General features: G+C 55.4%; 1 protein-coding gene across 1 annotated transcript; it reads left to right on the top strand.

Annotated features, from left to right (window-relative positions):
* Positions 1-9,789: 9,789 nt before the first annotated feature.
* On the top strand, positions 9,790-52,126 carry ALX4 (ALX homeobox 4). The gene is made up of 4 exons (XM_045893860.3): positions 9,790-10,249; positions 40,343-40,653; positions 46,900-47,028; positions 49,354-52,126. The coding sequence occupies exons 1-4, from the start codon at positions 9,796-9,798 to the stop codon at positions 49,681-49,683; spliced, it is 1,224 nt and encodes a 407-aa protein (XP_045749816.2). The 5' UTR covers positions 9,790-9,795; the 3' UTR covers positions 49,684-52,126.
* Positions 52,127-60,948: the final 8,822 nt, after the last annotated feature.

The raw sequence follows: 60,948 nt of genomic DNA on the forward strand, positions 1-60,948 counted from the left end.
GATGAAGAACTCCGGGAACCCGGTGGCCAGGTGATCTGAACGTGACTGCATACTAGGTCATGGTGACTGCAAGAACTGTGTGTTCCTCCAAGCCGGGCAAATCCCGCAACTGTCCTAAATACGAATAAGAACTGGAGTCGAGGAGCGCCGACCCATGTGATCCCTTCGCCAGGAAACAGCAATAACCACCGCCAAGTCACAGCTGAGGACACTGAGGCACGGAGAGAAGTGACCTGTCCAAGACCGCGCATCCGCAAGCAGATCGGGGGATTAGCAACCAGTTTTGCCTGGCTCTGGAGCCCAGGCGTTTGCAACTAGCCGTTGAAAAACTCGACTCCAACCTGGAAACGAATTCAATGTAGAGAAAGTAGCTAGGAGTTTGCGCGCCCCTTAGGATGGCAGAACAGCTGCGGGAAAACAGGCGGAGAGAGGAAGCTCGGCGTCCAAGGCCCCACAGCGCGTCACTGCGCAGACGCAGCGAGGACACGGGGGCCAAAGTCTGTCCCGCCGCCAGCTCTGGGGGCTTGTGGTTCTCTACGTACTTCGCGCGGGCGGCTCCTCCTGAGGCCCGGCGCTGCCTCCTTCAGTCCCCAGCCCGTGGGCGCGCACCGAGGGAGAGTGCGTTGCGGGGATCCGCAGAGGCGCGCGGGGCCTGAACCCGCACCCGAGACCCTCAGGGAAGGGGCCACCACCTCGGGGCCTCGCCTCTGTCCCCTGGTGGCGGACCGAGCCCGGCGCAAGGCTCTAGATTTGTTGTCTTTTATCCTGTCGGCTGCCTTTTCGGTTTTCCAAGTCGATTCACTCCAGTCCCGGGAGACCGGGAATCCGCGCTGGTTCCCCCTAGGGCTAGGTGTCCATCTGCACGACAATTCGGCCCTTAGCTCGGTGGTCAAGGCCCCTGCTTCCCCCTCCCCCCACCTACCCTTCGGCTCCGGGAGGAGAAGGACCCCCAGTTTGCCCGCAGCTGTGCGGCCACGGGTCCCAGGGAGGGAAGGACCGCAGGCTGGGCAGGAGACAGAGGGTCCATGGAAATCTTCCCACACAAGCCGCCGGATGGAGGGGGTAGGGAGGTTGGGAGGCAGCTAGTGAGAGCAGGAGGCAAGAGAAAGAGAATAACCACCACCCCATCCTAAGCACCTACTATGTGCCAGGCACTGTGCCAAGCTCTGTAGCTGTCTGTCCTTCAGTCTCTGGTTTCTAGGGTTGCTCAAATACTTTTCTCTCCCTGCCCTGCCCTCCCCCTAACCCTCCCTCCCCCTCCTCCCTGCCAATCACAAGCCTCGGGATTATGCGGATCAGAATGTGCGCTCTGGCTGCCTCTTAGGACAGGTGCTAGGGCCAGGATCCCTCCCTCCCGATCCCTCCCTCTGGAGGCAGGCCACGTGGGGCTGGCGGTTGGGGGATGGGGTGCAGGCGAGGGATGTAAATTCCAGCTCCCCCCCTACGGGGAAGCCAGGGGCCTGCTACGGCTGCCCCCCCAAAGATACCAGGCTGGGAGCCCAAAGCACTGAGCCTGAGAGTCAGCCTGACCTCTTGTGGGCAATGTGACTTTGGGCAAGGGGCGTCACGTCTCTGGGCTTCCATTTCCCTGGCTGTAAACAGGGACTCACACCCTACCCCACAGGACAGTGGGGAGCTTACAAAGAGAACCAAGGGATGTGAAGAAGCTACTGCTTGAAGTGCAAGGTGGGGTGACACTGGGACCTTGAGGGCAACAGCTACCCTCCAACCCTAAACGCCCCCTACACACACACACACACACACACACACACACACACAAACCCACACCAACCACCAGGCACCAACTGCAGGAAGGGCAGGACTCTGGAAGCCATGAATTCCTTTGGCCTTTTCACTCCTGGTGCATTGAGAAGAACCTGACACATCATGGAGGAACTATGGCCAGAGAAAAGGAGGAATATGACCCATTTCCCCAAAGGAAGAAGGACAGAAACCCCAAATGGCCATTTCTGGTTCTGCGAGGCTGGGCTACAGTACGATGTTAAAATAGCAGAGTCTCCAATATGGAAAGGAGGTGATTACTGTTGTTACTAGAAAATACCTTAACTGGGCGTGATCTCACTTGCTCCTTACAGCTATCCTGTGAAGTGGGTACTATCATCATCCCCATTTTACAGAAGGGGAAGCAGAGACTTATGAAGGCAATCACTTAGCCTGCGTTACACAGCCCAAAAGGGGCAGAACTGGGATTCAAACTTGAACCTAAAGCTTGGCTCTGGACCACTAATGGAATTGCTGTCAGGACACCTTGCTGCCTCCTCCCTCCCACCCCCCTTTCCCAGCCCCAGAGACCTCCCGGTCGCCACAGGCAGACTCCCCAGCCCAGCTGTGTCCCAGAAAGAATCCCGAAGCCCTCTCCCACCACCCCTGAGGATAACCGTGGGGAAAGTGGGAAGTGTCGGGAAGGAATCAGCACAGGTCCCACCAGCTGCCCACAAACTCTTGCAGCTGGGGGAGGGGCAAGTGGGCAAATGAAACCCTAGAGGAGGGCGCTGGAGCCAGGGCCCTGGAAGTTGGGGAGGAGGAGAACTGGAGTTAGGGGCCGTGCTCCCCTCCGTGATGGGAGCAGAATGAGGTCTGGTCGTTGAGGGAGTGTGGATGTGCCAGTGGGCTTCGGGGATGCTGGGGAACTGAGGGGAAAGGGGTCGATGGCCCAGGGCTAAACTCAAGGATCCCCAGTGGGAGAGGATCAGTCCTTTCCTGCCCTCATAAAAGCCTGCCCCTTTGCCTCTCCTGGCTCCAGCTTGGTTTTCTGGGTGATGGGAGGGGAAGACCACTCGTATTAAGCAGAAGTCCGTTTGTTGAGTAGTCCCAGGAGGAGTACATGAGCCTCTCCGTTGCAGAGTGAAGGGTGCTTAGGGAGGAAGGGGCTCAAGTGCAGGTCTGAGGGACAGAGAGGACTTTGGGGAAAGCCCTGTTTTGTCCCAAGGGGCCAGCTCTGCCCAGACCAATGAAGTTTAATCTTCCGGAGTTAAGGACTCCTTTGAGACTCTGCTGAAAGTTTTGAACTCTCTCCCCAGAGACAAGAACACTTGACACACAGTGTGAGGGCGGCCTCAGATCCCTCTGGCCATCAACACTTCTTTTCCTCCATTGCTGAAGCCTCCATCCTCCCATCAGAGAAATGGGTGCAAAGTTCCTAGTGCTTCCCTGGAACTCAGTCTGAACAGGGCAGATCCTCTCCTCCCAGCAAGCACCTCAAGAAACCGAGGCCTCATTTCTGCCCACGAGGTGCCTCAGGACCCCCATGTATGTGAGGTTGTCTGTTTGGGCCTCCATCTTCCCAAAGCCAGTCTTTTCCAGCCACTTTTTGAAGACTTAAGGACTGCCTTCCAGGAGAGAAAGGACAGGGAGAAAACAAGGGACAGGGAGCTTTAATCCAAACACCTGGCTGGGGGTTTGGCTAACGACATTTGAGAAGTATTTGTAGATTTAAATTATCCGTGTCCTCTTGGGCCGTTACCAATATTCAGGGGGTGCTCCGGCTGGGACCCCAGAGGAGGCCTTCCAGTTCCAACAAGGTCCTCTTCAGATCAAGCGAGGATGAAAGAGATCGAGCCATGTTTTCTACAGGGCTCTCCAGACCCCAGTTCTGCCAGCTCTGGGCCTCGGAGCTCTCTCCCCACCTTGCGCGCTTCCGAGGGAAGGGCAGGGAACCGGGCTGCCACGCCGGGCCTGCGCCTTCAGATGGGATCCCCAGCCCCGCGGGAGAAGTCGGGGTGCCAGGCGCGCCGCGAGTGTGGGAGGCAGATCCCCGGGAGCGCATCTGGGTGGGCCAAGCTGTGTGTCCCCGCGGGAGCGGGCGGCGGTGTGGATCCTTTGTAAAAACCTCCATCCCTCCTGCGTTGGACTGCTTTGACGCCTAAGACAGTGTGTGAGCCACAAGGACTCTAGAACATCTAGCTTATCCGGCCCCTTGGGAGCTCAAGCCCTTCGCAGATTAATGTAGAAGATATGCCCCTGAATGCAGGCTTCCTTTCGACCCCCTTGCTCTCCGACCTTATTAAACATAGTGCAGGAGGTGGGGGAGGTGGTTGCCCTCGAAGGCCTCTCCCAGCGCCCAATTCCTGAGCATTCGCCAGCCGGGATCGATAGGGGCCCGGAGCATGGGAAAAGGTGAAGCACTGAAACTCGGGGGACAGAGCCAGGCAAGGAGGAAGGGCAGGCTGGGACCTGCTCCCTCACCCCCTAAGACTGGGTCCTCCCTCGAGCTCAGCGCTCCTAGGGACACCCACTCCTTCCGCTGGGCAGCTGGGCGCACTTGGGCACGGACCTGCCGTGTCCTGAGCCCCCCACCCCTCACCGCGGGCCTCGGGGAGTGCCTGGAGAACCTCCGTGGGGCAGTGCCACCCTCCCCGCCTAGGTCCGACAGGGGGCGCGGCCCACCCGAGGCAGCCCGGGTGCGGAAGCGGAGCAGGCGAGTGCCTCCGTGTCCGCATTGGGGAGACTGGGGCGGGGTCTGGGAGGCTGCATGCGGGTGGGTCCACGCGTGTGGCCAGGGCTGGCGCTCCGAGTCCCTGGCCCAGCTCACTTCTATCACGAACCTTCAGCACTGGAGAAGTGAAAGCTTCTCTGTAAGGTCTTCAGGCCAAGGGGACCAGGAACCATTTGACCCGCAGGTCCCCAGAGATCTCTGAGAATCAGACTTGCTTACAGAGGTCTCTGACAACGCAAAGTGATCAGGGGCATGGTATGATGTAAGATCACCTGAGTCAGAGTCCCAAGTCCTCTGCTTTGCTGATGATGCTAAGCAATTGCTTCACTTCTCTGGGCTTGGATGTTTTAATCACTGTAAAATAAGAATAATAGTACCACCATGGGGCTATTGTGAGGACTGCAAAGATCTCCATGTGCAAGAACTTACTTGTAACAGTTGTCCAATACGCTGTTGCTAATATGTTATTTCCAGAGTGTGAGGCTTGTATACAGGGGTCTGCAAGGTAGGGAGGGGTCCTGTGCAAAATTTATAAGATTTCTGCCTCCCCAATTTATATCTTAACTCTTCCTGCCCATTCTGCAGGTGTCCAAAATGGCCTTTCATCGGCCCCAAACTTCTGGGCAGTCTTTGTTGCCTCCTGCCATTTACCAAGGGGCAACTTGGAGCCAAGGAGTCCGCACTCCCGCTGAGGCGGGTATGATCCCCATTTTACTCACACTGCAAGTTGAGGTTTGGGGCAGTCAGGAGAAGTCCCGTAGAAGACAAGCCTGTCTGCCTGCCCCTGGGGGGAGGCGGCTAGAGTACCCAGGCCCTGAGCGCCACTGTTCGTCCAGTAGGGGCAAGAATGCAATGGGGAGAGCTCAGACCAAAGGGGGTGACTCCAGATCTGTCCTTGCCCTTGAAAGAAAGGTGTGTCTGCTGCGTCTTTCCGCAATCGGGACCTTCTACCCAACTCAGTCCTACATGCCTGATCTCCAGAGTTCCAGCCCCTAACTGCAGGGACTGGGCAGTTACCCTCCAGTGCTGGAGCATGCTCCCCTGCTATTCATTCGTTCATTCATTCGTTCGTTCGTTTATTCACTCCTTCAGCCATTCATTCAATAGATATTACTGAGCGGTACCATGTGCCAGGCACTTACTTCCTACTGGGGAGACAGTAGCCAAGAACTCACATTCTAGTAGGAAGACAGACAATAAACCAAGCAGATCAACAAACGTGGAAATAATGTCAGATCAGCATAGATACTATGGAAAAAAACAAACCGGCAGACGGCACTGAACAGTAGCTAGGGTGGGGAAGGAAGGTCTCCCAGAGGAGGTGACACTGAGCACTTGGCCTTGACAAAAAAAGGCTTTTTCTTCAGCACTTTCCCTTCCCCAGCGGCGTGGGGAGCCCTCAAATGGGGGAAGCTGTTTCCAGCCCTCAGAGGAGGAGTTGCCACAGGGAGAAGAAAGGGGACAATCATGATGTGGCTGCAGGGGGTGGGGGTGCAGGACCTAAAGCAGAGGGCCCTGCTGCCCCCCACTGTTCCTGGTGGCAGTGAAGTAACAGGAAGTACAGAGATGGCCAAGCCAGGGGCGTCAAGAGCAGTCGGAGGACCTTCAAGACCAACAGCAAGTCAGAGGGAGCTTTAGCTGCAGGAGAAATACCCTACCCCGAAAGCAGAGGCTGGGGCCAAAACCTGGCTTCAGTGCCCTCGGAGTTGCCAGGTGGCTGGTAACCTTCATTGGGGAAGTGCGTGGGAGGGGCTTGGCTTTCAGCAATGGATGGAGGGATGGGTGGGCTGATGGGTGAACAAATGACTGGACGCACACAGACAGAAATAACCCGCTACACTTATTAGTGTTCTCTCCCGAAAGGTGTGTTTTGGGGGAAGGCACTTGGAAGAGGGGGTCAGTGACGGTTTTCATGAGGCAAACAACATGCCCAGCATGTTCTCACCTGGGTCACAGGCAAACCCACACCCAGGTTCATACCTCCTCACTCGCAAGCAAGTGCCCAATCTTTCTGAGTCCATCCATAAGATACAGCATAGAAAGGTAGAATTCTGGTTCTCATGATGGTTCCAAGGATGCAGGACATCAATGCACCAGAGGGATTCCGGTTGAAGGCATCAAATGCCATACCCACTTGGGTTTGAAATTCCCCAGGTAGCTGGGGAAAAGGCTGGATAATGAGGAACTAATGAAATAGGTAATAAAAACCAGGGTGGGTAGGTGGTGAAGAGGCAGGGCTTAAGGAAAGCTTCCTGGAACTGGGCAGGTTTTTTGCATTGAGAGCTTGCAGCAGCGCAGAGATCACTGGAGAAGATCATGTCATTGCAACTGCACCTGTCTTGCACCCATGCATTTCGATGCATCCCCTCATGTCTAGGCCTGGAATTGGAGGGGTGGGGGAGAAAGAGAGGGTTTGCTGCCACGGCGCAGGGGCTTGTGGGCAGCTTCTGGGTGCACGGAACGGAGAGCCTGCTCGCTTGGCACTCCTTGGCAAAAATTCACCCCTAAGCCTCTGGACCACACGTTGTTTTTTCGTTCATTCATTCAACACACCTTCTATGAGGACCTATGATGTGTCAAGTCCTATAGTGAACAAAACAGGCCTGGTCCCTGTTCTGAGAGAACTCGCTATTCTTGGGCAGCCCCAGAGAGGTTGGCAGGCTCTTAATTTTGTCGCTTCATTCCTGAAGAGGGGGAGGGATAAAGGAAGCCAAAACCCCTGGAACTAGTATGGCAAGAGGCAGTGAATAGAAACCTGGGTCCAACAGCTCTGACTTTAATATTTTTTTTTTCACAAATATTTGTGGGGCACCAAGCTTGGAAGACACTGCCCTCTAGGAACCTCTGACTAGTGAGGTCAAGATTCACATGGACATGGGCAACCAAGACAACAACGGGGTCCGAAATAGCAACTCAGCAAAAGGGAGCACCATATCCCACTGGGAGATATGGGGAGGCTTTCGGGAGGAAGGGACCCTAGCTAGACCCCAAATCATTTACAAGACAAAAGCGCAGGAATGAGATTGGAGAATTCCAGGTAGAGGAAACCCCCAGGCTACTGCGCACAGGCAGGACTTGGCAGGTTCTGAGAACTGAAAGAAGTTGGTTGGACTGGAGCATTTGGGATGATGGAGGCTCATCCACTGTTTACTATCTGAGGTTGGGAAATGCGATGGTTTCTTTGAGTTTCAATCTACCCATCTGCAAAATGGGTAAGACAAGGTGAGTGATGTCACATTGTTGGGGGGGTGGCAGGGGGAATGACCTGTGGATGGCTTCTGGCACAATAGGTGCTCAATAAATATAAGATGACGTATATCTGCGTGGCTTACGTCTGAGGGCCACAGAGGCACGGGTCCCATGGGCCGCGGGGGAGGGTTTCAGACCTGCGCACCCTTGGCCTAGGTTTTCGGAATATCTTTATTAACGAGCACTTCAAGGTAAGCCGCGATGGAAACCAGATGTGGGATCCAGCAGTCGGCGGCAGAGCAAGGAGCAGAGATACCAAGGGGGTGGGGTGGGGGTGAGGATTAGCCCAGCTGAGGTTGGGGGTAGAAGCACGACCCCCCAGGTATTTTTTCTTTGGGAGACCTTTGGTGCAGAAGATTGATTTCTGACCCGCATCCCTGGGTTCGTGGCGCTCAGGCACTCTCTCCTTTTACTTTGCCCCTTCACCTCTCACCCCATCCCCCGCCTCCTTTGAGGTAAATCCTCAATCCACGGACTTTCCCTGCAGTTTATCAAAAGCTGCTCTAAGTGGTCTCCTTCCAACTGAGTCATTCCCCAGTGGGAGACCCATTTCCTCTGCTTTTTGCGTTTTCGCTGTCCCCAGTGCCATCCCAGGACCATGGAGGGACTAGCCCCAGCATGGGTTCCAAGGCGGGCCCCCGCCAGATGACCGCACCTCTCTGAGCCTCGGTTTGTTCATCTAAAATTGGGGACCCCAACCTCCACCCTTCACAGTTCTTGTGAGGCGGCGCAATCGATGACCAACCCTGGGGAAAAATCTGGACGCACCCTAAAAGCTCTTCTCCCTTGCTGTGGCTGGTCCCAGTGGCCCGAGGTGCGCGCTGCCGAGCGAGGGAAACCACAACCCGTCAAATCCAAGCCATCGGTTTTACAGTGGGAGACGGTGAGTCTAGAGAGAGAAAAGGCTTCCTCACCCTTATCCCAAGCCATGAGCAGGTGACAGCGAGACGACAGGGCACAGCCAGCAGGTCTCCAAACTCCTCGCTCTCAACCTCGCGGACCGAAACCCCCCTGGGCTGGGTGCAGATGGGAGGAGAGCGCGGCTCTGTCCCAGGAGGGGAGGGAGGGGACCGAGCTCTAAAGCTTCCATAACGGGGCCCATCAAGGGCTTCTCTGGTGTTTGAGCACACACAGGCCCCTCGACACCCTGCCCCAGCACCCATGTAGAGGAGGGAAGCAGTTAATTAGACGGGAAAGTGGCTGAGCGCAGGACTACCGCCCTGGGTGTGTGCTGATTTCGCAGAGGGACCGAGAATGGGGAAGAGGGGTTGGAAGCAGAGAAAGAGGCACTGGTGGGAAGGCCCAAAGCTGTGCCGACAAATTCGAAGGTCATTGTCCCAAGGACTGCACTAGGAGGCTAGCGACCCTTCTGACTCTGAAAGTGAAAACCTGTTAGGTACTTTTTGTTTCTTTTCTTTTCTCTTTTCTCTTCTTTTTTTCTTTCTTTTAATCTGTCCCTAGAGTTTTGCCTGCCTCCCTCCCCTGGGCCAAACCGTGGACCCGCTATTCTCAGCCTAGTTTCAGGAGTCCTAGGGCCGGGTCACCTCTCCCACCCGGCCTAGAATCGGAAAGGCCCTCGGGCGCCTCCGGGTTTAATCCCCAGCGAGCGCGTTAGTAGCATCTCCGTGAGAGAGGGGAAGGGAGGAGCAGGGGGTGTTAGGAGAGTAGGGAGAGAGGAGGGGTGGGGTGGGGGAAGAAGGAGAGAAGGAAGGAGAGAGTCAGGGGGAAAAAATTCACTCTCCCTCTTTTTTCACCCCCACTTCAAAATCTTAAGAGGCTTTGGGAGATCTGGTCAACTTTCCGAAACATCTGAATCTTTTTACAGCCCTCCGTCCTTTCCCTGGGCCAGCTGCGGGGAGGGAGAAGGAAGAGAGAGGAGGAGGGGGAGGAGAGAGAGACAGAGAGACAGAGAGAGAGAGAGACGAGAGGAGAGAGAGAGAGAGAGACGTGGAGGGAGGAGGGAGAGCGAGCAGGCCCGCGCGGAGCGCAAGGCCACCGCCTCCTCGCCTCCCCAAACTCCCGGGCAGGGCGCGCGGTGGCGTCCTCGCGCTCTCGCTCGCGCCCCCGCCCGTCGCCCGCGCAGGCCAGGCATGAATGCTGAGACTTGCGTCTCTTACTGCGAGTCGCCGGCTGCTGCCATGGACGCCTACTACAGCCCGGTGTCGCAGAGCCGGGAGGGCTCCTCGCCTTTCAGGGCATACCCCGGCGGCGAGAAGTTCGGCACAACTTTCCTCTCGGCCGCCGCCAAAGGGCAGGGATTCGCAGACGCCAAGAGCCGGGCCCGCTACGGCGCGGGGCAGCAGGACCTGGCGGCACCCCTGGAGAGCGGCGCCGGGGCGCGGGGCTCCTTCACCAAGTTCCAGCCGCAGCCGCAGCCGCAGCCGCAGCCGCAGCCGCCCGCCCCGCAGCCGCCGCCGCCGCCGCCCGCGCAGCCCCCGCATCTCTACTTGCAGCGCGGCGCTTGCAAGACTCCCCCGGACGGCAGCCTCAAACTCCAGGAAGGCAGTGGCGGCCACAACGGGGCCTTGCAGGTCCCCTGCTACGGTGAGTGCACGTGCGGGGCGCTCGGGGCCGGGGCTCGGGGCGGGAGGCAGGGCTCGGCGGGCCGGGGTGGCTCTGGGTCGGACAACGGGAGCCGACGGTTCCGAGGGGACCGTGGGATCGGTCCGGCCCCCTTCATCTCCCACGCCGAGGGCTCGGAGCGGTTGTGGCTGTTAAACCCGCCCTGGGGCTTGTTTTCTCCCCGTCCTCGCCGGTTCCCCCGACCACTCGCTTTGCGCGGCTCGCGGGGCCGCCTCCGAAGCGGATGCTTCGCCCGGCTCGGGGCGTGCGGCGGCGAAGTGGGGGGCGCGGCGCTCGGGCGCGGGGCTCCGGGGCTGCCGAGGCCTCGCTCCCCGCAGGCCTGGAGGCTCCCCGGGCGGTGCTGCAGGTGGGAGCGTCGCAGGTGCCGAGCCCGCTGGGAGCCCGGAGCGCAGTCGGGCTGAGCGCGCCCGGGGAGCCGCGGGTCGGGGACGCCGCACGGGTGCGGGGCCGCAGACGCCTGGAGCCGCCGAGGACCCGAGTTCGCCCCCTACACACACACACACACACACACACACACACACACCCGACAAGCGCGGCTCGCCAGGGGGAGGCAGGCCGGCTGGCGTTCGGAGCGATTCTCGCCTGGCGACCCTGGGAGGCGGCTGGCCTCGGAACAATGGTTTAGGACCGACCGGCAAGAAGGCAGGGAGCTGCAGAGTTCCAGGCAGCGCAATGCTGGGGGAAGAGGGAAGCTTCTGGGTCCTGATTTGGGCCCACAGGGAAAGCCGAGGCCTAAATGACCTCCAAGCCCCCTTGAGCTCGCAGGCAGGACATAGGCCTGGGCTCCCAGAGCTTAGCAACCATGATGGAGGGAAGGGCAGCCTGAGGCCAGAGCCGCTCAGGAGCCTAGGCCTTCTCGCCCACTGAATCGGGATTGACAAGCCCCAAGCTGGCAAAGAGAGAAACCCAGAAGGGAGGGAAAAATCTTCCTGGGCTAGGAGCCCTGGATACACTCTCCCTGAGGCCTTGGCCTTCAGGCAGGACCCTGGAGATGAGCTGGTCCTGACACAGCAACAGCTTTGGCTGCACTGGTCCAGTCTGGATGGAGAGACACCAAGACTGGGGACAGACATGGGACATGGTGGAGGCCTTGGTGGCTAGAATTGCCTTAGGAAAACAGCCCATGGCAGACACTTTCTTATATCCAAACTAGCTTTCCAGAGGCTCACAACTAGTTCATTAGGTGGTTGTTGACGCAAACAATTGCACAATCATAGACTTGACTACACACACAACCTCTTCCTCATAAGCCAACAGTCACACACTAAATACACTCAGTCATATGGCCTCACACATAGTCACACACTCCCAAACCCACAGGACAGGACTGAGAGCAGATTTAGAAAGGTCCAGTGGCCTTTCCCCACTTCCACCGCCTTTCCTCTCCACCTTCCTGTGGGAATGAGATCAGGCACTCAGATCACAGACATTCACGGCCGCACACAGGTGCTCCTTCCCCACTCGGGCAGGCAGGGGTTGTCAGCTCCTGTCAGCAGGCATCCGCCTGCCAGGGCTGCAGACTCGTGCTCCCTCCTCCAGGCCTTACCCAGGCCCCTCCTGGTCCCTGTTGCCAGGACTATTAGGTGGGAGCAAGTCTCAGACTGAGGGGCCCGTGGAGGTCCATCGTGCAAAGCCAGGAGCCTCATAGGCTTTCTCTCCCACTATACTGGATTTTCATGTTTTAAAGAAATCCACCAAAGAGGCTTCTGCAGAGGAAGAGACATTACATAAGAAGAGGTGCCAAGCTGCTTCCAACCTCTTGTTTGGCAGATGTCTTCAGGTCCAGGGAGAGAGAGGAAAGGGCTGGCCTCCTCTGGGCACTGTCTCAGAGCGCTGCTGGGCCCCCACACACCGGCCTGGCCCTTCCTCTAACTTGCATTAGCCGGTTGAGCAAGCGACTCCTCGAAGGCCCTTTTCCTCATAGAGGTAACTGCATCAGTGGGTGGTAAGTGCCCCCCCACCCCACGCCAAGAAAGCAAAAGTCTAGTCTCCTCCAGGATTCCCCCAAAAGCCTCTGTGCTGTTGGGAACCTGTAGACACTCAATTCTGAGGACAGTGCAGGCCCCTGCCCCTGCTCTGGGCAAAGCCCTAAGCTGCAGATTGGGACAAAAGGAGGCCCAGAATCAGCCACAGGACCACCACTCCCCTGCTGCCTGAGATGGAGGCACCGCTCAGGGCAAAACCACAAACAACAAACAGCTCTGTTTATTCTTCTCCTAGCAGCTGAGCTTCCCTGGCCAGGAGGAGATTTCTGGCCCTTGCGGAAAGATTAGGCGCATGAAGTCCAAGATGAGAAACCAAGGCATCAAGAGGTTAGGCTGTGCCCTTTACAGAGGCAGCTGGGAGGAGGGCCTCTGGAGTTGGCTCTGTAGGTGGCCAGCAAGCAGGGAAACTGAGGCACACGCTGGTGGCAGTTCTCTCCCACACTTGGAGAATGTGGACTCAAGAGGGGGTAAAGGGGGTTCAAAGAAAAAGCCGGCCCCCCGCGATCTGACTGCAGGTAGCTTGGACCTTGCAAACCTCCCTCCCGGCTCTTTTGGTCCCGGGGCTGGAAGCTCGGTTCTGGATCGGCGGACCGGCACCGAATGGGGGGCGAGGCCCCGGAGACCTCCTCCGGGACCTCAGCCTGGGGAGCCACTCCCGGCGCATCCAAGCGCCCCTGCGCGAGCGAAGCCCCGGCCTGGCGGGTTTGCGCCAGGGCCACGCTGAGCGGGCGCGCGGCGGGGAAGCCGCCTGCAGTCCCCGCGGGCCCGGCCTTCTCCTTCCCGGAGCTGCCGAAAGTGGAGGTGAGAAATCCTCTCAGTCCGCAGGCGTCCCTACCCCTCCCTGGGCCTCCGTTTCCCCCTCAGTACTAAAAGCTCGCCGAGCAAGCCGATGGGCAGTCCCCTCCGGGTGCAGGAGATGATTGCAAGTTTGGGAACGTGCCCCACGGTTCGCGCGTGCTGCAGTCACCATCTCGCCGGGCTCCCGGGGCGCACCTCGGCCTTGCGAAGTCCTTGCTGGTTCCTGGCCCGTCCTTGGGCCCATGGGCCCCAGCGGACCCGCCAGGTTGGAGACCCGACGTTTCTCCGCCGCACAAAGAGCCTCCTCGTCGCCAGAGTGAGGTCTCCCACGCCTCGCCCCCGAGCCCCGGGCAGCCGCCCCGAGCCCCCCCCCCCCGCGGCCGCCGCTGCCCCAGGCCTCGGCCATGCGCCCCGGGAAGCTTCGGGGAGCAGCTCTGCTCCCTCCTTCTCTTTCGCTTTCGATTCGGTGCGCGCAGGTTTTCGTTGCTAGCCGCTGGCTACCTTGCCATCCACGTGCCCCCCCACTCCCCCAAAGAAGCGCTCACAGCTCAGAGGTCGCGAGATGCGCGGGCCGGGCCGGAGACCCCTGGGGCGCCGCCCAGGGGCTGGTCCTCATTTGTCGAATTAGATGCAGTGTTTGAACGCTAAGGGTATTTATTTCCCCCGCACCGACACAGTCCATACACCACCAAATGTGTAAACCCCGCCTGGGTCCTATTCGAAGTTAGTCAAAGAACCCGCGTGTGGTTTTGCGTAAGAGAAGCCCAAAATAAGACCGCGAGAAACGGACAGGAGAGAAGAAGCAGTTAAGAGCCCCTGGGTGATTGTAGGATGATCGAGAGAAAACTCCAGCCTGGGAGCTGTGCCGATGCCGACCCCGGTCACTTTTGGAGGGGCAGAGAAGGAAAATGCTTTTAATGTTGTACTTTGTTAATTTCTGTAGCCGTCAGCGGGCTGGAACAGTTGGCCTAAACACAGATGACCTTAAATAGAAAAACAGAAGGCCTGGATTAAAGGTTTAGTATTTTAAATCAATCGATTTGCAGTTTTTTTTTTTATTATAAGTTATTTCAGTGCAGTACACAGCTAAGTGGAAAGTTCGAAGAACTGTTCTGTAAACTACCACCGGGATCACGATACAGACGCATATATATACCCGAAAATTTGGGGGGAATTTTTTTTTTTTTTTTTTTGGTGAGTTGTTTTAAGAAAAATTCAGAAGAGACTTGGGAGAGCCGGAGACCCCACCCCCGTTTGCGACGGTGGTGTTTCTTGAGCAGGGTGACCTTGTATGCCCGGACATTTGCACCACCCGGACTGGAAAACGAGGTTACTTACCCGCTGCACCAGAAACCTCGATGCAGCGGCCAGGCTGTCCCGGTCCGGACTCCCCAAAGCCCCGGGCTGGGCAGGCTGCAAAACGGAGCCGAGGTAGGAAAACAAGTTAAAATACCATGCATAACATTTCCCGAAGTCCCTAAGGACTTTCGTTTTGGAGAGCAGCGGGGCACACTTTTCCGGGGATGTACCTTCATCTGGGCCTCAGCCGCTTTCTTCCTGCAGCTCTGTGCGCGCGCGGCTTTGTTTTGATGGAAAATTGGAATACAAAGTGGAAATGTGGTGGCCTTCGCAGCGGTGGGGGTGAGGGGAGGTTGGAGTCCCGCGTGCTCAGTCTGGGTTCGGGCTTCTCTGCTGACCGGGGTGCCCGAAGCAACAGGAGGGGAAAACTGCCGGGAGTGCCCGAGGCTCCGTCCGAGGCTCCGAGGCCAGGCGTCCGGGAATGGGGAAGCCACCGGGCTTGGTGGTGCTTGGTTTTGCTGCAAGGAAACGGGAGTAGGGAAGAGGGGCTGCGACAGAGTGCTTGGCTAGAGAGCTCCCTGCCCCCGAACGAAGCCTGCTGCCCAGACACCTCACCCCCCCCCCCCCCACCTAGGCCCAGGCACTGTTTTGGGTGGGGCAGTGGGAGCCCAGTTGTGCCTCTGGACGCCGCCTTCCAGGCGCCATCTGGCCACATGCTCCCCAAGCTATGGGGTTCCCGGGCATCGATAAAGTGACAAGGCGGGTCATCAGAGTAGGAAATCAAGACAGCTCCGTGCTGATACTGCTCAGTGAATTCAGAGTTTAGGACACTGGGGCCCCTTGCTCAGGGGCCCTGGGCACCACACACCTTTGTTGGGTCTGGATTAGACTAGTGAGAAGACGCCCTTCTTCCGAAGAGTACCCTTTTGCGGAAAGAAGATGCACCTCTCTCCAGCCGGCAATCCCTCCCAGTCGCAGGCTGGTGCTTCATCTGGGATCACAGTTATTCGTGGTCCCCAGGGACCTCCCCTCCGGAGCTGCAGCACCGGCCCGCCCCCCAGCCTTCTCTGGTCTACAAATGTGCAAATGGTCCACACCCCCACCTCTTTGCAAGATTCTCCTTCCTCACCCAGTACAGGGGGTCAAGGTAGCCTGGGTCGGCCGCTCTCCCCCTAAAAAAGCTGACTCAGTGGTTGGATAGAAGCCTCCCATGTGTCGGGGAGGTGTCCTGGGAACCTCAGACCCGCCCACACACCCCCGGGCCCAGGGCAATCCAACACCTTATCAAAGACCTCTTCTCTACCCCCCATCCCACCCCGCAGGCACCGCCAGCACCAAGGGGGGTGAGTGGAAAGGGAACTGAGGCTCGGGTGAGGGGAGGTTCAGAGGAGCAAAAGGCTGGGGATTTGGGTGGCGATGCGGGGCAGCGGGCAGTTTCCGATTTTAGCTCCAGAGGCAAATAGAAGTATCACCACGGAGCTCCACTGCACCCAAAATGCCTTTTTGGAGAGGAGGGTTTTACTGCGAAATACTAGCGGGGTGTGTGTGTGTGTGTGAGAGAGAGAGAGAGCGCGAGGGAGAGACTGAGGCGCCACCACCGGCCAAGTACCTGTCTTTCCCTGGCCACCGCGCTGGGCGTGCTTGCGTACCAACGCTCCGAGCTGCTGGGCGCCGGCCCTGCTGCGTGTTCCAGAAAGAGCGAGAGCTGGGTGTGCGCTTCACTGGATTCTTAAAGCAGATCGCCTTTGAGCAGATTCTCCGTCCAAACTGGGGGCCGCGGAGGGTGGGCGTCAGCCCCAAGGCCCTTGCAGATGGACTGCCGGCCACCCAGGCCAGGGCAGAGCAGCTGGTTCTCCCTGTACTCCGAGCGCCCTGGCGGCGAAGATTGAGAGGCTGTGGAAGGTTTGGGCGAGGACGCTAAGGTCCAGCGTGGCACACGTGCAGGGCAGGGGGCCCAATCCAGGACAGATCACGGGTCTCCACCGCTGAGTTCTCTATTCCCTGCGTGGCCTTGGAAAGGCCCCTTCCCCGTCCCCTCCTGGGTCTGAATTTGTGAAATGCAAGAGTTTGGACAATTTCCAAAGGCACTCTAGGGGTTTCTGCGAAGGTACCAGTCTGGACCCGCCTTCAGCCCGCTTCCCTGGAAGCAGAAACGGGTCTTGAGGGTTCCCTGAGGTGAGCTTAGGGGGTACAGGGACAACGTGGGCAGCAGTTCCAGGATAAGTGGGCTGGTGGCTCTGGAGGGCCTTAGTTGAATGCAGGTTCTAGACTCCAGGCTTGGACTTAAATATGGAGAGGAGCCAACTGGGGAGCGTCTTCGTGCCCACAGATGGCCAGGCTCAAGCTGAGGCTCTGGGGTTCCTGGTCCCTCCAGTCTGCTCATGTCCCCTGTCTCCACTCATGGTACCTATGTCCACACTTAATGAGCACCTACTATGTGACAGACTTCCTCCTAGGAGAACGCAGTGCTTGTCTGCTATCCTATAGCTTAGGTCCTTCCAGATGAAGCTCTTTGGGCATAATAAATGTTTACTGGCTAGTAGAAGGATGAATGGAGAATTGGTGCCTCATTCAGAGTGTGGCTTGAGCATGGATAGGGGGGTTTTTATGAGCACGAGCACAGCGTGAACTCAGTGGGCGTGTGTCCCGCCCATACTCACTGGATCTGGGGCTTGCGGTCCGAATGTGTCTCAGGGTGCGGCCACGGGTACTAATTGATGTGCACTCCTGCGTGAAAGACGTGCTTGCGCCCGTTGTACCCCGTGTAGGGGAGCTGCATGCGTGTTAGGGGGCCACCTGTGCCAGTTAGGAACGCCCCTCGGGGCCCCCTGTGGCACGCAGGGCCTCAGCTGCCAGAGTCACTTGTGGGGAGACAGTGACTAAGCGTGTGTATTTCACAGCCTGTGGCCTTCCCAGCCCCGGGTCCCAGCTCCCCAGGAAGGCTGACTCAGTGAGTGGCAGGAGAGTCCCCCATGGAGCCCTGGAGTCTTCCTGGGGCCCTGACCGGGTCCCCAGCCCACCCACACCACAGAGACCTCCTCCAACCTCTAGCTCTCAAGTGTACCCTCTGTCCTGTGTAGCTCACTGTGGAAGAGAAACCAGCATGAGTGCCACTTTTATGCACAATGCAGATCCTCTTTAGCAGTTGAGCAAACTGGGACCCAGGGAGAAATGGAGCCCTGCAGCCCAGTTAGTGGGAAGGCAGAATGCACAGCTGGGTTTTCTTCCTTCCACAGCTGGGGGTGGGGGAGGAAGGGGTTGGGGGAGTATCTGCTGGGCTCACCCACTCTCTTCCTTTGCTGTAACCCTTCCCAAAAGTCACACACTCTCTGTGGGCACCAAATAGGGCAGGTGCTTGCAGCCCCACGCTCCTGAGAAAAAAGGGGGGCTCCACCCTGAGAACCTGGGGATTCAAGGCAAAAGTTGAGTACCTGGGCTGGGAGCGGGGGGTGGGGGTCCCTGTGGGATTGCAGGGACTCATCCCACCTGTGACTCGGCTGGGACTCCTGATCTCTGCAAGTCTCCCTAGGACAAGTTTACTTCCCTGAGTGGCGGAAACCATGCGGGTGCATGCCTGAGGGAATTAGCTGAGGCCACATGACCAATCTTCTCTTCTTTGGGACGGCCACTGGTCCAGCCCAGGGCATTGGTCACGTCCAGGAGCCTTGCTTCTCCCCCACCACACACAATGTGTCACAGTGTTGGGGTGGGTGTCCTACCCAGTGTTGGAAGAGACGCCAGATGTCTGCTGGCTCAAATGTCCTGTTTCACAGACACGGGGACTGAGGTGCTGGTTCTACTTACTCATCACTCACCGAACTTTGCCTGTCACTATGCCAGGCCTTGTGGGGGATTCTGAGAAGCACAGGACATGATCCCAGCCTTCAGGCCTGGAGTGGGAGAAAGATCAGTACTGGGCAAGTCCAGTTCACTGGGGCTGGTACTGGGATGCGGAAGCCTGGACTCAGGCTGTGGGGCATGCACAGCAGGAAGTGCTGTCCACAGGGTTTGCAGCTCATGAGAAGTCCTCCCAGCTCCCCTCCCATTCCCAGGTGAGCCTAACCTCGCCCAGTAAGGGGAGGACTCAGAGAGATTGGGGGAAATCGGAGGTTACAGAGGTGGATCCTCTCTGGTAGCTGAACAGCCCGAGGCTGCTTCTTCCCTTCCTCCTTTTCTCCCTCCAGGCCTTCTCTAGAGAGCAAGAGGGCTGGGTTCAAGTCTTGGCTTTGCCACGGAAATGTGCCTTTAGAACACTCCCCTATCTCCACGATTCCACTCAATATTCTCATTTGCAAACTGAGGCCCTTTGGGCCTGTCCTGCCTAGGAGGGAGGAGAGTGTGGGGGGTATGAGGGTGCAGAGAGGTAATGTGCCTTCAGGGTCAAGTTCTCTGCTGGGGAAGGATTAAGAGCCCCACCCCCTCACACTATCCACCCTTGAGGGCACTAGGATATTGCAAATGATGGCGAGGAGGTGGGGGTTCTGATCAGGTTTCAGAGTGGGGGATGGAGATTTTGGTGTATGGGTGTATGGGCCCCTCAGTGTCCATGGATCTCCCTCGCAGGGTCTGCAGCCCCACCATCCAGCCGCATGGGTTCCCATCTGGCTCAGGTCCCCATTCGGGGCCTGGATCTCCCCTCTATAAAACCCCCGCATGACACTAGGTGATTTCTTTTTTTTTTTTTTTTTAAAGATTTTATTTATTTATTTGACAGCGAGAGACACAGCGAGAGAGGGAACACAAGCAGGGGGAGTGGGGAGAGGGAGAAGCAGGCTTCCCGCGGAACAGGGAGCCGATGCGGGGCTCGATCCCAGGACCCTGGGATCATGACCTGAGCCGAAGGCAGATGCTTAACGACTGAGCCACCCCGGCGCCCCGGCACTAGATGATTTCTGAAGCCCTTGGGTTCTGTGCTGTTCCAGGCCTGGGATCGAGGCGCCAGGAGAGAGGTGGATGGTCCCTCCAGGATCCTCGGGAGGCCTCTGGGCCCCACCACTCTGCCTGATTCATTGTACTGAGAGAGGCCCCTCTGGGAGCGCAAAGTTAGTCTGACCCGCCAAAGCGGCCAGTCTGGCGTGCTGGGCCTGGCTCCCTGCCTCAGTTTTCCCATCTGCAAGGCAGGGACAATAATGAAGTGAGTCTGGTGGAGTGTGAGGTGAAAGGGGGTTTGAGTTGGCAGGGCAAAACCCCTGCGCTACTGATACCTTGTGACAACCCACATTTACCTGCCCCGGTGGGTGCATCAGGCAGCGTACCAAATCTCAAGGGTGATTTCATTGAATCCCAGTTGCTGTCCCGTGAGATAGATCCTCCTGCCATCCCTACTTCATGGACGCAAACAGATTCCAAGAGCTGGAGTACCTTCCTAAGGTGGGACTGCTAGGAAGGGAGAAGGTAAGTTCTTGATGGCCAAAGGCCCTGAGAGCCTGAAAGGCATTCTTTTGTAGGATGATCCTAACTAGACTCGAGGCCACCCTAATCCTATGAGATTGGAAGCCTGGGTTTTACAAATATGGCCTCCAAAGAGCTCTTCCCTTCCCCACGTCTGGGGATGCGGTGGGTGTGGAGGTCAAGGGTAGGCTTGGTGCCCGGCAGGTCAGAGTTCTAGACCTGACTCTGTGACCCTGGGCATGGCTTCTTCACCTGTTCCAGTGTCCTGCCAAGCTGTGGTGAGAATGGGGGCGGGGGGAGGCAGGCATGACACAGGGACCTCAAGCTGGTATGAGGGAATTCCTCCTTGAGTTTCCAGAGGCCGTAGGAACATGCCAGAAACTCGGCTCAGGGCAGGGTGGAGCTGAAGACCATGGGAGGGACCAATAATGGGCAAATCTTTCCATTCTCTCTTCTTCCCTCCTCCCTTTGAACCCAGGCCTGGGATGAAAACCCAACCTCCAGTCCTCTTGCACCCTGGTGGGAAACAGTTTATTCCCCCAGGGATCCCTGTGGAGCGTGGGGTGAGGGAGCAGAGAGGTCTTGGGTAGCCCCATTTTGTATGAGCCTTGAGTCCTCTCAGCCTCCACCATAGGAGGAACACCCCTTTGCCCTACTGTTTCCCCTTGGCTGTCACCTCAGGGGTCACAAGCCAGGGTCCAGCTGCCACAGCCAGGGCCAGCTCCAGTGAGATGGGTAACCTCCCTCCCCTCCCCACTGTCCTCCTCAGGTCTCCCCATTCCCTGCGGTGAGTGTTAGGTACCCCTTGCTTGCGGCCCCACCCCTGCCTGCCCCATTCTGGGCCCCTTGTCCTCTCATACTGCCCTCCTGAGAGTTGCTACTGTTCCTGCCTGAGTACCCCATCTACTCAGCCCTACCCCCTGGGGTTCAGAGACCCCCCCACACACACACAGGATGCAGCACTCTGCTCTGGCAAGGATGCCGTCCTGAGCTCAGAGCCCAGACAGGAAGAAGCATTTAGACCTGAGCCTCAGGTGTAGACAGCACTTGGCGGGGGGGGGGTGGCAGCCATGATTACAGTGCGCCAGGCACTGAGGGGGATGGTGTGGACGGAGAGGCGGAGGGCTCCCTCCTCCCCCTTTGTAGAGGGAATTGGGTGTAAACAGCCCTGTGAGAAGTGTGCTGCCAGAGCTTCTCCTGTCCCACAAACGCCCGCAGCCTTGAGCCCCGTGTCAGGGACGCGTGGAGCATTTGGCTGTGAGTGAGTTGATCCCGGACCTCAGGGAGCTGGATGTGCAGAAGCCAGAGTCCCCAGGGGAAGTGTAAATGGACTGGGGCTTTGTGGGTACGGACATCTGAAGTTGACTTGGGAGGCTGAAGAGGGGCTCCTGCTGAAGGAGCTGGAAATGGCACTCTTGACCCAGAAAACAGCAGGAACAGGGCTTTGAGTTGGGAAAGTACCTGCAGTGTTTGGGAACGAGCGAGCCTGTGGTGTGCAGGGGGCCGCTGCGCTGGACACAGGCAAGATGGGGCAAGATGGGGCCTGAGGAATGGCCGACGCAAAGCCCAACGCGCGATTGGCTTTCTGCTGAAGGATTTGGACTTGAGAGAAGCCCCTGGAGGCCTCTGAGCAAGGCAGAGAGAAGCCAAGATCTCAAGCTGAGTGTTCTTTGTGCTACTCAGATGGCCTTTTTAAAAATTCAAAATCTCTTGCTGAATTAGGGGTAGTTTTTTATTGTGGTAAAAATACAAAGTTTGCCATTTTGACCATTTTAAGTGAACCATTCAGTGAGGACTAGGTACCTCATGGAAGGGGACTCACACAGCAGCTGTCCTTTTGTGTCTGGTCAGCTGTAGATCTTCTTTGAAGAAATGTGGATTCAAGTGTGTTTCCCATTTGGGGGGTTGGGTTGTGTGTTTGTATGTTGTTGAACTGTGGGAGCTCTTTATATATTCTGGATAGTAATCCCTCATCAGATACATGATTCTCAAATATTTTCTCTCGTTCTGTGGGTTGTCTCCCACTCTCTGGATAGTGTCCTTTCGATGCACAGAAGATTTTAATTTTGATGAAATCCAGTTTATCAATTTTTGTCTTTTGCTGCCTGTGCTTTCAATGTCACATCCACAGAATCATCACTAGCTCACGTCATGAAGAATTTCCCCTGTGTTTTCTTCTAAGAGCTTTATAGTTTTTGCTCTTAGTTGAGGTCCATTCTGAGTAAGGATCCAACTCTTTATTTTTTCGCATTTACATATCCAGTTTTCCCAGCACCATTTGTTGAAAAGACTGCCCTTTCTCTGTTGAATGGTCTGTCACCTTTGCCGAAAATCAGTTGGCCGTATGTTTGAGAGTTTATTTCTAGGCTTTCTATGTTGTTCCGTTGGTTTGTCTGTCTGTCCCAGGCATGGCCTTCTGAGGTGAAGTCCAGAATCTCTGAATGTGGGGAAACTTAAAAGTCGTCCTGTCCATCCCATTGCCTCCAAACTAATGACTAACCAGCCAAAGAGATCCAGCTCAGGGACACTTTTGTTTTCCAGGAACCAGAGCTGGTAAGGCAGCTGGTAGGGCAGAGCCATCGACAAGAGTGCCAGAATTATGTCCTTGGCCTCTGGCTAGGCCCCTGGCTGTTGAGGAGCCCCAAGTATGTCAGCTGACCTTCCTGTGAGGACATGGCCTTTGAGAAAATTCTCATGTGCTCTTAGGGTCCACATATCATTTGGGCCACTGCTGAGGGCCCCAAATCTGGGACCTCTTCCTTCAGTAAGATGATCCCAGTGCCCCCTCCTGGTGGAGCAGGGAGGAACCCCAGGAGGGAAGCCCCCATCTACCCCAAACCAGCTCCATGCTGTTGGCCCTGCATCTTGACTATTTTCTGTTTGAGTCCCATGAGAGGCACTTGCCACTCCCTGGCCTCCACCCCGGCCATCCCAAGTGCTGACCAGTGAACAGCAGAGCCTGGGGCCGAGGCTCCAGGCTAGACAATGATTCTGGTCCCCCCGTAGGTGACCAGAGAGGAGGGGGCTGTAGAGCAGAGGAGGGGGGTCTCCCTTGTGCTTCTTACCTTGCGGTTCCCCGGCCCCAGTGATTAGACAGGCACCTGCTTGAGCCTGGTCTCCCAACTGCTTGTCCAAAGACAAGGAACAGGCACGCTCTCTAGTATTCTTGGAATCTTGTAGAAACTGTGTTCAGCCCACCATGGGGTTCCCAGGCAGCCTGAAGCTTTAGATGCCTTTGGTTTGGGGACGCTGCTGTGCTAGGGCCTGGGAACAGGTGTCAGCCTGTGCAGCTGAGGGCCTCAGGCAAATTGGTTGACCTCTCTGCCTCAACCTCTTTATCTGTAAGGTGAGGCTCAGAAACTTTGACAGGCAGTTACGGTTGACTTGGATACATCAAATTGGAAAGTGAACAAATGATCATTGAATCTACACCGGGTGGTTGACAAAATCCTTTAAAATATGGCTGAGTGAAACAAGGGGTGGGGGCTGGCCGTCGGCCTTAACACGGGGGCAGGAAGGGTCAAGGAGGGAGAAGGAGGGCACCCCCAGGCCCCTCAGAACCCACAGCCCGCGTCTCCCCAGGCTGCTGTACCTTGCACCCAGGCATCATGAGCTGGGGCATAACTTTCTTCCCCATCCGAAAGTCTGTTCTCTGTGCTCATCCGACCGCGTCAGACCCGGAGGTCCCTAAGGGCAGGATTTGTGTGTGTTCATCCCTGCGTGGACTCAGGGCTGGGCACAGAGGATGTCCAGCTCTGGGCCTGTCAGGGAGGTTCTGCACCCACTCTGGGCCCCCGCACACCCATCCGTGATGAAGGGAGTGGTGGTAAGCGTCGCCCATGGGCCAAGCCTGCACTGGGATCTTGCACTCAACCCCCTCAGGAGGTATTAGTACTCCTAATTTACAGATGAAGAAGGGGAGACCCAGTGCGGGCCAGGTGCCCAAGGGCCTGAATTGAGTCCAGATCTCCTGAAGCCAGAGGGCCTTTTTCTTCTCCACTCCTCTGCCCTTAAGGTTAATGCTCTTGGCCGTGGTGACGTCATGTCTCTGTGGCCATCGGACACAATCAAGCACGTGGGAGAGCTCAGTCAGCTGTGGAGTGGGGTGCGCCTGGGGGTGGATTTTCAGTATACAGCACACCATCTTCCCCTCACCCACTACAGTGATGACCACAGATCTTGACCACATAGGCCCCATCTCCCTCCTACTTCCAGAGTCCTCCACAGAACCAGGCCAGCCCAGCTCGAGACCCCGTGTGTGGGAGCAGCTCCGAGGGTGAGGAAGGAGGAGCCAAGCACACCTGCTCCCTCCGAACTCATGATAGATAACTGACCACACGTGGAACGGCCTCCTTGTTTGCTCAGCATCAGCATCTGGACCAGGGTAGAGGGAAAGAGTTGACCTGGAGAAACCTTTCCTGAGCTGAGGCAGGTGGGTGGACAGCGAGGGCCGGGCTTCCCCCGCATGAAGGCGTGTGCCTGACCGTTGCGTTACCTCATGAGCCCCACAGGACTCAGCCCCTCGGAGAAGATCCACAGAAGTCAGTTTTGTGCCACACAAAGTAGATTCTCACTGTTTTATGGGATGCTTCATTCTCCCGAGAAGTGGTAACAGGTGGAAAAGAGATGAACTTGTCACACATCCTCTGCGGATTAAGGTTTTTTTGGTAGAAGGTGCATGCGTGCATTTTATTTTATTTTATTTTTATTTTTAAAATTTATTTTATTTATTTGAGAGAGAGAGCGCGCATGAGCGGGGGGAGGAGCAGAGACACAAGCAAACTCCCCGCAGATCCTGAAGTGGGGCTTGACATGGGGCTTGATCCCAGGACCTGAGCCGAAGTCAGACCCTTAACTGATGCCCCCACACCACGCATTTTAAAGCAGAGACTTATTTGAAAACTTTTTTCAGTCCAGATGAGCAAAAGTCAAAGAAAGAACCATTCTCCAACCAACACGTAAATATTGGAATTGAGGATTATTTATACTTACCTACCTGTATGTGATGGGCAAAACACTTGGAACTTACCTACTCCAAATCCCAGCCACGTAGATGGAAACCCTAACCAATAGCTTAGATACAAGCGTGTTCTAGAAGTTTTGAAATTTTAACCATTTGATAGGTATAAAGGTGGAATTTTTTAAAGCTGAGATTGAATAATCTCACCCATCTCTATCCATCCCAGAAAACTCTAACTGGCAGGCTTACAATTATTACTTCCACCATTAGTCTTCCTTTCTCATCCAAGAGGAGAAAAGTCTTCTGGCCTTTTCAGCTTATAAGTGATTCTTTAGGTTTGAATAAACCCATTTGGAGAAAGAGAACGCTTGATCCTGGTGAAAGAAGCAAATTTGCAGCAGGCCCACGTGGTCCTTGCGCAGGCTGAGCCGTTCAGTTATTTAACAAGATTAATTCAGTGCAACAGGTATTCGCTGGGGGGCATCAAGGGTAAGGGAGCAGGGCAAGATGCCGTCCCTGCCTCTGGTGTGGGTCCATCCGGTGACGGAGGCTGCCCATCTTCTCTTGCAATGCTGCGTGATGAGCGATTTAATTAGTAGGGGCCACTAGGGAAGCTCAAAAGAAGGTGTGGCAGGGAATCCACAGGGAGGAGGTGATACCAGCCTGGGAAGGTGGCCTGGGGCCCACTAGGCAGAAGGGGCCCCGACCTGGCCCTGAATCAGCGAGCTTAGTCTCTCTGCAACAACACCAAGCGGTACATTTCTGGAATGGTCCCTCTTGCCATTGCCCACCCCGGATGCCTTTCCAGTGATACAGTGGGTGGAAGGTACTGGATGTTCCCACTGAGAAATTCTTGAGCAGTTAAACACTGGGTTGCCTGCAGAGGCCAGGTGTCCCCAAGAGCGTCCGTGGAAGCGAGGCTTTTATAAGTCGTTCACAACGGACCTGAACTTCATGATCAGTGCCGTGATTAAAATTCCCATTCTCCTTTCCTGGCTATGCATTCACATTGCAATGTACCTTAGGCTAAAATGTATTTATGGAAGTGTCTTTCTTTAAAACACACTAAAAGTTTTAAGTAAATGTCAAACAAAATAAATTTAACATCTCGTTTTTACAGTGGTTCCAAGTGTGTCAGCCAGCCCATGGACAGTCTGTGCTATAAATGTGGGAAATACAACAACTGTATTAATTTCTCCCGGAGGACTCCCACTGATGGAGGGCATGCTGCGTCTCCGGCAGGGATGTGCATGCTTGCACTCTGCTTCATTCAAAGCTCACACCCATTCTGGGACGTGGGCCATATGGGCCTCACTTTACAGGTGAGGAGACCCGGGCAGCCCAAGGCCAAGTCATGCCCTTCAGGGGTGACAGAGCGACGGGTGGCTTGGGAGCCTTCCCTGTAACCTTCTTCAGACTCCTTCCATTTCCTGGATTGGGAAAACTGACATTTCCTCCTCTTATGTAAAGTGCTAGCGAAGCCCGGCTTCCACAGACCCCCTCCAATCAAAGCCTTCCTATATAGAGATCTGGACTGGCCCCTCCACTGAGGCTGGTCTAGATGCCCCTGCCCTGTCCAGCACCCTACACCGTAACCGGTCTCCCTCATGACTGTGGGCCTTTGAAGGAAGGGCTCTTTATCGGGCTTTGTGTTTCCTCCACCGAGAACTTGGCATGCACATAGCTGGTGCTCCAGAAATGTTGCTGAATGAATGAATGAACAAATGAATGAGTGAGTGAGTGAAGCAAATAAGTGGCAGAATCAGAAATCAAGTCTGTCGGACTCCGAAGATTTCTCATTCATTTTATTTCACTGAGTGCAGGATTTAAGCTTCTCCGCCTGGCCTGCCTTGGGTCTGAAAGTGCTATTTCAGCGTCTCTTGTGGGGTGGGGGGGTGGGGTGCAGGGGATGCAGGTTTTCGCCCTGTTAAGGGGAGGAATGGAGGCTCAGAGGGGTTCTGTGGGAGATGTTTAGGGACAAGCCCAAGGCTGTATGGTTTGGCGGAGGTGGAGAGGGACAACGGGCAGACAGACCACAGGGCTGATTTGAAGTCAGGAAATGGAGATCCTCCACTAACAGGCTGTGTGATGGCTCAGGGCTTCCTCATCCTCCCTGTAAGGTGGGGGGTGGCCCAGTGTGGACCCTGAGCTCTCGGGCTTCTTGCTGGGGGGAGGGGAGAGTTTGGGAGGCTATACCTGCTTCTCTGGCCAGCCCCCTTTCCCCTGGAAGGTGCCAGGATCTCGGACGCCTGGGTGGCTCAGTCCGTTAAGCGTCTGCCTTTGGCCAGGTCATGATCCCAGGGTGCTGGGATCAAGCTCCGCATCGGGCTCCCTGCTCAGCGGGGAGTCTGCTTCTCCCTCTTATTCTGCTGCTTCTTTCTCTCTCTCTGTCAATTATTAAATAAAATCTTAAAAAAAAAAAAAAAAGGTGCCAGGATCTCCTCCAGCCATGGGAGGCCGAGCTTAGGGTTGAGACCTGGGCTGGACCTGGAAGGGAGAAGCTGGGAAACTTCCAGTCTCCTTGAGGAGCAGCTAACAGGGGGGTGTGAGTTCTGGCTGAGGTCAAGACCCCCACCCCACTGTAGCAAATATCAGGAGGTAATGTTCCATGTTCAATCATAAGTGGGCTTTTCGTGAAATAGTGGATGGGTTGGTACTGCTCAGAGGGATTATGTGATTGTTTTTATTATTGTCCCCAGCCCTGCGGGGAGGCCCCTGTCTAAGGCTCCTCCCTGGTAATTAGGACCTGCCTAGTCTGGAGAGTTGTAAGTGTCCTGTTTTACCTTAAAATGTAACAGGTCTTACCAAGGCTTCATTGGTTTTCAATACTCAGTTCAAGGCCACACCGTCATGAAGCTTCCCCTGACGTTTTCAAGCAGAACTGACCACTCCTCCTTGGGGACCCCGCTGTGCCCAGGACGCAGGGCTCTTGCCCTTTGGGTCCTGGGACAACTGACCACCGTTACCTGTCTCTCCCCTCCATAAGGCCACGACCAAGGGGAGGCACTCCACGAACGGACACCTGAGTGAACCGAGGGATGAGGGCATGAACAGATGCAAACCCAGACACAGTATCAGGAGAGGACAAGAAAAGGAATTTGGGGGTGTAGGCTGGGAGGTGGAGGGGACCTAGCCCCGGATAGAGTGAGCTGAATCCAGGACAAAGGCCCTAAGGGACACTGACTAGGGGACTTTCTTTTCTTTTTTCAATTTTTTTGTGATAAAATACACACATAACATAAAATTTACCATCTTAAAACTATTTTAATTAAGCAACAACTATTTTTAGGTGCATAGTTCAGTGGTATTAAATATATTAATGATGTTGTACAACCATCCCCGCCATCCACCTCCAGAGCTCTTCTCATCTTGTAAAAGCAAAACTCTGTACCCGCGAACCACTGACTTCCCATCCCCCCCCCCCAGCCGCTGAAAACCACCATCTACTTTCTGTCTCTGTGAACTTGACCACTCCAGGTACCTCGGATGAGTGGAGGTTTTTCTGTGACTGGCTTATTTCATTTATCAGCATGTCCTCAAGGTTCATCCATGTTGTAGCATAGGTCAGAATTTCCTTCCTTTTTAAGGCTGAATACTATTCCATTGTATGGAGAGACCACCGTTTGCTTATCCATTCATCTGCCATTTATTGGCTTGCGCCCATGTGTTAGCTATTGTCAGTGGCTTTCTTATCGTTCCTTTTTTTTTTTTGGCTACAAGGAAACCTACCTCATTCATACCACTTGTAAGAAAGCTGAAATTATAACAGCCTCAAAAAATAAAGTACTTCTTTTACTTTTAAGTTCCAGCGGTAGCTTGACCTCGGCTAACAAAATATGCCTCCTACAGGTCTTAGAAACGCTGCTAGAAAAATCACGTGCTCCACCGGGGTCACCCGTCGCTTCCATGGAAGGGAGGGTTTCCAGAGGGCTGGGGAAGCAAGGTTCGTCCCCAGAGGTGGCATCTGCCTTGCGATTTTAAATTAACATACAACATGTTATCAGTTTCGGGTATACAACATAATGGTTTGGTACTGGGAGATGTTGAGAAATGATCACCACAGTAAGTCTCGTTAGCATCTGTCACCTTCCATAGTTCCAATAAGTTTTTTTCCTTGGGATGAGAACTTCTGAGATCTACTCTCTTAGCAACTTTCAAATTTACGATACAGCATTATCCACATACTTCTTCTTTTTAAAAACTTTTTATTTGGGCACAGTTTCCGACTTAGAGAAAAGTTACAAGCAGAGTACCAAGACTTCCCGAATTCCCATTGCACCAAGTCCCCAGATGTTAACGTCTTACCGTATTTGTGTCCTTCTCAGTCCCTCTTGCAGGCTCTCTGGGTGTACATGCGTGTGCTGATTTATATGCGCACACACACACCTGTTGTGTCTGCACTGTTTAAGAGTAAGTCGGCACACACACCTCCTTCCTCTGAATCCTTCAGTATTTAGCAGAGAATGAATGCAAAACAAGACTCAGTGCCGGGGGGGGGGCGGAATTAATGGGGTGCAAGCTGGGGGATGGAGGAGACCCCAAAACCGAGGTCCCGAGAAAAGGCCTGGGTCCCCATTGGAGGTCCCAGATGTTCAAGAGAGTTCTATCCAGTGCCCGAGCTGAAGGCGGGACATACTGGGGCTGCTACAGAGGCAGCCGAGAGGAGCGGCTTCCTGGGACTCTGGGTCTTGTTCCTTCGTCTTGACCCTGTCTCCCAGCTGCCCCGTCCCAGCCCCGCAGAGAAGGTTTGAACCTTAGCTCTGCCTCCGACCCCTTGTAGGTTCTTACACAAGCCATTTACTCCCACCAGCCTCAGTTTCCATCCTGGGCCTGGGTCAAGCCCAAGGCCCTATCACTGGCTTGTAGGGAGAGCGCACTGCTGGTTTCTTTCCCTTCCTCGGCTCTGGGAAGCCCCCTCCATCCTCTGGGCCAGAAGAAGACCATCCTCCAGCCCATGTGGGAAGAACGGAGAGAGCTTCTGGGGGGGGTTGAGAGCGATGGTGGAGGGACCACAGGGCTCCTTCACAAGCAGCTGGAGGACCCGGGATTCCCCAGGGTCTCCACGAAGGGAGGCGACTTTGGGGAATAAACTGCCACTCAGTGGCTGGGGACATTCAATGAGTCCTTTCTCTCTGAGCCTCAATTTGCCCGTCTGTGGAGTGAGGATGCTCAGGAGAGCCACTGTGTGGGAATTTTGAGGGGGCTGAAATCAGTCAAGGATGTGAAAACCCCCAGAACTGGAGGAGGAATGAGCTCTGTGGGGGAAGGACAGGGACCCATCTCATTCATCTCTGTGTCCCTTGGGGTTCTAGGAGGGTGGTAGACACATAGTAGGGCTGGACAGCTGCTCGTCTGGCCAACCCTCCCAGGTCGGGCCTTGGTCTTCAAGCAGACTTCTAGAAACCTCATCAAGGCTTGGGGCCCTGGGGGACCACCTTCCACCCTGAGGAACTTCACTGGGACTGCAGTGCCTCCTGGTGGCAAGACGAGCAACTGCAGCCTTGATCCTGGTCAGCGGGGGAGTGGGGCTCTAGAACCTTCCAGCAGGCAGGGGACCGGGGACCTCGCCCTGTGGTTGAGCATCATGTCCCCTGGTGACTCCTCCGCAGTTGTGGCTTCCCACAGGGACTGTGCCCCTCCATAAGCCCTTCCCCACTCCCTGAGAGGGAGTCAGGCAATACTTGTTGAAATGAGGACACAGAGAAGCCAGAAGTTCTGTTCAGGATCATAGAGGCAGCAGGGCTGCCTGTGGTTCTTTATGCCCGTCCCTGTGGCTAGGTGGGTTTTTGAGCCTTCTGTCCCACCCCGCTGCCAGCCACCACAGTGTGAGCCGAGGGACCAAGGCCCACCTGGGTCTGGAGCCCAGCCCCGTGGCCTGGTCCCTTCCCTGCAGGTGCCCTGGATCACCCCCCAGCAGGACGTACAGAGCTCCCAAAGGCAGAAGGAGCCCAGGCCCCCAGCAGTGTGTCAGGGACGCCCTGCTCTGAACCGCTCACACACTCGAGTGGGGGACAGGTCCCGACACGAGCACTCGAAAGCAAGGAATTCAGTGTTCAAGAGGTAAGGCCAACCCCGGGGTCGGGGAGGGAGAAAGGGCATCCTCACACTGAACCTTGGGACTCCAGTAAAAGCAATCCACAGAAGAAAGAAGCTAACAAATGAAAGATTCAACTTTGCAAGTAATAAAAACGTAAATTCAAACAAGATCTCACTTCATTTATCATACTGGCAAAGATTTTTAACACGCTAGGACAGCCCTGTTCCTGTAGCAGGCGGGCACGCTGGTAGCTGAGGGGAGTGTCACGGTTCTGGAAGGCAGTTCGGCCGTGTTTATCAGAGACCTTCAAATGTGAACGTGATGTAATCCAGTTTTTCTAGTTCTTGGAGCTTCTTCTAACGTAATCACCATGATGCATGAAGGATTTAACTATGAGGATGTTCATCGAGGGGCTGTTATCACTTCAATCAGAAACCCGGGTGCCCAGCAGTAGGGGATTGGACCAACCACAGAGTTGGTCCCTGTGGTGGAATCATACGCAGCCATTAACAATGGTGTGATGGAAGAATCGAGAACAGCATGGAAAGATGTCCAGGATAGAGTGTTAGGTTAAAAAAAAAAAAAGTGTAAGAAAAAAATGTGTCCCCGCGGGTGTGTGTTTATGTGTGAGTGTTATCATTTTCTTCTCTTGGCTTATCTTCACTTAGCTGATTGATTTTTAACCTTTTTCCATGTGGAAAATAGATAATTATTAAATTCGTGTGGCGCTCTGGGGGAGTGAAAGCAGCTCTGTGAGACTAGAAACAAGGTGGAGGGTGGGAGGATATGAGTCTATGAAGCAGCCAGGGGTCAGTCCTGCCTGGGGAATCATGAATGCCACAGTAAGCCTGATTTGTAGGGTTGGCAGATTTAGGAAAAAAAAAAAAAAAAACCCTAACAATAAACCCAGAATGCTCAGTTAAGTTAGAATTTCAAATAAACAATGAATAATTTTTCTGTCCGTATTTCCCATGCAATCTTTAGGACATACTTATACTAAAAATTTTTCATTGTTTCTCTGAAATTCTAATTTAACTGAGCACCCTGTGTTTTATTTGGCAATCCCAGTGAGAGCTCTGGGAACCAGTGAAAGCCTTTAGGGAAGGTCACGATACAATCAGATGCATGTGTCTGGTTGTATTTGAGGGTAGTGGGCCTGAAGGCAGAGAAACCCTTTAGGAGGTGAACTTAAGCCTGTGTCTGGAGGCTTCCAGTACCTAAGAGAACTCAGAGTCATAGGGGCCCAGTTTGTGAGGACAGCGGCCAATCCCCACCCCAAAAGGGCCTTTCTCTGAAGCATCCCTACCCTTCCTCCACCCCACCCCTATTGGTGCTCATCTCCCACCTCCCAAAACTTCACAGCAGAGTCCAGCACCCTCCCAAAGCAGTCATCTTTCAGGATTCTAATCACTGCTTTCAAACAGTATTTTAAAATGATAAAAGCAGTTCTTGTTCGTGGTAGGACAAATAGAAAATTAATTCAGACCAGAAAAAAAAAAAAAAAAAGGAACAAAAATCAACCCATATACCTGTATTCCCACCTCTAGAAACTTCTGGAATTTTCTAAGGACAGATACTCCACCCCTTTTCCACTTTTTTTTAAGATGAGATTTACTTACTATAACATGCGAACATCCCTCCAGATACTAAAATGCTATCCTTTTATAATACCGGTTTCATTCATTTGTTCATCAAATGCTTATTGAATACCTACTGCATGCCAGCCACGATAGCAGGTGTTAGACAGGGGTAGACAAAGCAAATATATTCAGATATACTCCCCATTTTATGGAAGGCAGAGAGAGATAATAAACAAAAGGGGAAAAAATCCCCAATAAATACATAATAATGTGTGCTAAAGGCCAAGAAAGAAACATTTTGCAGAATAACGAATATCAGGAAGGATCTTCTATTTATGGAAATAACATCTTTTATTTAACCAATCTCCTGTTACTGGATATTTTGGTTATTTTTGGTTTTTCTATATAATGATGCCCTAATGAACTTTCTCCCTAGCAAATTCTTTGTGCCCATCCATAATGATTCCTTTAGAATAAATTCCTAGAAGTGGGATTTCTGGGTGAAGACATACAAACTTTTTATTAGTTTTTCTGTAACATATTGAAATGCAATTTTGTGGGGCACCTGGGTGGCTCAGTCGGTTAAGCCGCTGCCTTCGGTTCGGGTCATGGTCCCAGGGTCCTGGGATTGAGCCCCGCATCAGGCTCCCTGCTCGGCGGGGAGCCTGCTTCTCCCTCTCCCTCTGCCTGCCTCTCTGCCTACTTGTTCTCTCTCTCTCTCTCTGTCAAATAAATAAATGAAATCTTTAAAAAAAAAAAAAAAAGAAATGCAATTTTGTATTTTCTCTATAATTTACATGTCTTTCATTTTTAAAATAACGTGCTGCAAAATTAAAATTTGGGGCGTGTATAGTTTTATGAATCTTACATCCCTGTGCAGATTCATGTACTCACACCCCAGCCCTTTCTGCTCCAGCCTTCCCCCTCCCCAGCCCCTGGCAACCGGTGATCTGTTCTCCATCCTCTGCTGCTGTCTTTCCCAGGATGTCCTGTGATAAATAAGCGGAGTCATACATATGTGAATTTTTAGTCTGGCGTCTTTTAAGAACCATAACGCTGCTTTTGAGAGTTATTCGTGCTACTCTCTGTGTTCCTTTCATCTCTGAGTCCTCTCCCCTCGCATGGCAGTTCCAGTTTGCTTACCCATTCACCTGTTAGAGGACATTTGAGTTGTTTCCAGTTTGGGGTGATTCTGGCCAAAGCTGCCATAAGCATTTGCATGCAGGTTTGGTGTTCCTCCCCTGAACACCAGTCTTCATGTCTTCCGGGCCAGTGCCTCGCGGTGGCGTCCCTGGGTCACGTGGGGAGTGTGGGTTTAATTATGGAACTGCTGCTCTGTTTTCCCACCAGCGACGTGGGAGACTTTCTGTGGCTCCGTGTCCTGGTCATCACCTGGCGCCGTCTGGGTTTTCACATCCATGGCAGTCGGTGCGTGGGGCTATCTCATGGGGGTCCTAGTTGAAATTTCCTGGCTGGATAATCCGTCCGGAGGGTTTTTCATGCTTTTTTGCCGCCTGAAGGTCTTTTCGGGGGAGGTGTCTATTTAGATGTTTTGCCCACTTTTTTTTCCTCCTTTCACATTACTGTTAACTAAATCCCACCCTTTATTCAGAGGTCACTAGTTTTTCCCTGGATGTCCTTTTACTGTTCCAGGACCCTATCCAGCACACCGCATGTGGTCCGCAGGTCTCCTTGGCCTCCCTTGTTCTGTGCCAGTGTCTCAGACTTTCTGTGTTTTAAGAGGCACGTTTAGGGCGCCTGGATGGCTCAGTTGGTTAAGCGACTGCCTTCGGCTCAGGTCATGATCCTGGAGTCCCGGGATCGAGTCCCGCATCGGGCTCCCTGCTCAGCAGGGAGTCTGCTTCTCCCTCTGACCCTTCCCCCTCTCATGTGCTCTCTCTCTCTCATTCTCTCTCTCTCAAATAAATAAATAAAATCTTAAAAAAAAAAAGAGGCATGTTTAGAGCTTGCGTGGGTGAGCAGGGGTGCCCACGTCACCTGTGGGTGGCCAGCCTGAGCCCCCGAGTGTCTACCTCCCACTCTCCCCTGCAGATCGGCAGCTCCCCGAGGGCAGGGACCCGGTCTGCCTCCACCACCTGAAACCAGGTCCGCTGAAATGTCTCCCCAGTTACTGCTGCCCCTTCGGCATTAGTTATAGGCCTGGAGCTAAACCAGGGACGTCCAGGCTGAGCTCTGCATAGAGCCCAGGGGCAGAGGAGGTGGGCCGGGGCTGTGATCAGTGGCTAACCTTTCACCTTCGCCCCTACCCCCACACGACTGTTTGGACAGCAGTGGGTTTAGTCGGTGCCCTTTATTTATTTATTAAAGATTTTATTTATTTATTTGACAGAGAAAGACACAGCGAGAGAGGGAACACAAACGGGGAGTGGGAGAGGGAGAAGCAGACTCCCTGACGAGCAGGGAGCCCGATGTGGGACTCGATCCAGGGACTCCAGGATCATGACCTGAGCCGAAGGCAGTCGCTTAACCCACTGAGCCACCCAGGCGCCCTAGTCGGTGCCCTTTAAATAGCATTAAAGGGCCTCATGCTGGCCTGTTTTGTTTGAGGAGCTTACATCGGCGCGGTGCGCTCTGCCACAAGGTGTGCAGGCCGGCTCACCCGAGAACAGAGCGAGCGGCATGTCCCCCACAAAGCAGATGTTTGGAGGAAAAATAGATGTAATCAAAACCATGGAGGCTACAATTACTCAGACCCTTAGACATACACCCGTATGCACAGGCCCATGCACAACTGCACACACACACACACCTCCTGTGTCCGTACTCACCTACGTGCACCTGCAAAGTCACGCTCGCTTGCACAAATCCCCAGACCCAGCAGCACACATCCTGCTTGGGGGCCTGCACTCAGCCCCGCGGGCCTGCTCACTCCGCAGACTGTCTGCAGGCAACCACACATGTGTTCTGCACACCCATGCACAACTGCAGGCTTGTGCCCCGTGCCTGCGGGCGCACATCCGGGCACACAGAAGGAATGCACACACACAGGCCTCCGGCACCCTCCCCGCTTCAGAAGTGCACACGCTTGAAATCACAGTCATAAAAAAAAAAAACACACGGTCACCTTCGGAAATCTCTCAAGGGCTTTTGGATCAAAAAAAGAAAAAAAGGGTTAGACTAGGTTAGAGTGACGTCATTGGGTTGAACCAGGACAACAAGCAGAGGGGAAGGGAAGGAAGAAAGGTTTTCCATTGCTTGTATTTCTCGGAGTTCAGGCAGAGGTTGGAGGCCCTTCTGTGGCTCCTGATTTGGAATATATGCTCGAACCAAATGCTTCTACTTCACCAGAAGTGGTTGATGGAAATGCTTACCTGGGGTGGTTCGAAGGGCGTGCTGCCCCATCATGGCTGCCATTGCGCGCGGACCTTCGGAGGGGCAGCCATTGAGCGCTCTGGGTGTTTTCTGTACGCGCATTGCTTCATTCCTCTGGGTCATCTGGGATTTATATCCACCTCAGGACATTCTGTTGGGAAGCTGCAGATCAGGATGACATTGTCTTGGGCCCCAGAGACCGGGACAGAGCCCTCTCAGGGGCCCCTCCGCGCTGTGGAAGGGGCATCGGCGTGGCGCCAGTCCAGAGTCCATAGGGAAGGAGGGGCAGGGGGGAAGCCAGAGATGCAAGCAGGTGGCCTGGCCCAGGGGGCTCTGTTGCTGCTCAGCCTCGGGCGGCACAGGGCTGTCATCCCTGAAGAAGCCTGGCCCAGAAGCAGGGCGAGCGGAGGGTCTCCCAGGGGCCTTTACCCCACTGCGGCCTCATGGTGGGTGTGGAGCTGGCTCCCGGCAGGTCCTGGGCTGGCTTCCCTGGACGTTTACATTCTAGAGCCCCTTCCAGGAATCCCATCCCTTTGCTTCTCCCTGTTCCCTCCTGCCCCACATGGAGACATCCTTCACTGTCTGTGTTGGTCCTGTCTCCGGCCATCTCATCTCCCCCTGCTACTTCTGCTGCCAACAGTTCACTCGTGAATGTGAGCCTCTTCCTCACGTACCCTAGCCACCTGTCTCCTCCTTGTCCAGCGGGATGAACTGTTCACTCGGGGGTTCAGCAGTCACTTTCTGCAGGCAGCTCCAGAGCGCGTAGCCGAAACATGGTGGGCACACGAAGGTAGCTGCCCAGAGTGAGAGCTCAGCAGTATTTGGTTGTTAGAAATTGTTCACTTATTCTTCAGCGACTTTTCACTGCACCTCTGCCGTCTGTCCCATCCTGGGCTAAGCCCAGGGTCTGTGACATGAGGTTCCAACCCTCGGGGAACTGATGTGCTATAGGAGGAAAGGGACACTCAGGGCTTGATTATATACTAGTCAGAAACACAGGCAGTAATTGGAGAGGCTGAGCAGGGGACAGAGGGGTCTATATGGTTGTCGCAGTCTGGGAGGACTTCCTGGGGGGGCTGGTGTTTGACGGGATCTTGCAGGTCAGCTGGAAAGGAAGGCATTCCAGGCAGGTGGCTGGAGGTGCAGATGAGGGAGACCAAGGAGGTCAGTGGTAATGGGTTTGCTCAAGAGTATTTCAGCATGAGTTGTGGGCTCCTGTGTTTCCAGCAGCTGTCTTGTCGAGGAGGGCACTGCAGGGCGAGCTGGATCCTGACCAAGCACCCAGGCCTCGGGCCACCCACCTGATTCTCCACCCAGCTCCTCAGGATTTTTCGGTTGGAGAGCAAACTGCTGGCTTTGCCCAGGGGCCAGCACCATCACGCAGCCCGTTCCTGGCAGCCCCCTGTGTCAGTCTTATTAAACTTGGGGCCACCTGAGGAACAGCAGTGGGAACCCCAGCTGTTGAGACAGGAGGACAGAAGACTCTGGGAGGTGTGGCAGCCGTCTCGGGGAAGGGCCCTGGAGACTTGGAACGAGGACCAGTGAGCGGTACCTCCAAGACACAGACATGGGCTGGAGCTCAGGGAGCTCTCTGTCCCCACAGGCCGTGTGGCCCCCTTGCTGGAGAAGCTGTAGGGTGGAAGGAGTTTGAAATAGACTCCCCTCCCACCCCAAGTCTGGGATCCTTGGACTGAGCACCTGTGAGAGTCTTGGCTTGTCATTCTGACCAGTCGTCCATGGGACCTTGGGGAATCTAAATTAGAGACCCAGCCTCCCGATTTAAAGCAAAATGATCAGTAGTGAAGACTGAGATGGGAAGGCTCTCTTCCCTCTTCTTTGAGGAGCCAGAAGCATCAGTTTGCCAGAATTCCTTCCATCTCTAAGGTTTCCCAGTTGGCCGACGTTTGCCTGGACACAGACCGGTCCCCATCCTGCTCCCCTCTTCTCGCCGCTCCAGACCCTAAGGGAAGGCCCCGGTGGTGACTGAGGCAGGAGGGACACTCCACAGGGCCGAGGCGGTGACACATCCCTGCCTGCTCCCCCCACTCCAGAAGGGGCACCATCAAACCTCCAGCTGCAGAGGAGACTCTGGGATGTAAGAAGAGTCATCTGCCGTCACGGGCAGATCATGGTAGAGCTGGGACCAACAGCAGATCTGCCAACTCTTGGTCCGGCGGTCTTTGTCCACCCCATGCTGACTCCCCATTTCTCCCCCACTCGCTTGGTCTCAGTGGGTGTCTGGAGGTTTGAGAAACTGGATTCTTACTCCTTGCCATAGAAGACTGGATGTTCTGCTGCCTCCCCACCAGCTAAGCCTAGAACTAGGTCAGCACTGAGGGGCTTCCCTCCTCATCCTCAGAGACTGGTCCTCCTGCCCCCAGGAGCAAAGCAGGACTCCTTGATTTTGTGCGCTCCTTGCCTTCTGCCCCTACCCTTCTCTCCCTGGGAAGAGGCCCCAAGCCCACAGGGTAGGAAGAGAGGACAGAGCCGGGGACTAGAGGACTAACTTTGTCACTAACTAGCACACATTCCCTGCTCTCTCTGGTGTGAGTTCCCCCCAGTTAAAACTCGGAGCTTGAGCTCGTCCCTACAACCCTTGGTCTCTGCAACACGGAGCTCCCCATGCGGCCCAGCCCCTATTGCTATGCGGGGTGGTCCCAATCCCAGGCCGGATGCCAGAGGACACTCCAAGGGTCCATGGGGTCATGGGATGGGGCCCGGAGATCAGTGCGGGGGCAGGAGGGGCAAGGGCTGCCCCCCAGTCTGGCCTCCAGGAAATTGCATAACAGAGATGTTTATTTTTGGTGAGGCTGGGTGGGATTTCTTCTCTTAAAAAAAACCCAAAACATAAAACTTGTTTGTCTGCCAGCAAGATAAATATCTTTGCTGAAAGCTCTTGGCCGGGCTGCCATCTGCAGTTTGCATAACGTTGTCACCGAAACCGCGGCGGCCTGTGTGTGCCCAGGCTCACGTGGGTGTCCTGCACGTGGCCTCTCCCGATGCCGTGTGCACGTCCGCCTGCCCCGGGCACTCACCTCCACCCCCTTCGTCGGGGCCTTGGAGAGAGAGGTGGGGATGGCAGGCAGCTGCCCCTCGTGCCTTCCCAGGGCACACGCAAAGCTCGGGAGGAGAGCCAGCCCGAGGCCTCAGCCGCCGGGATGCGGACGGAGCAGGGAGACCTGAGCCAGCAGTATCGTCCTGACACTTGATGCCCGCCTCGTGGACCTGTTCCCAGAAGAGGTGCTCACACCAGCCACGCGTGCTTGCGACAGTCAGAGCTTGTACGTGTGCAGGCCTTCTCCAGTGCTCCCCGGAAGCCTTATTAATAATCGTCGGTACATTACCGCACGGGCTGGGAGGGCGGCGCAGAGAAGGGCTCACACCGGTCTCCAGACACCAGGCCACGGTCTGCACCTGCTCCCGCACCCAGATGCTCTGGGGAGGGCCCGCCTGCTGGGAAGACTTCTCCGGGGTCCGCGTCCTCTGCCGCTCAGAAGTCCACACTGGAACTGGGGATTCCAATACGGGCAGAAACCTACGGAGCCGGCGCCATGCTAAGGGCTTTGCCTGTTGGCCTCCTTAATCCCACAGTATGCCAGGAGGAAGAGCCCACAAGTATCTTCATCCCCATTTTATAGAGGGGGGAAACTGAGGCACAAAGAGGTTAAGTGAGCTGTCCCAAGTACACAGCCAGAGCGAGGTACATGTGGGAGTCCTACCCTCCTCCACTAGCTCCAGAGTCCACGTTCTAACCTTGACTCTGCGGCAAGTGTGTCTGCCCAGGGTGCTGACGGGGCCATTTGGGTGTGGACAGGTCACTCCCTGCCTCACTCTCCCCCTGCTGGCCTCCACCTCCTCATCCCTGACTTACATAGATCCACTGGTCCTTTCCAGCTCTGGGCATCTAGGAATCAACCAGTGGAGCCCCATCCTGGCAGATGGCGGTGGCTGTGGGCCCAGGCCTCGAGCTTAGTGTGAATCTAGTGGGGCACACACGTCAGCATCCTGGGGACGCAGGCGCCCGCCCTGCTTCTTTAGTAAATGTGCCACTTGCCTGGAGCAGGCCGGACCCTGCATGGACAGTAGGTGAAACCTGTGGAGGGCGAGGGGCGTGACCCCTCACGCTGGATTCTTCGGGGCGGGGTGGGGGGATCTCCTCAGCTCCTGCTGAGCCCAAACAGGATCAGGCCTGGATAGGAAGGGCGTTCCTATCTGCCTCGACGCTGGCCTCCTCCTTGCCCCTGCCCTGTTGGGCCAGACATGGCTGCTGAATTAGCTTTCCCTTCCCCTGGGTGTCTGAGGCACTGGGTCAGCATTCCCAATGCCCAAAGCAGAAGTTCTGACAAAGGGGATCCTTCTAGAAGGAGGAGCCCAGGATCAGTGGGGGTGGGGATTAAAGGTCCAAGAGATCAGATTGACCCAGAGTCATATTACATTGGTGGTAAAAGAGGTCCATTCTGAGATGATGGCAACGAGGCTCAGAGAGGGAAATGGACTTGCCCAAGGTCACACAGCATGTTAATGGCAAGTCAGGACTAGAACCAGGGCCTCCTGCCCTCGCATCCAGTGTGACGCTGACAGGGGAATGGCAGGGGAGGGCTCTCCCTGTCCCTCCCTCCTCTCTTGCTCGGTTCAGTCATTGTTCTCTGACCTTGTTTCCTCCCGCTTCAGCCAAAGAGAGCTCCCTGGGTGAGCCAGAGTTGCCGCCGGACTCTGACACCGTGGGGATGGACAGCAGCTACCTCAGTGTGAAGGAGGCTGGAGTGAAGGCACCCCAGGACCGGGCCAGCGCCGAGCTGCCCAGCCCGCTGGAGAAGGCCGACTCCGAGAGCAACAAGGGCAAGAAGCGGAGGAACAGAACCACCTTCACCAGCTACCAGTTGGAGGAGCTGGAGAAGGTCTTCCAGAAGACCCACTACCCCGACGTGTATGCCCGGGAGCAGCTGGCCATGAGGACAGACCTCACCGAGGCCCGCGTGCAGGTCAGTGAGGGCACCTGGGGAGAGGCTGGGATAGCAGGGCCTGCCCTCGGGCTGGTGGCCAAAGCTGGGACTGCCTGACTGTCCCTCAACCGCACCAGGGCTTTCTTTACTTCAGTCCAGGGACAGCCGGCCCCTCGCACCCTTGCTGCAAACAGGGCCATGTGCTTTTACCCACCTGACTATCAGGTCTCCTGCTCTGGCGGGAGCAGGGGCAGAAGAAGGAGGGTTGCCTGTTAGCTATATTCCTGGGCTCTGTGTGCTGTGAGTGTCCAGGCCCTTTCACAAAGGAGAAGATGACTGATCTTTGCCCTCGAAGGCCTCTTAGGAAGGAAACAGGATAGACCTAAAGACATCCACAGCAGTCCAATGGGTAGAAACAGAGAACAACCTGGCTCTTCTTTCTGCCCAGGATAGCTGCCTCCTCCATCTTTCAGCTCCCAAATCAATATACCTCCTTTGTGAAGTCTTCCTGACCACCGTGGCTAAAGCAGTAGCCCCCTACCACTATCCAGCCACCAGAACACCCAAGCCAACAGAACCCAACCCAACACAACATAACCCAAACCAACACAGCCAACCCAACACAGTCAATCCAACTCAACACAGCTCAGCACAACCCAACAGAACCCAACCCAGTGTAACATAACCCAAACCAACAAAGCCAACCCAACACAACCCAACACAGCCCAAACAACACAGTCAACCCAACCTGACATGGCTCAATGCAACCCAACAGAACCCAACCCAAGGCAGCATAACCCAAACCAACACAACCCAACACAACTCAAGCAACACAGTCAACCCAACCCAACACAGTTCAACATAACCCTAAAGAACCCAACCCAACACAACATAACCCAAAGCAACACAGCCAACCCAACACAACCCAACACAGCCCAAACAACACAGTCAACCCAACCCAACATGGCTCAACACAACCCAACAGAACCCAACCCAAGGCAACATAACCCAAAGCAACACAGCCAACCCAACACAACCCATACAACACAGTCAACCCAACCTAACACAGTTCAACACAACCCAACAGAACCCAAATAACACAGTCAACCCAACCCAACACGGCTCAACACAATCCAACAGAACCCAACCCAATGCAACATAACCCAAACCAACACAGCCAACACAACACAACACAACTCATCCCAAACCAACATAACATAACACAAGCAAATCAGGTCACCTTCTCCCACCTTGTCCTGTTTTTTTTTTCTTTATAGAATATATGACTGGCTTAAATTATTTTATGTTTGTCTCCTCTCACTATAATGTGAGTTCCTTGAAGACAGGTACTGTCTGATTGTTCATCACTATATTCCTACCAAGTAGAGAAGGCTGAACTCAGAGCAACAAGGGCAAAAAATAAATATTTGTAGATTGGTGGACCTCTTTTGTCCAGAGAGGTGTGTCCTCCCTCCTCGCATGAAGTTACAACAAGAAAAGAACCAGAGAGGAAGCAAAGACCTCAGAGTACCCAAAACACAGGAGACAAAATCCATGCACTAAAGCTCAGGCTTCAGCTTCACACAAATAAATGTCATGCTCAGTCTACTTTTCCATCCCAGAGCATGTGAGGAATGGCAAATAAAGTGTTGTCAGATAGCGGTTTTTCCCCCTCCAGTGGGGTGAGGGAAGTCAACAGCTTGAGAACAAAGAGCAGTTCTTGGGTTGTGTTTTTTTTAAAGCAACACAGCTCAGCTGGGCTAAGCTCGGCTCAGATGTGGGTTCAGGGCCAGGACAGAGCCTTCCGTTATCCGCAGGCCCCAAGGGCGCCCCCTGCTGCCTAAGTTCACTAAGGCATCAGTCACAACCATGTTCTGTGTAACAAGGCAGAGCTTCTGTAACATCGTCCAGAAACGTTTTCATTCAAAATGGATCATGCGAGAAAGGACCAGCAATTACCATAAATATGCAGCCATCCAGAAACTGCAGGTACCCAGAGTGAACAGTCGGGTTGTTTGGCCACAAGTTCCTGGAGTCCGGCTGCCCCTCTTATTCCTGCCCAGTGCCTGGTGAATGGTTGGGGAAGGAAGGCAGGGCAGGTGAGGCTTTCCTGTCATTCCACAAGCATTCACGCACCAGCTGTCTTATTTGCATCAGGATAGGCCGCCGTGTGACCTCCGGGCCTCAGAGTCTGGACAGGAACCCCAGAACCTGGCCTCGGCCCAGCCCATGGATTGGGAGGAACTGAAGGAGCTGGTGGAGAAGGGGGTGGCTGGTTATGGGACATTCCTATAGGCACCGTGTTTGTGTGGGATCGACTGATACATCCTTTGCACTGTGTGTGTGTGTGTGTGTTCCTTACAAGTGCATGGGAGTGCCTGGGAGTAGAATTCACTTAGTATCAAAAGGATGGCTTTTCTAGGACAAACCATGGAAACGACACTGGGCTATAGAGAACATTTTTCAGGTGCCATCGCATAACCAAAGCAGAGTGTTCCCTCTGCGTGTGCGCACACACCCATTTGTGCCTGCTTCCAAAATGGAGTTGAGGCAGCTACAATTAAAGACTTGTTAGTTTCATCTAAAAGCAAGAACGGTGCCATGAAATAGACAGGTAATTACGTCAAACATTAGGCTAATAATCATAGTTGCCACTGAGCACAGATTTCAACCCTGAGCTTCCCAGCAGCCAAGGCAGAAAGGGAAACGCTGATGTGTTTGCATATCTTCTCATCTAAGGGGAGGATCATAGGAATATAGAACGTTAGTGCTGGAAAGGATCATCTATCTGGTCCTCTCATTTGATAATAAGTAGGAGGAGGCCCACAGGTGGGACGTGATCACCTGTGGTCAGGTGACTCAGGAACAGTGACTCAGTGGCAGGGCTGAGACTAGAATCCAGGACTCCAGAGCTCCAGCCCAGTGTTTCTTTTACTTTAGTTGGCTCTGCCAGGACATGGGCCATATTGTTCTGAGACTTTTCTTTGTATAAAGGCAGCAGGGTGGGTGGGATCTCCATGTGCGTCAGACCTCTGGATAGAGCCTGGCAGTGCCCCGAGGTTTGGGGGGAGTGGTGGCGGAACCCCCTGCCTGCCCCTGCTGGGTTTGTTCGGGGCCCGTACTCAGCTGGTGGGAAGCCAGGTGCCTGGCATAGAGTGGCGCTGGGGACAGGGAGGGGGTGGGCGGCTCTAAGAGGGACCTTTCCTGGGAAGAAGCTCGGGGCTTGGCCGTGCTCCAGGGGCTGCAGGGGCCTCTCTCTGCTGTCTGGGATTCCAATCTCCGCAGCTGGTGCTGAAGACAATAAGACAGAGGCCTCCCCGCCCTGGGCCACCCCGCCCTGGCCCCAGATGGGCTGCGGTTACTGAGGCCCCTGCCAAGACGGTTGGTTCCTTGGGGAGAGGCCTGTGCTGAGCAGGCCCAGGCCAGGGTGGGCCGGGAGCGGGGTGGTCCTGGGGCGCGACATGCAGACTGGAAGGCTGGACCTTGTGGTCCCCTCTCCCCCTTAGGGTTGTCCTGTGGAGACAGGCTGGGGCCGCAGAGCCCTGAGGCACAGAGCATCTGTGGGGAGCTCTCCGAGCGCCAGGCTCCGGGGGCCAGAGATGGAAGGACGGCTGTGCCTCATCTCCAGGCCCTCCACCGTGAGCTCAGAGGGGCCCTGAGGATGTCCGGCCGCCACCCAAGCTGGGGGGCTTGAGGCTTGAGACTGCAGAGCCGCGGGGCTCACTTAGCAGAAGAGCTCCAGCCCTGCGCAGGAACGGGGCCCAGTGCTGCAGGCAAGGGAAGAGGGTTTGGGCGGTTCTGCTGCCCCACAGCCTCCCGCCTCCCGAAGTCTCTGGGTCTTTAACCCTCCCTTCCATCCCTGGGCCGGGCCCTCCTCCACTCCCATCCCAAAGACAGCGTTATCTCTGCGCACTCCCCCGCTGCTCAGCTGTCTTCCCAGATAACCCAGCACCCCCACCACTGCTCCAGCCCCCACATTCCATCTCCCCCCACTGTGCTCCTCCTCCCACTTCTGGGACCTGCCGCCCCCGTCCCCTTGCAGTGCCTCCCCAGCCCATCCAGAGCCTGCGGGACATCTCCAGGAGCACCCCTCCACCTGCCGCTCCCGCCTCCCACCACCGGAGCTCCCGGCAAACCCCCCACAGTGGCGGCCACGGACACTTTTCCTCACCTTCTCCCCACCCCCCGAAGAAAGAATGGAGCCATATATCTTGATGCCTCCAGTGGGCTTCTCCCCTCCCCCTGGCTTCCCCCCCAGCAAACCCTGGGAGGCTGAGGAAGGAGCGGAAAGACGGAGCTAAGCCTGCAGGAAATTAAACATGAAATGAAAACAAGCTCCTCTGATTCATTCTCTCATCCTGCCCCCCGGCCCCCATTCCAGGCCACTGATAAAGGGGGATCCCGTTTCAGTGGCGCAGAGAGGAGACCCGATCCGCCCTTGGCTCTCAGCGGGCGGCCTGGGCCTGGACCCCAGGAGCCCCTGGAGGAAAAGGGGCCCAGGAGGCTCTGGAGCAGGGGCTGAGTGCGTCTCCTACACCAGGCTCAAGTCAGGGAGGCAGAATGACTGTCAGAGCAATGCCAGCCCGTGTGTGCGCGTCCGCGTGCATAGGCACACATGCATGTGTCCTTGGGACCAGGGAAGGAAACTGAGGTGCAACGCCACACTGGCTCCCTGCCCCCACCCTCCCCACACTAACATGAGTCACACACATCCCAGCTTCTTTTCCTTGTAGCGAAAGACAGCAAGAAAAAGGTGAGGAGCTATAAGTAAACGAGTGTGCAGTCCTCTCAGAAACTCTGTGACAGCATTTATCATCCCTCACCTGCTGTTCTATGAGGCACCACCCCCGTGAGGACATCAGTACAGATATTGGCCCCATTTTGCAGACACAGAAAGCGAGGCCAGTGGCAATGCCAGGGCTGGAATGGGCGCTCGGGGGCGCGGCTCCACTGGAAGCCGGAACAGGCTGAGCAGCCTCTGCGCTACCCTGCGGGCAGCCCTCCCCGCCTCTGGCCCAGCTCCTTCTCCCTCCTCCGAGGATGCTCGGTGCTCTCAGCTCGGCTGCTGGTGGGCTGCCATTGGGGTGTGCCCCCTTGCACCTGAGTCCACTGGCAGGGACACAGCTGACCGAAACCTCTCTCTGGGGACTCCCAAGCCTGCCTTTGACTCAGCCTGAAGCCATTTCTGGTCTGGAAGCTGACCCCTCCCCTCCTCACACCCTCTCCCACCTGTCCTGCCCCCTTCCCCACCCCGCCCCGGCTCCAGATCCCAAGCCACGTGCAGGGCTAGCAGGCCCCAAGTCCAGCTCTTGTCCATGAAGCCTGGGAAAGTTCTCAGCCTGTCAGAAGTGTTCCTGCAAGGGAGCCAACAGCCCCCACCCACCCGTCAGAGACCACAGCTCACACACCTGGCTCAGAGACCACCCTCCCCACTGCAGCCAATGCCCCAGCGGCCCCTGCTCAGGGACAGGGGGGTCTTCACTCCTCCTTAGAGTCAGGCCGCCCTCTGCATGAGACCTCGCAGTGGCCGCCTTTACTGACCACACCAAGAGCAAAGCCCCGGGCTGGGTATCAAGGCCCTCCACAATCTGACCTCTGCGTCCACGGGTCTTTCTCTCCCACCACTGGCCAGCTGAGCAGCGGGGCCTCCTGGGGTCTCCTGAGCGTGCCCTGCTGTTTCTACACTCGGGCCCGGCCCCAGACCCCCCCTCCACGAGGCCATCCCTGAAGGCCTCTGCTGCCACAGGGGGCCCGAGTGGGGAGACTTTCCAACACGAAGGCTGCAGAGAGGACTCAGACAGGTAGGAATTCTGATTCTGGGCCACTAGACAAGGCCCCAGGGAACCCCGGAGCTTTTGGGAAATTATGGCCAGACTGTGTGAGCATCTAGAGAATGATTTTTGAGAGGAGCCGTCACAACTTTTGTCAGGTTCCCCTCAGGAGTCCGTGGCCCGAGGCAGGCCAGGCCACACGGTGCTGGGGTTGGTTAGATGACCGCTAGGATGACCAGTGACGTGATGCGTGGGTGCGACGCTTGCCTGCTCTGCATTCTGAAGCTTGGAATAACGAAGTCTGGCCCAAGAGCACACTGTGGTTAGTTGGGGTTAAGCTCGCCTTCCCGACCCTCAGCACAGCTCGTTCTAGATTGTGAGCCTGGAAGCTAAAGGCTGAGGCAGACCCTTCCCTGCAGCCCCATGGCCCAGACCATGCGCTGCGATGGGTGGGAGCCCCAGGGAATGACGTGCACCTTCTGACCCCCCCCGTGACAACTGCTCTGTCCTGTAGGTCTGGTTCCAGAACCGGAGGGCCAAGTGGAGGAAGAGGGAGCGTTTTGGGCAGATGCAGCAGGTTCGAACCCACTTCTCCACTGCCTACGAGCTGCCCCTCCTCACCCGAGCGGAGAACTACGCCCAGGTAAGTCCCAGCCCCAAGCGGCCGGCTCCAGCCCCTCTGGCTCCGGGAATGGGCATCTCAGAGGAGGGCCTAGCCCCCCTCAGATGGGACTCATCAAGCCCGGTGCAGGTGTGTGCCTGTTCGCCCCAGAATGTGCGAGGCCGGGGCCATTTCTGCGTAGCCTGCCTGCCGGCCCAGGCTTGGCTGGGCGTTGGGGAGGGGCAGGCCTGGACAGAGAGGGAGGCTTTCTCCTCTGCCATGTTTGCCCCTTTCGCTGTGGGCATCAGAAGCAAGGCAGGCTGAAGACCAGGGTCCCCAGGCCATCAGGAGCCACCCCAAGTGTCTCCTAGGAAAGCAAAGTCCGGAAAGCTGGGGGGCTTGAGGTAGGGCTGTAGCGAACAGGGAGGTCTGAGTCCCGAGACGTGCTGTCCTCCGGCCCCAGACCCTTCTCACTTCAGACAAGCCATGAGCTCTCCGAGCTTCGGTGTCTTCTGAAAACTGGACACGATGAAAGTACCCACCCCAACTCTTTCGTGAGGTTGTTGAAAGGCCGAAATTAGACAACACAGAAGTACTCTGGGGACTAAATAGCCAGTTAAAGGTCGCTCTGCAGCTCTGAGCTCTCCCAGGCGGCTGTGTCCCGACCTGCCCTCTCCTCTGTCCCGTCAGCCTGGCCCCATTCTAGCGGCATTGGAGTCTTCAAGAGATGCAAAGGGGTGAGAAGTGGTGTGAGCAGTGGCCGACACCGCGGCTCTTGCAGAGATGTCTTTCTAGCTGGGCCCACTCCTCACACCCCACAGCCTGCCTGGCAGAGGCGACTGGTCCCTCCCCTCAGGCCTCTTGGTGGCCTTGGCAGCATGGCCTCTGCCTTCGGCTCCAAGCCTGTCCCCACCCAGCAGCAAGCCGGTGGCGCAGGCCTTCCTGTTTCCTTTAAGACCCACTGTCCCGGGGCCCTGCTGTCCCGTGGCCCCCGGGATGCCCTCCCCCCGCCCCCAGACCAGCTCTGCCCCTCCCCCTGCCGGGATCCATGGGGTCAGGGGGTCAGGCCTGGGGTGAGGCTGAGGAATGTGGGGTGTCTCACACACACACACACACACACACACACACACACCTCATCCTCAGCTCCTGCTGCATACTTTCCTCTCTCCCCGCCCTCTGTCCTGGGAGGATGAGCCTCCAGCCTGGCTCCTGGGTCTGGATCTCTGCTGCCTGAGCTCCCTGCTGGAGGGAGCGGGGAGGGGACCAACACAGGGCGGGCTCACCCCTCCCACCTGCAACACCACATATCACACGCCTCCTGACGAGGGGAAGGGAAAAGCCGCTGATTCCCCACCACCCCAGGCAGGAGGAATGTGGTCAGGCCAATCAGCCAGTGGTTCGTGTGGCCATGACAATGCCCTGTGGGACTTGGGGGCCGAGGTCCCCCCTCATTCGGCTTTCAATGTGAGTGGACTACAAACATGGTGGGGAGGAGAGCAGGCCAGCAGAAGCTGCTTGAGGGCGCCCTGTGATCCCATGCACAGGGCTGAGAGTTCTCGTTTCCTCTGGTCCTGCTCACCCTGGCCCTCCCCAGCCCAGGTCGGCCTCCAGTCCACCCCCACGTGCTGCCTGAGCATCACACACACACACACACACACACACACACACGCCCTGGCCTGTGGGCATCCAGCCTGGCTTCATCCATCCACCCGTGGGCACTCACCACGTCCTGAGGCAGCCCCTTCCACCCTGAGCCAGTTGTAAAGCCTCGAGGACACAGCCTTTGGAAGCTCAGCCACTGGTCTTGACACTGGGAGATGAGGCCCCACTGCCCAGCCCTGCCCCCTCCACACCACAACCTGCAAGCCCAGAGCCCACGTTCCCAACACCAAAGCTCTCTGAGTTGGGGTCAGCTCCCATTTCTCAGGTTCCTGAGATGCCCCAGGCCTGGTGAGGAGCCACAGGGGAGTAAGACACAGTTGCTGACCTTCAGGGGCGCAGGGAGGGAAAGTCGGCCCCTGCATCTCAAATTCCGAAGTCAGCTGACTGAGGCAGGGGCCGCCCTCAGCAGCTTGGCTGTGCCCTGAAGGCAGCCCTGTCACCGGGCCCTTGATGGAGTTCGAAGTTCGGTCCTGAAAACAATTTCTCTCTGCTGGGAGCCAAGCACAAAACCCAAACCCTCCCAGGTCTGGATGGCCATAAAGGTTTTGCGAGGCTCCGGGTAAACACTCGGGCATGATCTCAGCATAACGAAGGGCTCGTGCGTGAGCGGGGCGAGGTCGTCTGGGGACAGGGCCAGCCACCGGCCCCCCACGTGCCCTCCCCCCGCAGCCCTGCCCCAGCCGGCTCTCCCTTCCCTCTCCCCAGATTCAGAACCCATCCTGGATCGGCAACAACGGGGCTGCCTCACCAGTGCCAGCCTGTGTGGTCCCCTGCGACCCGGTGCCCGCCTGCATGTCCCCTCACACCCACCCCCCGGGCTCCGGGGCCAGCGGCGTCACCGACTTCCTGAGCGTCTCCGGGGCAGGCGGCCACGTGGGCCAGACACACATGGGAGGCCTGTTTGGAACAGCGGGCCTCAGCCCGGGCCTCAACGGCTACGAGCTCAACGGCGAGCCAGACCGCAAGACCTCGAGCATCGCGGCCCTGCGCATGAAGGCCAAGGAGCACAGTGCGGCCATCTCCTGGGCCACATGACAGGGCACCGCTCGGCCCATCCCCACGCCCTCCCCCACCTTGGGGCCCTGGCCACGCCCACGCTCCCCAGGCCCCCAGCCTCCCGTTCAACTTTCCTCTTAGGAACCTGGCCTGGGCCGGGGGCCCGGCCCTCAGCACTTTCAGCCACCCCAAGTGTGAGGCCCCGTGGGCCACTGGGAGGGAGGGGGCAGCAGGTCCCGCCCGCCCTGGCACCGAGGCCGAGCCCCCACTCCTGGCCGGAGGCCGTGGAGGAAGCCAGGTGGCCGAGTTTTGCAGCTTTGCATCCATTATAAGCTGAAGACCCTTTCTCCCCACTCCTGCTCTTCTGCCCTGCCCAGTTTGAGGGTTGAGTCAAGGCTAGTTTCCCATCCAGACCGAGCAACGGCCACGTGCCGTCACGTCCGTCCTTCCCTCTGCCGTGTGGTCCCCTGGTCACCGGGCCAGTGACTGTGGCTGAAGAACAGAGTTCTGTTCTTCCGAGTCCTGCAGAGTTGGCCTCCTGCCCCTCCCATCGCCCCGTTGTCCTCCTAAAAGCCCACGGAATCCGGCCTCCTGGGCCCAAGGCACCCGCCTCACCTCCACCCACCCTGGCCGTGCCCCTGCGCTGGACCCACCTGGAGCGCTGGACAGAACAGGAGAGGGGCTGGAGCTGAAGAATCCTGCTGTCATCCAGCAATGCTGGCGTCTAGGAGAGTGGACCGTCCCCGAAGGGGCTTGTTCCAGCTCCCTTGCACCTGCAGACTCTGGATCTCGGTGAACACTGCAAGGGGAGGACACAGGCCACCCACAGCATCCACAGGGCTGCGAGAAGAAGAGCTTCTAGAGAGAGGAAGAGCTGCCAGGAGGTGTCCGGGAAGGGACAGGGGCTCAGGCACTCACTTCTGCTCTCCTGACCGCCCGACAGCCCACAACCCGCAGGATGCCTGTTGCAGTGGGCAGGTCTGGGCAGCTTTGTTCTCTAGCCAGTCAGGCCCCTCCAGGAGGACCTGGAGACGCTTGTCCCTTCCCCCACCCATTCTGGGAGCTCACCCGGGCTGCTGAGCAGTGTCCTGGCGTGGAAGGACTTATACCTCGGAACACACGAGTAGGGCCTGCAGTCATGTTGGGAGAGGGGGGTCGAGAGCAGCATGCGGAATTTGCTAAAGGATCTGTGCTCACACTCTGCCTCTCGGCCCCTACAACCGCCTCAGACTGCCTGTCCCTCGCCAGCCATCTCTGGAGCGGCACCCTACCTGCCCAGAGCCTTCCACGGTGGGTGGGGGCCCCGTGTTCTTCCGGGCGAGGGCAGAGAGAGCCTGCTCTTGCCCTTCATCCCTAGGGAACCCGAAATCTCAGCCCCCTCTCTCCAGCCTCTAGAAGGGCTGGTGGGCTCCGCTCCTCTGGGTCGCTCTGTTCCAGATGTGGGGGGCAGGATGCCGTCCAGAAGCCGTTTCCCTGCCTGCAGGAAGGTGCCTCCTTCTGGGGAGGAACTCCACCTCTGCCTGAGTGGAGACGAGCAGCTCGAGTTTTGGCAGCAGATCCAGCCGTCACCTAACCTAGTGGCACACGGTCCCTGTCCTCTGGGGCCGGCCTTGAGAGCCCGAGAGGCCCCTCCAGCAGGCAGCCCCTGGGCACAAGTCAGGGAGGAGGGCCAAGTGCAGCAGGCTTGGGGGCCTGCACACAGGACAGCCTCTTGGTTTGGGTGGAGGGTGAGATCCTCTGCCCTTGAGCCGCTCAAGGCTTAGAAGGAATCACAGTTCCCCCCCTGCCTTGTGCTCTCGGCCCTGGAAACAGGCCTGGGGAAGGATCTGGCTTTGGCTTCCCTTGGTAAGAGTCAGACCTCTTTGTGAACCGTATAGCTCTAACATGGATCTTCTAGAAGTGAAAAGCATCTTGGACATGGAGTTAAATGTTGGTTTTAAATGTTCCATATATCTGAGGATCTTGGAATGACTCTTAGGAAGCCTTTTGCAGTTCTGAGGTTCACTGAAATAACTCAGGCTCCCCAAATCTAGGAAGGGAAAGGGAGAAGCACTTAAGGCTGGGAATCATTCCCCTTAAGGGCTCTGGTGGCTGGCAAGGACAAGGGAGGAACCCTCATCACACATGTTCTTAGCCGGGAGGGGATCCGTGCAGAGAGATGGAGAACTGGGAGATCCCCAGAGGAGGAGGGAAGGGAGGGGGCTCTAGGCAGATTCTTCTGGAAGGGACCCCTGGTGCTCAATTCCTCTATCTGGCTGCTTTCTGGCTGCCCTTCTCACCGACAGAGCCAAGTATTTATGATTCAAATGTCGGGGTGAAATGTGCCTGTTCAACTCCCCACAGGTAGTTCCCTGCCCCAGGTCCCCCAGGGCCGGCCCAATACTCAGAGAATCAGAAAACCCGGCGCTGGGAGGGACTTAAAGATCCTCTACTTAGTACACTCCCTTCACAATGGAGATGAGAAGGTCCCAGCCCGGGGCGGGGGGGGGGGGGGGGGGCGGACAGAGGGGGGCGTGACTGCCCTGGGGAGTGGGGTACACGCAGGGCCTGAGCCTCACGCAGCCTCTCCCCTGCCTCTCCCCTCTCTGCCGGCGGGCCTCCCTCCCCTCAGCCTTCCCTTGGCCGCCTTCCCCGCGGGTAGCCAGGCCCAGACCTTGGAGGGCAGGAGGCGTCCCCGCGGCAGCTCGGGCCGACTCTCTGGGGCCAGCGGGCTGCCTTCCTCGGGCGCGAGGGCTCGGGCAGGTGGGCAGAGAGGGGCGCCAGCCGGCCCCGGTGGGTCACCGCCAAGCCAATAAGCTACACGAGCTGAGGATTCCCTTTGGCTCCGTGCCCAAGGTCTCGACAGAGACAGAGACGCGAGCCTGAGGAGTCAGCGGACCGACGGGCAGCCTCCTCGGCACTGAGAACCTCCGGGCCCCGCTGGGAACAAGGCCAGGCGGCCGGGGGGGGGGTGGGGGGGGGCTCGACGCAAAGGTGCTGCCCTCACGACTCCCGGGGCGCGGGGGGAGAGGGCCCTGGAGGCACACGGAGAGGCTTGTCCCCACATCCTCGATGGCACGGCGCGGGGGGCGGGGGGGGGGGACACACGGACTTTGTAACCTTTCTTGAATCCTTTCCGCTATACTTGATTCTCGGCTCTCACTACCGCGCCTCCAGCTCGGGAAAGCATGGTGGCCAGGTGGGTTGGAAGACACTGCAAGGGGACGGGGGCGGGGGGGGGCGGCAGTCTCGAGGTGGGTCCCCAGCATCTGCGGCAGTGGCCACGTGGGGCCCAGCTCCAGTGCCCCACGGGCCCTCCTTTCGCCTGGGTAGCCAAGAGGAGCTTGTCCATGAAAGCTACCGTGTATCTCGCTTGGGCAGCCAGGTTGAGGGGAGACCGTCTCGTAGGACACCCCGGGGCCTCTGGTCTGCTTGATGGCCCTATCAGGGGCAAAGGCACACCAGACTAGCTGGGGGGAGGATGGTTGGCAAACCGGCCCCAGGATAATCACCCACGGCCATGAGAGAGAAAAATGAGAAGACCACGAGAACCCTACTTCCAAAGTCGCAACAACCCCGCTTCACCTCACCGAGGATGCTGTAGGGAGGAAAGGCCTTCTGGCGAACCAAACGTGACCTAATCCCACCCTCCGCCTCTCCCCCTTCACGTACACACATAGAGCTAGGCGTTTATACTACTGATTTTGAAGGACAGTTTTCAATGCCTGATAACCTGTTTGGATGTGCAGTGGTTGAAGAGGGAGCTGAGCGCTCCAAGGAACGTGAACCTCACCCAACACTGACTGTTCTCATTGTAAGATATTGTAACCCTGTATAAACGCAACTTTTCCTTTAGCTTAATGGCCTGGGGTGGAATATTAAAAATATATATTAAAAATACATTAAAAATTCAGAAAAAATGTTTAAAAAAAATGAGGTCAGTTCCATAAAGTTTTACTGCCCTATAGCACCGTGTAACTACATTATAGCAAACTATTAAGAGAATCATTTCTTGCCTTTCAAAGTAAGTTATTGCACTTACATCTTCTTTGGGAGGGGAGGAATATTGGCGAGAAGGGGACTAGGGCCTAGGCATGGGGCCCAAATGGCTTGAGGGGCAGCAACTGGGCACTCCGGGGTGCCCTTCCCTGGGCACAGCCCACCCTGTCTGTTTGGTCGGTGTTTGCAATAAACTCCTTCTCCTTCCTCCTCTCGACTGGAACCTGTCTGTTTTGTTCCTGACTTGTGACAGATGAAATGTGATCAGAGGGGCCTCTGAAATCTCACATTAATTGAAGTCGGCAAAAAATACTAACAGTGCCCTTTTGAACTGCTGACACAGTACAGAATGGATTACCAGGGCTAGATTAACAACAGGTGGCCAGGGCTCCTGCACAGAGAGGGGGCGCTTGGCCTGCAAGGGTCTGGGGCAGCCCCCCTTCATCCCAGAGAACCTGCCTGCACAGCAGGCAAGCGGGAGAGGGGGGAAGATGTTGGGGGCAGACCAGAGTCCACTTCTCAGGCAGCAGAACGGGTCCCCGCAGCTCCTTTGCCACCACCCTCCCCGCCCCAACGCCATGGCTCAGGTACGCACAGCACTGCCCATACACCGAGGTCTTCACAGCGGCCCAGCCAGCCACCCCCCACCTCCCCGGTCCCTGAGCGCCGGTCCCTATCTCCGGGGGCTGTTCTGGAAGCAGAGAGAGCCGGGACATGGAGGTCCAGGGCAGGGGAGCCTGGCCGCTTGGCCCAGAGCACCGGACAGGCCTCCAGGAGAAGCTGGTCCCAGTCCTGGCTCTGCTCCTTAGTGGCTAAGGGAACCCGCAGGAGATGTAGCCAGATGATTTTTTTAAAGCAAGGCTCTAGAAGCAAATTACGAAGCAGGGAGGGCCCAGGTTCTTGCCCCAGACTAGGGGCTTCCTTGCTTCCCGACGTGAAGGCGACTCATGGAAGAAAGAGTTAGCCTCCAAGGGACCCCAGTGTGGAGAGGGGGGTCAGCTCTCACGTCGCAGTGGGCAATAAGCCTGTCCCTGACCAGTTCACCAGTGTGGGGAGGGCCTCATGGAGAGCCTTTGTAAGCCGACAGCGACATAACGGACGACGATCGTCTCCCAAAGACACCTCCCTCCGGTTACCAGCTGGGCGTCCACCACAAAGGCCCTTCCCATCCTCTCTTTCCAGCTTTTTCAGTGTTGCTTTCTTGGAGGCACATCTCCGATTTGCTACCTGTGGTGAGTGAGGTCCTATTCGGTATAGACCCAACCGGGTTTTAGGTTGGCCTGGGCTGGGCATTGTTTTTAAAGAAGACACCTGTCACCTCTTCGGGCTCTGGGTCAGGGTGGCATCCCCCATCACTGCCAAGTCCCTGGGCAGGAACTGAAGCGGAGAGGGAAACCCTGTGTGCACCCCAGCCCCCCGAGTCCAGGTGAGTGCTAGGCCTAAGTGCAGGCGGCTTGACAGGGGCCCTGTCCCTGGGACCCGTGCCTCTGAGGAGAATCCCTGGGAGGGCGAGGCCAGCAGGCCTCCCTCGAACAGGACTGTAGCTCAGCCCTCCAGGACCACTCACTGCCCCCCACAGCATCTGGGGCCTTTCACTTGGCCACATTACTGGAATGCTCACACCCCCCGGTCAGCCGCGGGCACCGGGAGAACTCCTGTTGGTTCCTTAAGGTTTCCTCCCAATGGCGACACCCTCCGTGAAGCTCTTCCTTAAGTCCGGGCCCCACCCCTACCTGCACCCGAGGTCAACTGCTGGCCCCTCTGTGCTTCCGCAGAGCTGTTTCTAATCCTGTTTCAGCACATAATCTGTACATGTCGTCTACTTACCTGCCTGCCCCATGTGCCTAAAGGGCTCCAAGGAGACACAGGTTGGTTCTGTCCACATCTGGACGTCTCAGAAAATACTCAGGTGAGTAACCGCGTGAATAAACAGGAGGATGGGAATGAGGCGATGCTCTGGGTCACGAGGGGAAGAGGAAGGTCAGAGAAGGGATTCAGGTGGAGAGAGCTGGAAGCTGGCTCAGGCCACCAGGGATCAGCCAGGAGTGAACTCAGGAGTCTCCACCTGGCGGTGGGCCTTTCCCACCCTGTTCTTCCAGGGGTCAAGGGCACTCAAAACTCGCCAAAGCCAGGACAGGAAGCCCGGCCTCTTTGTTTAGCGTTCCTGCGGTTGAGCCAGCACAAGGCCAGCTCCCCAAGACGGCCCGAGTGGTCTCATTACCCAGGGCGCTCATCTCGGACCTCTTCTGCTGCGTCTGGGGCTCAAACCCTACTTTCTCCAAGTCGTGCCTGGATAGTCCTCATGCCCCTACGCCTTCCACACCGCCATCCGCACGCAGCCCCCCCCCCCAACCCAGCAGAAGCTCGTCCTGCATTCAGTTCCTCACCAACCCCACCGCCCCAGGTATTGCTACAGGAAACAACGCTGCCCTCAGGGCGCCGCAAGCTGGCCCCTCCGGGTCCATTTATCAGCAGAACCCCCCCCCCATTGTAGCTGCTGGGGAGTGGGGCGGTGCCGCGGTGGTGGCCTTCCCCCCCCCCACAGGCCCAGACCTGCGTGCTCAGCTGCCGAGGAACAATAGGCCCACCACAAACAGCCTGCTCCCCAAAATAGGGCCACTGCAAACCGTCTCTGTGCTCAGAAGTGAGAAGATGCATGTCAGCTCCAGAGACAATGGGGTGTGAGAGTTGACATTTTCCCAGGAATGCTGTGATTCCAAACAGATTTTTTTTTTGGCTCTACACAGACCAACAGGCTTGAGGAAGGCGAACTTCCGAAAGGAGCTTCAGTTTATGGCCACGTGCGCACCATGTGTTAAGGTGTTGCCTTAAGTAGCTGGGAGCAAACCCGCTGTGGGGCCTGCACGGGATCTCCCCGCAGCCCGGGTCAGGTGCTCCTGCCCCCCCCCGACCCCGGGGCGCCCCCAGCCCCCTCCCCATCCCTCCTCCGTCCTCTACTCCCAACAGATCTCTGTGATGGCCAGGCTCTGTGACAAAGACGGGAGCTCCGGCTGCTGTGACATAAAGGCCCGGCTCTACCGCGGAGAGAGAAGGAAAAGAAATGTGTGCACGTGTGCTGGCAGGACGAGGAAGAAGCGAGGACAGCCATCGGCATCCTGATGAAGGATGACGTGGCCCGTATCTCCTCTTGGAGACAGGTGTGGACGGCAAGCTCTGTTGAGATGCGGCCACCTATTAGCTCGGTTATCTCAGGCCATCTCCGACTTTCCATTGCTTCATCTGTAAAATGGGGACAACCAGCTTTCTCCCGCTTCTCTCGCGAGGCGGTTCTGACGTCCAAAAGCATGACAGCATTTGAAACGAGTCTGGAGCTCACTGAACAGACAGGAGAAATCATGCACTCTGGTATCTGGGAAGTCGCCACACTGGGGAGCCCTGAGAACCGCCGGTCTTATACTTACGGGACTGAAAAAGGGGTGCCGGCGAGCGATCTGGTGGTGAGCAGCGTAGTCGTGTGCTCGGGCTGCCAGAGCAAGACACCCAACCACACTCAGAGTGGCTTAAATAATGGCTATTTTCTCACAGTTCCGGAGGCGAGAAGTCCACGATCAAGGTGCTGGCAGATTTGGTTTCCAGCGAGGCTTCGCTTCCTGGCTCGTAGATGGTTGCTTTCCCCCTGTGTGCTCACGGCTTTGTCTCTGTGCTCATGCAGAAAGAGTTGTGGTGTCTCCTCCTTTTCTTATAAAGACACCAGTCCTATGGCATTAAGACCCCACCCTTAAGACCTCACATAGCCTTTATTACTTCCTTATAGGCCCTATGTCCAAACCCAGTCACACTGGGGGGATTTAGGGCTTCCATCTGTGGATTTTGCAGGGGGACACAATTCAGCCTATAACAAGCAATGTGGCTGGTGTGTGACCTCGGAGGGGATGTGCAGAGCCAGATGCACACCGCGCTTCCCCAGTCTCATGTCCCAGAGGCTCTCAGCAGGTCCTGGCAAGTTTCCATAGGGGCCTGGCAACATCTCGACTCCGTGCCTTGTCGCTTTCTTCCTAGGCCACCTCGAAGTGGTCCCGTGCCATTCCTAGTCCCTCCCTGCCTGCTCATCCCATCCCTGACACCAGAGCGGCTGCCAACGACCCAACTCCCTAACTCCAACGAGCATCTGAAGAGCCTGTGCACGGCCTACACAGACATTTCAGCTCTTTTATTTAGGCCTAAACTCCTGTCCAGCCTCATCTTTTCTAACACCCCAGCCTGGACTCAGGGTTCCTGCAAATCCAAGACATCCATTACACTTTCCCATCTTTTTAAAAAAATCATTTTATTTGATCATGATGTGTACTCTTTAATCCCCATCCACTATTTCCCCCACCCCGTCCCCTCCAGTAACCATCAGTGTGTTCTCTATAGTTAAGAGTCTGTTTCTTGGTTTGACTCCCTTTCCCCCCCTTTGCTCATTTGTTTCCTAAATTCCACATAGGAGTGAGATCATACAGTATTTGTCTTTCTCTGACTTATTTCGCTAGCATTTTGCTCTCTAGCCCCGTTCATGTTGTTGCAAATGGCAAGATTTCATTCTTTTTTTTTGGCTGAGTAATATCCCATTATATACACACACACACACAAACATATATATATATATACACCACCTCTTCTTTATCCGTTCATCAGTCAGTGGGCACTTGGGTTGCTTCCATAGTTTGGTTATTGTAGATAATGCTGCAATAAACAGAGGGGTGCATGTATCCCTTTGAAATAGCGTTTGTATTTTTTGGGTAAATACCTGGTAGTGCAATTCCTCGATCATAGGGCAGTTTTATTTTTAATTTCTTGAGGAACTTCCATACTGTTTTCCACAGTGGCTGCACCAGTTTACATTCCCACCAACAGTGCAAGAGGGTTCCTTTTTCTCACATTCTTGCCGACACTGGTCTCAGGTTGTTGATTTTAGCCATTCTGACAGGTGTGAGGTGGTATCTTATGGTAGTTTTGATTTCCCTGATGATGAGTGATACTGAGCGTCTTTTCATGTGTCTGTTGGCCTTCTGGATGTCTTCTTTGGAGAAATGTCTGTTCATGTCTTCTGCACATTGCTTAATTGGATTATTTGTTTTTTGGGTGTTGAGTTTGTTAAGTTCTTTATAGATCTTGGATACTAGCCCTTTACCTGATATGTCATTTTCAAGTATCTTCTCCCAATCCATAGGCTGCCTTTTAGTTTTGTTGATCGTTTCCTTTGCTGTACAGAAGCTTTTTATTTTTATGTAGTCCCAATAGGCTTTTTTTGCTTTTATTTCCCTTGCCTCAGGTGACACATCTAGAAAACTGTTGCTATGACCGATGTCAGATTACTGCCTGTGTTCTCTTCTAGGATTTTTATGGTTTCAGGTCTCACATTTAGGTCTTCAGTCCATCTTGAGTTTATTTTTGTGTGTGGTGTAAGACAGAAGCCCAGTTTCATTCATCAGCATGTGGCTGTCTATCTTTCCCAACGTCATTTGTTGAAGAGACTTATCTTTTTCCTCTTGTATATCCTTTCCTCCTTTGTCAAAGATTAATTGAGCATATAATTGTGGGTTTATTTCTGGGTTTTCTATTCTGTTCCATTGATCTATGAGTCTATCTTTGTGCCAGTACCATACTGTTTTGATTACTACAGCTTTGTAATATAACTTGAAATCTGGAATTACGATGCCTCCAGTTTTTTGTTTTTCAAGATTGCTTTGGGGGCACCTAGGTGGCTCCGTGTCTGCCTTAGGCTCAGGTCATGAACCCAGGGTCCGGGGATTGAGCCCCACATTAGGCTCCCTGCTCAGTGGGGAGTCCGCTTCTCCCTCTCCCCCTCCCCCCACTCATGCTCTCTCTTGAGCGTGCACTCTCTCTCAAATAAAATCTTAAAAAAAAAAAAAAAAAGATTGCTTTGGCTATTAGAGGTCTTTTGTGGTTCCATACAAATTTTAGGATTATTTGTTCTAGTTCTGTGAAAAGTGCTATTGGTATTTTGATAGGGATTGAATTAAATCTGTAGATTGCTTTGGATAGTATGAACATGTTAACAATATTAATTCTTCCAATCCACGAGCACAGAGTATCTGTCCATTTTGGTATCTTCTTCAATTTCTTTCATTAATATCTTGTAGCTTTCAGTATGTTGGTCTCTCACTTTCTTGGATAAACTTATTCCTAGGTGTTTGATTGGCTTTGGTGCAATTATAAATGGGACTATATTCTTAATTTCACTTTCTGCTGCTTCATTTTTAGTGTACAGGTATGCAACAGGTTTCTGTACATTGATTTTGTATCCTGCAATTTTACTGAACTCACTTATCAGTCCTAGTAGTTTTTTGGCAGTCTTCAGGGTTTTCTATATATGGTATCATGTCATCTGCAAATAGTGAAAGTTTTATTCCTTCCTTACCAATTTGGATGCCTTTGTTTCTTTATGTTGTCTGACTGCTGCAGCTCGGACTTGCAGTACTACGTTGAATAAAAAAGGTGAGAGTGGACATACTCGTCTTGTTCCTGACCTTAGGGGAAAAGCTCTCAGTTTTTCACACTGAGTGTGATGTTGGCTATGGGTTTTTCATCTAAGGCCTTTATTATGTTGAGGTATGTTCCCTCTAGACCCACTTTGCAGAGGACTTCTATCATGAATGGATGTTGTACTTTGTCAAATGCTTTTTCTGCATCTACTGAAATGATCATATGGCTTTTATCCTCTTACTGATGTGACCTATCATATTAATTGCAAATACTGAACCCCCCCCTTGCATCCAGGGAATAAGTCCCACTTGAGCATGATGTATGATTTTTTAAATATATTGTTGGATTCAGTTCACTAATATTCTGTTGAGGATTTTTGCATCACACTTCCCATCTTCTTGGTTTCTTTCACTATCAAGTCAAAGTGCCTGCCCCAACCTCTCAACACACCCCTATCCACCTAGTGCCCATCTTCACCTATTAATTCTCCAGGACCACCTCAAGTGCCACCTCCTTCCCCAAGTCAGAAGTGATCACACTCTTCCTTCCATGGCAGGGAATGTGCACAACTCACCCTGAATTATGCACTTATATGATAGGATTATAAATGACTTATCTCCTGTATTTACTAATTCCATTATAAGCTCCTCGAAGGTGGAAATGGTATATTCTTCACCTATTTATTTGTAGCACCCAGCAAAGCATCATAGCAAGCATTTGATGTTAGCTGGATGGCTGGCAAGTCTGCATTCCACATCAAGAACCTATCAGAAAACACTAAGTTAAAGCAATGGAACTAGAGGCCGCCTAGATCCTGAGGCCCTAAGAGAACTCCAAGTTAAGAAGGGAAAGGGATCCCAGCCCACAACAAAACCA

This window comes from Mirounga angustirostris, unplaced genomic scaffold, assembly GCF_029215605.1.
Source record: "Mirounga angustirostris isolate CCGP_5_RB_7025 unplaced genomic scaffold, mMirAng1.0.hap1 SCAF_13, whole genome shotgun sequence".
Taxonomy (NCBI): Eukaryota; Metazoa; Chordata; class Mammalia; order Carnivora; family Phocidae; genus Mirounga; species Mirounga angustirostris.

What these genes read in the sequence shown, in the direction of transcription:
- ALX4 (XM_045893860.3), top strand. Translation starts at nt 9,796, where the DNA reads ATGAATGCTGAGACTTGCGTCTCTTACTGCGAGTCGCCGGCTGCTGCC. An exon ending in CTTGCAGGTCCCCTGCTACG is followed by an intron (nt 10,250 to 40,342) that starts GTGAGTGCACGT and finishes CTCCCGCTTCAG; the next exon opens with CCAAAGAGAGCTCCCTGGGT. An exon ending in TCACCGAGGCCCGCGTGCAG is followed by an intron (nt 40,654 to 46,899) that starts GTCAGTGAGGGC and finishes TCTGTCCTGTAG; the next exon opens with GTCTGGTTCCAGAACCGGAG.